Source organism: Oryza brachyantha, chromosome 7 (assembly GCF_000231095.2).
Source record: "Oryza brachyantha chromosome 7, ObraRS2, whole genome shotgun sequence".
NCBI classification, from domain to species: domain Eukaryota; kingdom Viridiplantae; phylum Streptophyta; class Magnoliopsida; order Poales; family Poaceae; genus Oryza; species Oryza brachyantha.
In genome coordinates this window covers 9,098,238-9,159,185 of record NC_023169.2, presented here as the reverse complement: position 1 = coordinate 9,159,185, position 60,948 = coordinate 9,098,238, and the positions used below count along the sequence as shown (strand labels likewise).

The following is a 60,948-nucleotide window of genomic DNA, read 5'->3' as shown; positions in this document are numbered from 1 at the left end:
TTAATTATAAATAAATATAAAATAGATCAATATGATTTTTAAAACAACTTTTCTATAGAAAATTTTCATTAAAAAATACACAGTTTAGCCGTTCGGGGAAACGAGGGAAGGTAGATAACTTGCATGGTGTGTCGAACGGGCCGGAGTAGCACATGATTGTCTTATATTGCACTAACAAAAACTAGAATTAGGCCATATCAGTTTTTTATAATTCGACCGTTTTTTGAGTTGGTGTGAAATGCATGCCTTCGATATAAATAAGGGGAAACAAGGAAATTCCGTACTACCTCCGTCCAAAATATGGCAATATACACGGAGACACAAATAAATATGTATATAGAAGAACTTACGACATATCTTTTCGATTTTGCTTATACTTATAAGTCAAATTTAAAATTTTTAACTTTAAATTTCGAGTTGATTTTAAGACTTTTCATCATAATTAATTTTTTTAACTTTTGCTTTGAGATTGTTAAGAACACAAATATAAAAATATTATTTATAAATTATTTTTCGTTTACAAATATACCTTAGGATTTTGTTTGTTGAAAAAGTGAAACAATGACCCTTTAAAGGGGTCATTAGTTTTCACTCATCTTAAAACTAGTTATACTTATTGTTTGGGGTACCCATACACTGGACCGAGGAAGCAAGTACTTATGATACGAGTGTACCATTCAAAATTTGTGTTTGAATCTGCTCAGTGTATGGTTGAAACTTTATCCACGGTGCTTTTGTTCTATCTGAACAATTGGAGGCACAAATACTATGGTATACACTTCTTAATTAGCAATATACTTTTCAATACCTTGTAACACAACAGAAGAAAAAACATAACTCTATCAATTATTTAAAAAAAACTATCTGAAATGTCGACCATACCCGGATCTTTTGTTCCTATTAATTTGTCCAATTCAAAGTGTTTTGGCCATTATACAATCCCTCTGCTGTACTGCGGCAGCTCGTACTTATTACGCCATGAGGTGCTGAGCGGATAATAATAACTCACTTATTACATCGTGCCCAAGCTGACATTTCATCCACCAGCGTACAGATAACCACATTTCATCTCATAGGTTTTGCTCTACTCAGTATTAGTTTTTCAGGTAAGGAATCATGAAATTGATTCATGTCACATATATACTGGTCGTTTGAGAAATTAATCGCTGAATAAATCCAATTTAAATGGAATGGGTGGTGTTGGGAGAACACTCTTGTGGAGCGAGAATAATCATTGGTAACAACGGAGGGCCGGGTGTTCATGGTCCAAGAAAGCACCCTCGTGCAGTAGGATTGACATGGGCCTAGATGATGACTATGGTCTTAGTGCTATTGGGGCAAAGCCAAGTCCAAGAGGTGTATGTTGTAAAAAATTTTGTGTTGTCAGCTAGGACGATGGAAATGGGACACGGTCGCAAGTCTGCGTGGACCTATTATTCGCTCTTGATACGGAGCAAAAGCATGTCCTAATGTTTTGGTGTTTTTATTCCTATACTAAAATAAAATTTGGTATGACAGATGCTTGGTATGCTTGAGGTGGACATTGTGTTTTATTTCTTTTTTTTTGTCAAAATTCACTAGTACAGAACACTCTATCGGCAACGACCCATTTTTTCGAAAAAATTATGGTATCAGTAGCGGCTCATTTATCCATAACGGCTTAAAATACAGCCCGTTTCAAATATGCCCGCTAGAAATGGCCTGTTATGGATATAAGGTTATCTGCAATGGGTCGTACTTACGGACCATTACGGATGATCTGTAACGAGATAAAACCATGACCCATTATGGATGAGAATGTAGCGATAACGGGTGTCATAGGATAAACCGTTGCGAATAACTAACTTTATCTGTAACAGTTCTTATTATGGACCGTTACGGATAAGAACATATCGGTAACGGGTGTCGTAGGATAAACCATTATGGACAACTAACCTTATCTGTAACGGGTCATAATTATGGCCCGTTACGAAAACTAACATTATCCGTAATGGTTGGTAGTTTGACCCGTTACGGATAAGAAAATACCTATTTAAAAAATAATATTTTTTGTTTTTAAAATTATTCCGGATGGCGATATGTCTAATAGAAAAGTTCTAGATTTTGATAAGACCTTCAACTTTGTAATTGACATTATTTTTATTTAAGATTGTTTATGTGCTCAAATATGTGTTAAAGAACATTAGATCTATTTCAAAAAACTAAGTTTTGAATTTAGAAAACAATGTCGAATAGATATGTGCTCTATAGAGAAATCGTAGATCTCGGATAGGTCTACAACTTTGTAATAATTTTTTTTTTCATTTGACATTGTTTACATGTCTAGATTTCAATTTCTCATTGATTAGATATATTTGAAATACATGATATTTTCAAATGACATCGGATGAAGATATACTCTATATCAAAGTTGTAGATATTGAGTTTATCTACAACTTACAATTGACTATATTTTCATTTGGAATTTTTTTTGTTGGCCAAATATATGTTATAATTATTTGAATATATTTTTAAAACGAATAGTTAACATTTTAAATGACCTCGGATGAATAAGATTCCTATATGAAAGCTGTAGATTTCATCGAGAACTCCAACTTTGTAGTTGAGAACTTTTTAATTTAAGATTATATAGAGATTCAAATATACATTATATGACTTAAAAATTAATAGTCAAAAGAATAAAACGAAAAAAACAATCAAATATGCATTATATGATGAATAGATGGTGCAAATGGTTGTACGCATGCTTAGATAGCTAAAATTAGAACTATTTTTTTTGTATTTCGCGTGTATTTCCATAATGGTTCGTAATTATAACCCGTTATAGATATATCATTTTCGTAATGGCTCGTAATCATAATCAGTTATGAATATATCATTTCTGTAACGGTGGTTTACCCGTTACCGATGATTTTTTATATCAGTAACTCTTCGTCCGTAAGGGAACCAATACCTGTTATCTACAAGGGTATTGGCCCGTGATGAATAAGATGTTCTGTACTAGTGATTTCAGGATAAATATTATATTTGAGGCTAAATTATTGGATTGCGCATTGAGTAAAACTTTGGCCAAACACGTTGTATTCAGTATAGGAGTAGTAACCATACCATCCTTGATGATGGGTAATAATATATGAATTGTTTTGGTCAATCTGAACAATTTATCACCTCATTTGTAGTGTGTTCGAATCAAAATGCATCGCCACACCTTGAGCATATTGTCTGCAACCTATGACAACACCCAGAGATGTGACACTTAGGGGATAAACGCATGCCGGTTTGTCCTAGACTCCGACAACCAACTAGGATGTCCTCAAACACCATAGAAATGAGATGCAACCAAATTTAGGGGGGTTGGTAAGGTATATGGTAATGGATTTTAAAAAAGATAAAAGTACAAAAAAATATTAATTGATTGGAGGTGGTTTCAGTCAATCTTCGTGGACACTCCAAGTATTATACTGTCGGGTGCATATACCTAGGCGAGTGGGACCAAAACACACAAAACAATCACTTGCTCTTAGTGTGTACATTCTCATGATTGACATCATTCGATATAATTACTGGAATACTGACAAGTGTATAAAGGATATAATCATAAGAAAAGCTTGTCAATCCTAAGTTTATTGGAGGATGAACCCCTTCAGTGGGGGATAATGGGACCACTAGGGAGCATGGGAGAAATAGTTGATTCGTATGTAATGAAATCTAACCAGGTCAACAAAATACCTACTCATGTTCTTATGATTTGGCTAAGTACAAAGCTTACTCCTATTAATATGATTTTCCTAAGTACAAACCCTATGTGTTGGATTCACTACGTCTAGTGGGAAATCAATATGAAAGATATCGACCCACTCTTACCCAATCATGATCCTCCTTTTATAGTCTTAAGGGGATACCATTGGCTTCAAAATGGATGGTGGGTCAAAAAGCTAAAGCATAGACTCTGATACCAAATTTAGATTTTTATAATCTACGTACTGAAAATAGAAGTGCTTAGCCTAATTGATCACCTAATTGTAGAAATAGAATATTGACCATTTTCTGAGGAATTTTTTAAGGTATCCACGAATTATTGTAAGCCGTCTATTACTTACGATCTTACTCACAGTTCCACCTCCTTAGCACTAAACACTAAACCTGATCGCTTAAGGCACTGGAGGAGCCTCAATGGGCAATTGCTGGACATTGTAGGTGGCAACCTGAAGACTGTTGCTACCCTATTTATTATAGGTGACCCTTTCGTGATCAGGCCGGCGATCGCTACTGCACGACTACATCCCCACACGTTCAAGCCCCAGGAGTACTCAAGGGACTAGTTCCCCTACTTCATCTCTGGTAATTGACATCAATCAAGAAACAGTCGTTATTGCAATGACTTCAGGAAAGGGCAATGTTACGTTACCTTTTACTTGTAGTGATAGTAGTGTAGTAAAATTTATGTTTATCTATGTACTTCTATTAGTATATTAAATATTTTTATTCCAAAACACAATTTATCGCAGGGTTATATATTTTAGCTGTAATTTTATCTTTATAGAATTTTTACTACACTACTCGTGGGTGTAGTATAACAAAATCGGATCTGTTGGATCTAAAATAATAGACGGCTTATAATAATTCGTGGGTACCTTAAAAAAAGTCCAAGATGGACATTCACTGGCCTCTCCTTTTATTTTTGCACTGAGTAGATTGGGGGCAACCCAAAATATGGTAGTTTTTAAGTGTTGTCGATCATTGCGGTACTAATATTAGGAAGGTGAGCGTGACTTATCGCATGTCAATCTCGCATATCGATAGACGGAAAGTATCGGTGTGTGATTTATTTCCGCTAATAGATTATTTGGCAACACACATTGCAAGCGCTTCAACATAGATATGAAAAAGGTTACCTTTTTTTCAAAAAATAAACTTAAAATTATCCATTGTTGAGTACTTAATGGATTGGACTGTAGGTTCTAGACAATTTGGTCTGTCAGTACAGGTTTTTATGATCGAGACAATTAGGTCTTTCACTATCGATTAGTAACATAAATTGATAATCATGGTTTGAATATCACTTCCGGCTATGCTGGTTAAAATCATATCAGTGGATGTTGTACACTAGTTAGGATAGCCTTGCGCATAATAATGTATGGTTGTGTGAGAAACCTAGACAAAATTGTATTATCATCTAAATTATTGTCACTTGTCGGCTTATAGCCACATGCTCATTTGTCCATGTATATAAATATTAATTAGTATATGTATAAAACTGCTCACTGCTTCAGACAGCTCCAGTCTGGACACATGGTATGCATGAGGCACTCTAACGGATTCGGTATACATGAAGTCGTAGCTAGAAGACTCTGTGTTAAAAAAAGAGAGATAAGGTTGTGCCTAAAAAATGAGGGGTATCAAGAAATTATCTCGGGCACGTCGTTGTCCTCTACCTGATCTCACCACCGTGGTCACAATGCCTCTGCCTACGTATGACACTCAAGGCACGACTTGATCTACAGTATTGATTTATAAAGCAGGTGAGAACTGACAATGGGTATAGGAGTTTTGCAATGGTAAGTTTGATAACTTTTTATACACCTAATTGTTCTCGATATTGTTCAGAAAAACAGTGTGGCAGATCATGCGAATCACGCTCTATAGGAAATAACCTGCTGCATGATTTTCAAATGCATGCCTATGGAACAAGTGCTATTTCGTCAATCGTTCTCTAAATTCAGCTATTAATTTTCAAATTCCAGAAGAAATTTGGTCAAATAAACTGATGCTAGATTAGGTGCATGATCTTCCTATAGGTTCCATTTGGCAATATTGTCACGTTTTGAGGTGTCCGATTAGCATATCGTCACCTCACAACCATTACACCACACGTCTAGTCGTTATTCGTATGTAATCAATCTCACCACGAAGATTTTTCTCTAGTAAACATTTGAATAAATTCACAAAATAAGGAAAACACAATCTCAATGCCACATAAATGATTAAGCTCGGGAATTTGGGTTTCCACAAAATGATCTAGCAGCGAAACTGCTATGTAGTGGAATAATCTAAGCAAAACCAAAGCGTGATGATGATGATGATGGTTAGCTATTTATAAGTTACATGGAATGAGTGACCATCCATAACATGGATCAACCAAGCAACACTCAGGGCCTGTTTAGGGGCACTCGAACTCCAGAAAATCAACTTAGCAAATCCAGGATTCACAACTCTAGCATTAGCAAATCTAAGATCCCGAGTACATATTTGGTCTAGCTCTAGAAAAACGAGAGCTTGGTAAGATATGACTTTTTTGTCCTTTTACTGTAGCGAGTACTTATATCGGAGGGATCACGAATATTGGGGAGATCCATTCCGCCATCCATAGAGGGCCACCGACGACGGAAGGGGCGGTGGCACCCTAGGGTTTGGCGGTCAGGGAGGGGGGCGGGCTACTGTTCACGATGAACAGCACCTCTTGAGGAGCTCCAGGAAAAACATGGAGTTGGCCTCCAACTCCAGGATTTTTTCGGATTCGGAGTTTCTAGAGTTGGACGCGTTTGGCACGAAAAAACTAGAGCAGAGTTAAAAATATTGAAGTGGAGTTGTGCCAAACAGGTCCTCAATTATAACGCTAGTGGCCCAAAACAGATTTGGGCTACAAGAGGTACATGTTTTTTTTTCCGATTTCAGACAACTTAGCATGAATTTTGCCATGAGACTAATACTCTAAAAGGAGACTTCATAAAATTTTCAGCAACTACTCATCTGCCCGAGAAGCCTTCTGTAGCAGCATCAAAGTTCTTGTGAAATTGGTGCTGCTAGGAGATCCGAACATCAATGAAAAAGGTGTGGAACTTTATCTCTTGGCTTGCATGGCCCAAAGTGGGAGCTTGCAAGAATATTTGAAGAAGGCTATGGGTTGGTCTCTAATCAATTTCATTGATCATCTAAGCATTTTGTATGCTCGCTTCCTGTTGCTTTGTCCATGTAAGTTGTCCTGCAGATGATCATACACAAAACTCGTGGTGCATCACGATTTGTTCAACTATATAGAATGTAAATATAATATATAAATAATGTACATTTAGTTTGTTAATGTGTAACTTTGTCTTGTCAAAATATATCGATCATGTGCAAAAATTTTAAGTCGTTGACAACTATGAATGAAGAAATTGAGAGCCTTTATAAAGATCATACGTTTTGGCATAGCTTTCTATTGGTAAAAAGTTATTGCATTGCAAATGGATTTATAATAAAACGTAACATATTTCTAGAGTTGAAACTACAAGATGGAAAGCTAGGTCAGTGATGAAAGGTTTTCACTAAAGGGATAGTTATGTCTATTTCAAACAATTTCCCAATGGATCTTTTGCTACTTTATGTCAATGATATGTTCATTGCTTTTCATGATAGGTCTCTTTGATTGATCAGTTGAAGTCTCAACTTAATCATGAATTTGAGATGAAAAATCTTGGTCCCATGAAGAAAGTGCCAAGCATGGAAAATTAGAGTGATCGTAAGACTAGTAAATGATTTCTATCTCAGAAAAATTACATTGAGAAGGTACTTGACATATTTATCTTGGAAATTGCAAGCATTGGTTCATGTACTTGACATAAACCTTTTACTTCACACTTTAAATTATGTTAATCAAGGTAACAAAGACTACATGTCATGTATTCTTTACCACAGTGTTGTTGGTAATCTCATATATGCTATCATTTGTGGACCATATTTGGTTCATGTAGTTAGCATGGTTAGCAAATTTATATATAATCCTGGCAAAGCACATTGGAATGCTATTAAATTGTTTCTCCGTTATTTAAAAGGTATCTTTAATTTTCAGACAATGTTTTACAAGAATAAAATGAAAATAAAAAATATTGTTGGGTTTCTTGATTATGATTATTTTGGAGATCTTAATAAAAAATTATCTACTTCTACATATATCTTTTCTTTGTGTGGTTTAACAGTGGAAAACTTCACTTCAGTCTATTACCACTCTTTGCACCACTGAAACAGGATATATTTCAACAACCAAATGTGTTGACATCAAAAGTGGTCCCGATGACGTGTCACACATGAAGGTCTGAGAGTCACTTCTTAGAACGCTCTAGTGCAGGACCTAAATTCTTAGAAGGTGCACGGGCGTACCAGTCAGTTTGATCCTGCAATTGACAAGATAAACAGTAAAATAAGCTGATCGGCTATTGAGCCGATAAGTAACTAAGAAACCAGTCGATCGGACGTTGATGTAACGGTATTTAGCTAATAGGCCGATCGATCGGCTGTTGAAGCTTGGATCGGTTGAGAATCCGATACATGTAAACTCAAATAGCTTAAATAAACAGTAAATCATTTTCTACGATCGGCTAAAAACCAACTAGCAGGTGATCCTTGTAAGCAGATGCAACACAAAATATATACCGATCTAAATAAATCAAGCCGATTGGTATAAAAATAATGTAGTAAGGCAATTGACTACTTTACTGATATAAATATGATAAGCACATCCCTAAGCACTCTGCATTGGAGGTGCCCCAAGGAACAGAGGAAGACTCGTTAGGTGGGTGTTCTTTGCTGATGAAAAATAAAGGGACAAAAATTATCACTGGTTTAAAACTTTACTGTAAAAAATGCAACTAGAATGTTATTACATTATTACAGTGGCATCCTTATAATTTAAAAAACAATTGGCAAGTTTATAAAAGCCTCATATATAAAAGATGAAAGACTATATGGTTTTTGATAGATATTTAATGGTATAAATGATGAAATTAACTACTATAAAATTAAAGAAAAGTAAATTTGTATATAAACTTTTTTTTAAATGTATTGTTTAGCCATTCTAAAACGTGCATGTAATGCTGAGAAATAATCGTGAAATAATCCACGGAAACAAAAGGTAGCCCCGTTGACATTCTCTCAATTTTCCATGTCTCGCTCCTAAGCAACCCTGACAGTTTGTCATCTCTTCTTCCCATCTTTTGATTTTTTTTTAATTTGAAAAAACAAACAATCTCCAATGGTTGGTCATCCCCTCTCCATCTTTGTCAAGTTCATGTAATCCTCTCCTAAGCGCAAATATATGGGTGCTCGTGATCTGCGTACATCCAGTTACGCGGATATATGGCAAACTATTCAAGATGACTTTTTTCTTTACCATAATATTTGGGGAGTTGCCCAACTTTAATATTTAGGAAAAAAGTCGTAAACAATTGGAGTTACTGTACCAAGAGTTTTGCAATTTTGGTCTCCCAGATGGTAAGTTTATAAATAAAATGATAAAGGAAGATAAGATTTATCTCCAATATTTTGGGATAATCTAGTTGCTAAAAACCAAAAAGGTCCAAAAGTTATTGGTAGTTGACGCATGATGCGGATGGCATCGCACGACTTCGCATCGCGTCACCGCCGCTCCGCGCCTGTTGTCGCGCCCTCGCCGCCTTCATGCTGCAGCCGGCGCCGGTCGCAGGTCGACGGGGGCGGTGTGGGCCACGTGGCCACGGGGTCGACACGCAGTGTCCGGCTCAGGGCCGCGCCGCACGAGAACGCCGTTGGAGTGGAGGTGGCGCGCCGACGAAGGTGAAAAAAATCAGCGTCGCAGCGGGAGAGAAGCTATGTCGTACCTTTTCCCTGGGTGTGGTAAAGGAAACGTCGACTCCCAAATATACGTGCAAACAAGAAGATACAATAAATTACTAAATTTGAAAAGTGACAAACTATTGGAGGATTTTTTTTAATTTGTCAAAAAAAACTAGGATGGAGAGTTGATATAGCAAACTATTGCAGATGCTCTAAACAGGTCACAATTTAGGGGGTGTTGTCATGGCCTGAGTTTATCCTAAGCCTTAATTCGTAAAAGAAATCCGTAAATAATAATTGGCTTAATTAACTCAGGAAAAATCCCTCTAAAGGAATTAATTTAATTAAATCGAGGTTCGCAAATCGATTAACGGGATTTAAACTTCAATTGCAGACTATAAAATTTGGCCAAACAAATTAATTTAAAATTCGATAAAAGTGAGGCTTTCATTTTTCTCTCCTTTTTCTTTTCTTTTTCCCTTTCTTCTCAAATTGGGCCGAAGTCCAATTCTCCACCTTCTTTTCTTTTTCCTTTTCCTTCTCCCTTTTCTTTTCCCTCCCTCCTCCTCAGGCCGGCCCAGCCGAGCCAGCCCAGCTCCCATCCTCCTCCCGGGCCAACCCAGCCGACCGGCCTCCCTCTCCCGCGCGCGCCTCCTCCTTCCCTCCTGGGCCGTCGCCTCGGCCCAGCTTCCGCGCCCGCTCGCCCACCCCGCGCCGCGCGAAGTCTGCCGCCTCCTCCCTCGTGCCACTGATAGGCGGGGCCCGCCTATCAGTGACCGATCCGGGCGTCGGCCGAGTCCGCCTTCGCCGCGCCGCCGCAACGGCCGCTGCCGAGTCCGCCTCGTCGCCGACTTGGTCTCCAACTACCTCGCCGCCCTAACCGCGCCACCCTCCCCTATAAAACCCCTCGCTCTCGCGCCGCCGCCGCCTTTCCTCCGCTCGCCCGAACCACCGTCGCACTATCCTCCTTCACTGCCACAGTCGATCTCGCCGCTTGCACCTCGCCATCCTCGCCGCCATCTGTCACCCCGTGTCCCGCCGTCTCGCCGACCTTCCGTCGCCCCCGTCGTCGCCGGAGGACACCCGAGCGCCCTCGCGCCTCTTCCTCCCCTCTGCCACCGCGCCCGACCTCCTCCCCGCCGCCGAGCAATCTCCGCCGCCACCGCTGATCAACCACGCCACCGGCCGTCGTCACCTGTCCCGGGTCCTCGCCAACTTGCTGCCGCACTCTATCACCGCCGGTGAGCTCTCCCTTCCTCCTTCTCCCTCCTTTTCCTCTCCGCGAGCCGTCGCCGGGGAAGCTGCTGCTACCGCGCGCCTGCGCGCCTCGGTCCTTGCCGTCGTCCCTCCGCCCGCCGTCTACTTCGCCTCGGCGTCGCCGTGGTGGCCTCGCCGCCACTGGAGCGTCGTCGGGCCCGGCACGTCACCGCCGCCTTCTTCTCGAGCCGGCGCCATCCCTTGTTGTCCTCCTCTTGGTCCGGCCGCCGTCTTCGCCGTCGCCGCGCGCGCACGCCGTAGGGCGCTGCCTCCGCGCCTGCCGGGCGCCGTCTCCACCGCCACGCGGTCGCCGTGCCGTCGCCGCCGGCACCCGTTGCTGCCTGTCGTCGTCGCCCTGTCGCGCGCCGCGGTGTGTCGCGCCGCCGTGCGCCGTCGCCACCACGCCGCGCCGTCACTCTCGTCGTCGCGCCCGTCGTCGCCGTGTTGTCGTGCCGTCGCCGTCGCGCCGTGCGCCGCCGCTATCGTCGCCCGCCGGTCGGCGCCGCCGGCCGAGCATCTCCCCTCCCCGCTCCCCTGCTCTCCTCTCTGACTGACGGGCCCCACCCATTGGCCTCACCCTCTCTCCCTCGCCCCGTGGCCCACCTGGCAGCCGCCCACCCCTCTCTCCCTCTCTCTCCTCCCCCGGGCACGCTTGCCAGCCTCTCTCTCTCCCTCTCTCCCACCGACAGGTCGCCCCCACCTGTCGGTGCGCCTCCTCTCTCCGCTGACGTCAGCAGCCCCATTAATTGCGTAATAATTGATTTAGGACTTTTCTGTTTAGTTAAAAAAAACCCAGAAAACTTCTAAAATTCATAAGTAATTCATCTAGTCTTCGTTTAGGTCCATTCAAGTTTCATTAAATCCAGAAAAATGCCAAGAATCCATTAAAAATAGTTTCTTTCTCTGTTTCAGTAGTTTTATAGCCTGTTTTGCTTGTTTTGCCTTGTTTGTCGTAGGTTTTGACCCCGTCGCAGCGCCGTTCGTTCCCGAAGTTGTCGCCGAAGTTCCTCGTGGGTCTAAGCAAGGCAAGTGGCACCCTTCTTTGTTCATATTGAACCTATGTTTATAAAATTCCTCGCTTTACATTCAAACATGCATTGTTTTATGCAAATCTATTTATTGTATTTATCTATTGGGCAATTATCTTTATATCCGTTGATTCCCACTCATTATTATTGTCATCCCAAGGTTAATTTGACTAGAAATAGGGTTAGGAAATGCTTAGCCATGCTTAGTTCAACTAGCTCACCAATTATCATTTAATTAACGTTACACATTGATAGACCTTTAATGGTTGTGATCATGATTAATCTCCCGATGTGGATTAATAACAACTAAAATATTGCTTACGGTGGGCTGTGGGTGCATGATTTTGAGAGTCGTGCCCATAGCAATTAAGGACCGGTTCTCGGGAAACCCTAAAAGTCTTACACGTACTAACCACAAGCCAGAATGGGCAACGGTGAGACTCGTAATCTAGCTTGTCCCTATTCAACGTACCAAGGCAAGGGTGAGCGTAATGGAGTATGGACGGGCAATCGTGGTGTAACGAAAGCCTCTGCTGCTTCCTGATTCACTAGGGCACAAGAGGGGACTGCCCGACTTGGTGTAAAGGAGGGGGTGAAACCTGAAGTGCGGTGCGATTGTCTAGGGAGGGTTAGGTGAAAGGTCTTATCATGGTTTCCGTACTAAGGTATCGTGGTGATACGTTGGGGCATGGTAACATGCTTGGGAGCCATGTCTTGTGGGTAAAGTTGTACACCTCTGCAGAGTAAAACTATTTGAATAGCCGTGCCCGCGATTATTGGGCGAACTGACAGATTCACTGGGATTAGTTGAACCTTTTATAATTTGATTAATCTTGGAACCGGTTTGACCCTGCGCAACGTGGTGTAACGTTGGCAGTGGTTTGGGTCTGTCGCAACGTGGTTTAACGTTAGACAGAGGGTTGACCCTGTTGCAGTGTGGTGTAATGCTAGACAGCAGTCTGGGCATGTTGCAACGTGGTGTAACGTTGAACAGTGGATGATTATTTTAAATGTTACTTTACTTTTATTTCAGTCTATTTTATTTATTGTTTTGCTAAATTACGGCAGCTTTGTGCAATTTAACCTTAGCCTATCTTTGTTATCCAATTGCATTCATTATTCTCCCCTCTTGTGGGTGTTACTTGTTGAGTACGATGGTTTGTACTTAGTCTTGCTTAATTTTTCCCCCACCAGAGCAAGTGTCAGAGCCTGAGTCAGAAGTCGGAAGAAGGTTGTTACAAGGTTGAAGTGAGGTTCAGTCCGCCGTCGAGAATGCCTGTGGTGTAGAGCCGTCTTCGCCAGCTGGAGTTGAAGATTAGATGGTCTAGTTTGTTTTCCTTTTCCACTGCATTTCGATAGATAATTGTTTTTATTTGTTTTTAAGTCATGGAACTATGTATTGATTTGTCATAGTGTGTACTCGGACTGATTCCTGGACCGAGATTTAATACATGCTATTGTTCAGAAATTTGGTGTAAATTTCTGGGCGTGACAGGTGTTTAGATTGAGAAAATTTTTGGAAGAAGTGTCACGTCAAATGTTTGACCGGATGTCGGAAGGGGTTTCGGAAACGAATGAAAAAACGAATTTCACGGCTAGCCTGGAAACCGCGATACGAATCTTTTGAGCCTAATTAATCCGTCGTTAGCACATGTTGGTTACTATAGCACTTATGGTTAATCATGGACTAATTAGGCTCAAAAGATTCGCCTCAAGATTTCTTCCGTAACTGTGCAATTAGTTTTTTGGTTCATCTATATTTAATGCTTTATTTAGGTGTCCAAAAATTCGATGTGATGTTTTTGGAAAAAAAATTTAGAAACTAAACTAAGCCTTATTAGCAACCTCTTAGGGATAGCACTGGGTCAGATTTAGTACGGGTAGAGCAATTACCCACCTGTTAACTTGAAAACTACGGGTAGAATTCCCTACCCGTACCCATACCCACGGATAAAATCTTATACCCATACCCGTACCCATCGGGTACCGGGCGGGTATCGAGTACCCGTCGGGTCTACCATTTCACATGTCAAAAGCACATCATAATAATTATTTCAATATATACAACAAACTAAATATACAGTTCATAATACAACATTGCATCACACATAAAAAATTTTAACAAATACAACATATTGCTTATAATAAAATATTCCAACAAATACAACAAACTAATCATAGCGATAATAGCACATAGCACATTAACTGATGTTCAGATTCAACCATTCAATATTACATCACATATCAAAATTTCAAAACATAGGTCATATCAAAATTTTTAGCTAAAAGAGAGTACATCATAAATATTATTATATAAATAACATAATAAGATTTTAGACAAAATTCATATGTAGACTATTTTCGGTACCCAACAGGTTACTCATGTGTGAGAAAAAATACTCATACCCGTACCCATGTCAATTCCAGTTAAGTACGAGTATTACCCACGAGTTAAAAATCATATCCGTATCCGTCCCCGTCGGATCGGGTAGCCGACGGTTAGCCGTACCCGTACCGGAATTGCCGTCCTAGTTCCTTGACGACCGAATCAGGGGATTACAGGGACACGTCTCATCACAGCCGCGTAACTTCGTCGATCATCACGTCCCGTTCCATCCCTTCGTCACTAAGCCACGGAACGACAATAATAAAAATTGTAAAACATGGGATTCATTCATCTTCCCACCCACTCGCCAGCCAGCAGCGGGCACCGGCGAGCTACCCGCGACCGGTGCATTGAAACTTCCCACCCGAAAATCTCCCCACAATCCCCAGCCAGCCACTCGCCACCGCCCCTCCCTCCCTCCCTCCCGCGGCGGCAATCTATCTCCCCTCCCCGCGGGTGGGAGTTCCGCGGAGCGAGCTGGGGGGGTGGAGGACCCCCGAATTGCTCGAGCAGTTTCTTGGTTTCTTTTCCCCCCCGATTCGGTTTTCTCTGCGATTCCGGCTGAAAGATTAGGTCTTTTTTCTTTCCCCCTTCGTTCCTTTGCGTCTGAGCTGCTCTGCTGATCCCAGAGCGATTCTTCGGAAAGGGGAAATCTCTCCTCTTTTAGGGGCGAGGTCGATCGAGAAAAGCGCCTTCCTTTTTCTTTCTCGGCAGTTGCTGATTTCCGCATGGGGCTGTCGCAATCCAAGGAGGAGCTGCTGTATCAGCAGGTGAACTACGGCAACGCCGATGGGATTCGGGCACTCCGGGCGCAGGGCGCGGGTCTTGAGGCAAGGATTAAAAACCTCTCCTTTTTTTTTTCTTTTCTCTCCTCTAGATTGCTTATTAGTCTTGTTGTTGAGGGTGGATGCTTGGTTGTAGTGGATCGACAAGGAAGGGAAGACGCCCCTGATGGTCGCGAGCATGCGGCATGATCTCATAAATGTGGTTCAAGTGCTGATTGAATTGGGTGCCAACGTGAACGCCTACCGTCCTGGTATGGGTGCTTCTGGTTGTACTGCATTAGTTCACCGTATATTACCAATGTTCTTCTTTGTCCCATAAAGAGGGGTTAGTCTTTGTCGAAATTCCCCAGGGTTGGTGTGAGTGAATTTATTGGGCTGCCTCAAAGTGTGTTAATTTCGAGATTAGTAGGGATGTAGATATTTGCATAACTTGGTATGAAGCTAAAGTCAACTCCTGCTAATTCAAATAGATGACTTGGGTGATTGTGCATATAAAAAAAATTCTTTGGGTTGCATTTTTAGTAGTTCTCGCGTTTATATGTCCAAATCAATATTGTGGGACTGATATACATTGCACCAACTTGAAAGAAGTGTAGGATGTTTCTCTGTTTCTTGCCTATTCCAATTCTTCCATTGCCAAAATTTGTCTTAAGCGGTTTGTCGCCAAAATTTGGTTAGGTATCATTGGCGTGGATGGTTTATTGTGTTTTCTAGTTTATCTATTTCTAGCATAAAATTGGCAATTCATAGGCATGCAATTTGATGAGCAAACATTGGTAATGCCAAATTTCAATAAGGTTAAGTGGTGCTATTTCCATTTTTTTACCACAAACCAAACAGCCATGTACTCCTTTGGTTGAGAAATATAAGACACTTTGATTTTGCAGAAGGATTGAGGCGTTGAAATGAGGAACACTGAGAAAATGGTTTAAATTTGCTAATGATGTCTTGTAAAAGAGAGAATACTTTGTATGGGTGGTAATAAACGGATGAACATGATACAGCATAAAATGGAGGATATTGTATGGAAAACCTCAATTAATCTACAGTTCTACTCCATGGTAGGGTTATAATTGTTGACAAAACCATTCAAATTATAGGCCTTGTACTTCCAATGCAGGGGGTGTCATTGAATGTGATCTTTCTGAATGACTCCCTCTATTTTGATATATTAGACAAGGTTTTGTTGGTATATGTTTCAATGTAAATATTATAAGGTTTTTCCAATGATATTTCCTATTTGTTTTTTCTCCCACATGATCTCATTCACACACTTACTATTCCCCCTGTTTTAGGTTATAAGACTTCCTAGCTTTGCCTAGATTCATATGTGTGCTAATGAATCTAGACACATATAAAACATATGCATTGAGACATGGATGAATCTAGGTGAAGCCACAAAGTCTTATAACCTGAAAAGGAGGGAATACTACTCATTCTATATCTTCTAAAATGACAGTACTAAGTTGTTTCCTCTCATATGTTTATCATATCTCCTCACTTGTTTTGATTTGTCAAAATACTCCATATATAAATGAAGAGCTTGGAACCTCTGTAGAAATTATTTGTCAAGTGAAGCACCCAAATCCAATAGTATTCTTAGATCAATTTGCTAGTATTATTTTTTCTTGCCCCCATTTTTTGTCGCAATTCGGATGGCCAAATCTCCTCTGATTTGGCCACAAGTGTCCTTGTCTGAATATAGGAACTTAGTTTCTAGCAAAGTTCAGTCCAAATGAGATTTAATGTCCTTTGCTGCACTTACATTAATCTTTGGGATCCTCGCTGAATATGTGCGTACTTCAAGTGGGAAGGCCACTAAGAGTGTCAGTATCTCAATTGTTACTCTCATTGGTGAGAGGATGACACTCAAACTTGGAGCAATTTTCTGTTTACTTATCACCAAATGCCATACACTTCCCGGGGAGGGTTGGATACATATTTATAGCTGCCTACTAGTCTAAAAGATGCTGTCCTAGAGCATCTCAACAACCTGTCCTAGAGCATCCTAACCACCTGTCCTAGAGCATCCTACAACTTGTCCTAGATGCTGTCCTAGCAACTAAAAGCTGAAAAACAAGGGTAGGACACCACAAGACCAAGACCAAACAGCCCAAGACTTATTCCTTCATTCTCCCCCTAAGTCTGGTGCGTCGTCTTGTGAGAAAGTTGAGCCATCCCGATCCGAGAGCAAAGCTCAAGGAACTTGATCCTACCAAGGGGCTTGGTAAGCAGATCCGCAAGCTGGTCCTTGGTGTTGATGTAGCTTGCCTTGATGCTCCCTTCCTCCAAGCAGTCGCGAATGAAGTGGTACCTCACCCGGATGTGCTTGCTCCGTTCATGAAAAACAGGATTTCTTGCCAGGGCCAGAGCGGACTTGCTGTCCACCCTAAGCTCCACCACTCCAGTGTCTCGGCCGAGGAGATCACCGAGCAGTCGAGCAAGCCAGAGTGCCTGGGTCGAGGCAGTGGAAGCCGCTATGTACTCGGCCTCGCAGCTGGATAGGGCCACCACCTGCTGCTTGATCGACTGCCAGCTAACGAGGCACTTGCCGAGGAAGAAGAGAATCCCGCTCGTGCTCTTGCTAGTGTCGATATCGCCGGCGTGGTCGTTGTCGGTGTACCCAATGAACTGTGCCTTTCCAGGGCACCTCGGGTAGTAGAGGCCGTGGTCGAGAGTCCTCGCAACGTAGCGGATGATCCTCTTCACAGCCTGCTGGTGCTCCGTCGTCGGTCGTTGCATGAACCGACTAACGTAGCCAACGGAGAATGCCAAGTCCGGCCGTGTGTGGGTGAGATAGCGAAGACTCCCCACAAGACGCCGGTACTGCGTAGCGTCCACCTCCTCCGCCGTGCTGGCCCGGCTCAGCTTCAGCCTCTCCTCCATCGTGGTGAGGGCTGGGTTGCAATCGTTGAGCCCAGCGAGTTCAACTACGCGCTTGGCGTAGGCAGTCTGGCGAAGTGTGATCCCAGAGTCATCTTGGTGCACCTCGATCCCCAGATAGAAGGAGAGGGGCCCCAAGTCACTCATCTGGAAAGTGGCCTTCATGTCTTCCTTGAACGCTGCCACCTCCGTATCCTTGGTGCCAGTGATCACCAAGTCATCAACATAAACACCCACCAGCAGGGTATTTCCTCCATTTCCCCGCCGGTAGATAGCAGCCTCGTGCGGGCTTGGCTCGAAGCCCATCCTCTTGAGCGTGGAATCCAACTTGGCATTCCACGCCCTCGGTGCCTGCCGCAGGCCGTACAAGGCCTTGTGCAGACGTAGCACCTTGCCCTCCTTGCCGGGGATCGCAAAACCCGGCGGCTGGTGCACGTAGACCTCCTCCTTCAAGTCGCCGTTGAGGAACGCCGACTTGACGTCCATGTGATGGATGCGCCAGCCTTCCTGAGCTGCCAGCGCAAGGAGTCGCACGGATTCCATCCGTGCCACTGGGGCGAAGGCATCGTCGAAGTCGATCCCCTCCTGCTGCACGAAACCACGTGCCACCAAGCGAGCCTTGTGCCTGACGATGACTCCGGCTTCATCCCTCTTCAGCTTGAACACCCACTTAAGAGAGATCGCACGATGACCATGAGGGAGGTCAGCAAGCTCCCAGGTGCGGTTCTCCTTAACCGCGTCCAATTCCGCCTTCATCGCGGCGCGCCATGCCGCGTGTCTCTCGGCCTCTGCGAAGGACCGAGGCTCGCCGTCGTCGCACGCAAGGTGCAGCTGTTCCTCCAGGTCATGAGGCACCAGTCCCGGCACTGGCTGGTCGCCGAGAAGGTCCTCCATCGTACGGTACCGCAGGGGCTCTCCATCATGGTAGGCGTCGATGCGCTCATCGTGTGAGAGCGGAGTAGCGAACTGCACCGGGCTGCGCTCGACGTGAGCTGGTGTTGGTGTGGACGTGCCCGGAGGGGTGGCTGGTGGTGTCGGAGTGCGTGGGGTCGCCAACTGTGGTGGTGTCGGCGTAGAGCGCGGCGCAGCCAAAGTCATGGCTCGAGAGCGTGGCGCTGCCGAAGTGGTGGGTGCTGGAGTTGGTGGAGAATCGGAGACTGGGGTAGGCACGCTCGGTGAAGGGGAGCTGCCCACTCCCCCAGCTTCCCTGAAGTGGATGTACTCGACAGTGAAGTCGTCATACGTCGGAGTAGAGCCGTTGTCCACCGTCTTGTCCCATGTCCATCCGCGCCCTTCGTCAAACACCACGTCGCGCGCCGTGCGCACACGCTGTGTCGCCGGGTCGAGGATGCGGTAGGCCTTCGAGCCTTCCGTGTAGCCGATGAACACCCCTGGGATGCTCCTGTCGTTGAGCTTGCCGATGTGGCCAAGCTCCTTGGCGAACGCGAGGCAGCCAAAGACTCGCAGGTGGGAGACCGATGGCTTGCGCCCATGCCAAGCCTCGTACGGCGTCCTGCCATCGAGAGCCTTGGTAGGTGAGCGGTTGAGGATGTAGACAGTCGTTACCACCGCCTCCCCCCAGAAGAGAGCCGGCATTCCTCTCTGCTTGAGGAGGGCTCGAGCCATCCCCACAACCGTCTGGTTGCGCCGCTCAACGACGCCGTTCTGCTGTGGGCTGTACGGCGCGGAGTAGTGGTGGTGAATTCCTTCATCGGCACAGTACGACGCGAATTCAGCCGCCGTGAATTCGCCGCCGTTGTCGGTGCGCAGGATGCGCAACTTGCGGCCGCACTCCGCCTCCGCAGCAGCCTGCGTGCGCCTAATGGCGTCCGCAGCCTCTCCCTTGCTACCGAGGACCGTCACCCACATGTAGCGAGAGAGGTCGTCGACGAGCAGCAAGAAGAAGCGTCGTCCTCCTGGTGTGGCCGGAGTCACCGGGCCACACAAATCCCCGTGCACGAGCTCGAGCCGCTCCTTGGCTCGGAAGCTCGTCTGATGGGGAAAGGGGAGCCGCCTCTGCTTCGTCAACACACAGACGTCGCAGAACTGCTCCACGTGGTCAAAGCATGGCATGCCTCGCACCATCTCCTTGGTACTGAGCCGCTTCAGGGCCTCGAAGTGGAGATGGCCGAAGCGCTCGTGCCACTGCCACGCCTCGTCCCGGCGGGCGACGAGGCACACGGGTTGTGCTGCCTGCACGTTGAGGATGTAGAGTCGGTTGTTGCCTTTGGTTACCTTGACAAGGAGGCGACCACGGCGCTCCCCGATCTTGCGCCGATCCCAAATCCTCATGACTCCGTTCTTGATCACCACGCATGAGCCTTTCTCTTCTTCCAGCTGTCCAATACTGATGATGGAGTTCCTCAGCGCGGGAATGTAGTAGACTCCGGTGAGCAGCCTGTGCTCGCCGGACTTGGTGGTGAAGATGACGGAGCCGGTGCCCTTGATATCCACGCCAGAGGCATCCCCAAACTTGACGAAGCCTCGGACGCTGGGATCAAGCTCGGTGAAGAACTCCCGTCGACCGGTCATGTGATGGGTGGCCCCGGTGTCGAGGACCCATCCATCAGTCTTGTCGTTGGAGTCGTCGCCAAGGAGGGCTCGTGCCTTCGGCTCTTCTAGGTGGAGGAAAGCCGATGCGGCCGGTGCCGCTGGAGATAGCTCGATGCTTGCGTGTGCCAGGAGCAGGGCTGGTTCTTCCTCCACTTGTGCGGCGTTGGCTTGGCCTTGTCGTGGTTGTCGGCAGTCCTTGGCCCAGTGGCCAGACTTGCCACAGTTGCAGCAGGCGTCGTCTCGCGTCGGCCTGCGGTTGCCGGTGGTGCCGCCCTGGACGCCTCCGCGGGCTCCACCCCGAATGCGTCCTCGCAACCTGACCCGGACGCCTCCGCGCCCCTTGTGCAGATTGCCGCGCTTGCGGCCGCCTACCGAGGAGGACTCCCCCTTTTTCCCATCACCCTGGCAGGCCTCCCACTGCTCCCGAGTGAGATGGAGCTTCCCGCCAATGGTGATGGGCCCGGAGAGGGGCTGTGGCTCATCGCCGTCGACGACCTTGAGGCGACCAATCGCCGCCTCGATCGTCATCGTGGAGAGGTCCAGCAGAGACTCGATGGAGCGGGCAATCTGCTTATACTTCTCTGGGATGCAGCGGAAGAGCTTCTCGACAGCTCTCTCCTCGTTGTAGGTGTCGTCGCCGTACTGCACCATCTTCTGCAACAGAGTGTTGAGACGGAGGGCAAAATCATCGATGTCCTCACCTGGCTTGAAGGCCAGGTTCTCCCACTCCTTGCGGAGTGCTTGCAGCGTGCTCTTGCGGGCGCGATCGCTGCCGATGCGTGCCGCAGCGATGGCGTCCCAGGCCTCCTTGGCAGTCCGCTTTTGCGAAAGCGAAAACTGCATCTCGGATGGAACTGCAGCGATGAGGGCATTCAGCGCCCGTCGGTCTTCATCGTAGTCGACGTCGCCATACCGAACTGCCTCCCACATGTGCCGCACCTGGAGCCTCACCCTCATCACCGCGGCCCACTCGATGTAGTTGGTCTTGGTGAGGGTAGGCCACCCACCACCGGGACCAAAGTCCCTGACCACCGCTTGGATGCCGTGGTAGCCATGGCGCCGGTCAGGGGAGGGAGAGTCGCGCTACCTGTGAGGGCCGCGCTCTCCGTAGATCCGGCCGCCATCACCGGGAGGGTAGCCGCCACAGCGTGTGTTCTCTGGGTTGCCGCCGGCACGCCTGCGCCCATCTGGGCTACCGTTGCCGCACGCGCCCTCACTTGGGGCGCCGTCGGCGGATGCGTGGTCCCCTGGACCGCCGCCGCCATGGGGGTGGGCTGCTGCCCACCGTATTGTCCGCTCCCGCACCCTTCCTCTCGCCAGCTCCTCAAGGTCCCTGTCGGCGGTGATGTCGCCGACGATGGAGCCGTTGATGCTGCTACGCAAGGTCTCAACCTCAGCCTCCGCCGCACGTGCTGCATCTTCCGCCTCCTCTGCTTCTGCCTCCGCCCTGATCGCCGCCAACTCCGCTGCTGCCAGCCTTGCTGCCCTTGCTGCTGCTGCTGCGGTCTGTGCCGCTGCTCGCCTGCGCTCTTGCGCTGCAGCGAGCTCGGCGTCCTGCTAACGTCGTGTGCTCGAGGCGCCCGAACGCCGAGACTGTCCGTCGGACATGGCGCGCCTCCGGGGGGCTGCTACGTGGAGAAGGGAAGGGGAGAGGGGAAGGAGGAGCAGCCGGTGGTGCTGCTGTTGATGGTGGCTGAGTGCTCACTCGAGCTTGGAAAGGGGAGGAGCAAGAGATGTTCAACCTACAGGAAAGTGTGGCTCTGATACCATGTTAAGTTGCATGCACCAGCCAGTTGCACCTAAAAGCCTAAGCTGATAGGAAAAGGCGGGCAATTCACTTTATACACTCCAACATTCCCCCTCACGCGAGACCCCCTCAAGTCTCAAGCGTGGAATATTAGAGTGGGCGCTGTAATTATTTTATTTAATTGCGCGCTAGCCAGGACTCGAACTCAAGACCTCTGGCTCTGATACCAGATGTCAGTATCTCAATTGTTACTCTCATTGGTGAGAGGATGACACTCAAACTTGGAGCAATTTTCTGTTTACTTATCACCAAATGCCATACACTTCCCGGGGAGGGTTGGATACATATTTATAGCTGCCTACTAGTCTAAAAGATGCTGTCCTAGAGCATCTCAACAACCTGTCCTAGAGCATCCTAACCACCTGTCCTAAAGCATCCTAACAACTTGTCCTAGATGTTGTCCTAGCAACTAAAAGCTGAAAAACAAGGGTAGGACACCACAAGACCAAGACCAAACAGCCCAAGACTTATTCCTTCAAAGAGTATTGTTTTTATCACATCTAACACATTCTTTTATTCTGCAGGATCGTATTGTGGGACTGCATTGCACCATGCTGCCAAGAAAGGTCTTGAGCAGACCGTTCATTTGCTTCTATCTCATGGAGGTATGATGGCTTATATTCACCAGGCTTTTTTTCTGCCATTTGATAGTTCTACGACGATGATATCTTATGGTGTATTCTTGCAGCTAATCCGTACATAACAAATGATGATTGCCACACTGCACTTGATTTGGCTAGAGAAAAGGGTCATGTAAATGTTGTACGAGCCATAGAGGTATGCTTTTTCCCTGCAACATTTTTAGTTCACATTGTTGTAGTCATGACTCATTTCTATTGTTTGCTTGTTGTTCATTAATTACTTTTAGGGTCGTATTGCTCTTTTTTGTGGATGGATGAGGGAGAATTATGGCCCTGGTTTTTTGGAAGCAATTGCTCCACAATTCCTGACTAGAAAAATGTAACACTTTCTTTGACTTCCTTTGTGTATTTTTCTATAATCCACAGCATTATTTTACATATGTATCATAGTGCTCATAGATGTCAGAATCATGTTGCGGCATATTTTATGAGTTCTTAACCCCAAGTCTAAATGCATTTCCAGTTGGGCAGTGATTTTACCCCGTGAAGCACGGAATCAAACCAGGCCACTCAAGCTTGAGTTGGCAATATACCCTGAATTGCAGGTAGCAAACTGAAAGTCTTGTGTCATTGCTCATTTGCTTTGGTTTTAATGTAGTAAATTGTACAAGTCATATCGATGGACTCCTGTGTCTTGTTCTTACTAAGATGAGATTATTCGTAATGGATTTCTGCTGCATTTTTAGTGCATGTTTTCCTTATATCTATTCTCTAAAAAAATAAATATATACGTGTAAAGGAAGTGGCAAACTCCCTTTACTTTTTAGTTTTTTCTTTGGCAACTAGCTACTTAATTTATTTAGTCTATTGAAAATTATTTAACTTCGCACCTGCTTTAAATTGGTGGTAAATTTAGTTGGAATCTCACAGACCAAAAGTACATATAGAAAATTGCCAATTTATGCAGCACATACTTATTCCTTCCATGCCATAATTATAAACACATCGTTTCTTCCCGCTGCCCTACAAGCAATATATAAATTTGGATGAATTAAGGGCACCACACATTTGATTTTGGTGAAATCCTAAATTCCATTTTTATTTACTGCAGCAATATATACTGCACTTCCTTTCTCATTATTTTATGTATTAAATTGTTTTTCAGCATTTCTACAGCTCTGTGGCTAGAATGATTGTTATATGTTAACATTTCCGTTTTATGATCAAGCAGGCTTCTAAACCACAAGCAGTAATTAAACTTTGGAAATGTCAACTTGAGGAACCAAAGTTTAATGTTGCCAATCCTTCCGTGACAATTTTCGATAAAGGAACAAGTATGTTATTTTAGTTTGCAGTCCTGTATTTGTGCATATTCTAAATTTTTTTTTTGTGTGTGTTGCCTAAATTCTTTATCAGCCTTAAATATTTCAACTTACATTATGCTGATCTCAGGTTTCAGATATAATTTAGTAAAAATGAATACATCTGTTGGTATTCTAACACCTAAAAGTTGCACGTTGTCAACTTCATTCTCACATTTCATTAATTTGACATGTGAAAAACTGAATTGTTTTGTTTCAAGATTTTATGGTTGTTTATATATGTTGGCCTACAGGAAACGAAAAGTAATAACACTACACAGATTCAAGTAAAAACTGATTCTTTGTACTTTTCAATTTTTAATAAAGTGCTCAATACTTCAAATAAAGATAACCTGAAAACGAAAATAGATAAATGAGAAGGAAAGTACATGCTAGGATTTCTTTTATGCCATTATTTTTTCCTTCTGCGCCCTATGAACAAAGCCTAAATACATTGAGGTGAATCTGCGTCAGGCGTCCTAAATTGCTATGCAAGTAACACTAGTAATTAAAGATATTTTTTGTTGTATATGTTTCCCTTGTCTTTTTGCCGTATTCTGCTCTACGCTGATGAAAATTAGGGTAATGTGTAACATCATCCACATAAATGGATCCACAGTTTCCCTACTAAAGTTCTATTCGGTGTGTAAGACCTTTTTATCCTGAAATAGTGTTTCCTTTTGCTCTATATGCAAAATGCATACATTGTTTCTTGAGGTCCTTTTGTGAACTATGATCTGTACTTAATAGTTATATTAAACATGGGAATGTTACTACTTGTAATCCAACTATTATGTATCTATTGATTTCTAATTTCATTTGAAATATTCGGGACAGGAACTCGATACAGACTTCTATCAGTGTGTGATGGTGACAAACAGCAGCTACAATGGTTTTATAATGCATGTTGTGGCATAGCACAGGTGAAAAACCGAACTTCGGCTGCATTCGGCCCCCTCTATACTAACCCCAGATTACCTTGTTTTTCGCACGCATGCTTTCCGAACTTCTAAACGGTGTATTTTTTACAAAAAAATTCTATAGGAAAGTTGCTTTAAAAAATCATATTAATCTATTTTATATATTTTTAATAATTAATAATTAATTAATCATGTACTAATCTATTACTACGTTTTCTGCGCCGAATAACTAACACCCATCCTTCTTCAAACGAGCTCGGCCTTCGGTGAATTCCTTAGCTATGGGTAGTAGTATATTCTGAATGGTCATTTGAATAGCAATCCCCTGTTGCTGAATTTAACAGAAATACTTGTACTCTAGAGCAATAGTTGGTTATTTATCAAATATCTTTAGTGATGATCATATTCCCTCCATATTTTTTTTATTTGACGCTATTAGCTTTTAGGTTTACGTTTGACCATTTGTCTTGTTTAAAAAAATTTATAACTATTAATTATTTTGTAACGATTTGATTTATTACTATAGGAACTAAGTATGACTTTTAATTTTGCATATTTAGATAAAATTTTTGAATAAGACAAACGGTCAGATGTAATCACGAAATTCAACGACATGAAATAAAAAAATGGAGTAGCAACTTAATTTGATTAGTCATCAGTAAATTGTCATTTTTTATGGTGAAACAAATGCTCTATTTTTTTTTCTGAACCACTTTGTTTTAGGCTGCAAGCATCAGCATGATTCCTGCTCAACAAACGAATGCCTCACTGCCAAATCCATTACCAGCATCTTCAGCACCACCAGGGCCATCCCCACCCAGCAAGGAGGATGCTGAGTTAGTGATGGCTATCAATGCATCCATCCAGTCAGCTATAGCCGAGGGAGTACCCAATGTTCAGCCAATAGCATCAACTACTGCGACCAATGATTGGGGAAACCCTCCAAGCAACTCCCTCAACGGATGGGGCCCACCAGATACTTCCGCGCCTTCAAAGACAAGTGGCCAAGCATCAGCCAATACATCAAGCAGTAGCACATACAATGGGTGGGACGTTCCTGGAACAAGCTCGGGGCAAAGTTCGTCCAAACACAACAAAAGCCAAACCAACACTTTGGTGGTTCCACCGGAGGCACCTCCATCTCTTCCAGTCCCAACTGCGCCGCCACTTGCTGTGGAGACCTTCTATGATGGTCCTGTTCAGTATCCATCAATAGATTCCACACCAGTTGCTGTAACCATGCCGTCTACCGAAGGTGGTACAGCGGTAAGCCCTGGAAATGCAAAACCTGTGGAAAGCGACGCTAACGCGAGCAGCAGCGGTAACACTCCCCCGGGCACTTGTGTTATTTGTTTGGATGCTCCTGTGGAAGGTGCCTGCATCCCATGTGGTCACATGGCTGGTTGCATGACCTGCTTGAAGGATATAGAATCAAAGAAATGGGGGTGCCCAATTTGTCGAGCCAAGATTAACCAGATTGTCCGCCTCTATGCTGTTTGAGCAATTGGAACAGTTGAAATAGTAGACATGGGAATGAACACTGGATGTTTCTTCCTCGTTATAATTTCTGATGGAAAAATCTCCATCTGTTAAGGTATGTCATGCTGTCGCTGTGATTTTGTTGTTACAGTTTGTACTAAAAAAAATTATACATTATGTGCTGTGCATTACTTGAAGCTATCAATTATACATCACAGTAGGGAACTTGTGTACATGTATATATGAGAGATTATATAGTATACAGAAGATTAAGTGTTGGCATTTATCTGGCAGCTGGTAATGTTGCAGCTAAACCTTTTTTTTTCTTTAATAGATTTTTAAGGTCTTCTTTCACTGGTGAAAAATAAATAACGGTCGTAATTACCTGCTTCAAATTTTATTATCACATAGAGCTGGTTTACCAGCAGATATGACAGATTTTTTTTTAAAAAAATACAAGTATAACAATAGCTTGCTAAATAATTTGCAGAGCAGGTTCACCCAGCTAATACGTTTTTTTATGGACTTAGCAACAAAAGGTGGTACTGAAACCTGTGCACAATTGCCATCCCCTGCAATTCTGAGCATCACCATACTGCCATGAACATGCACCTTAATAAAATATTCGCCATTTGGTTGCCTGTACAAGTTATGATGTAATTCATGAAAATAGGTTCACAACATTGTTTGGCTAAAGTTTTTCAGCTACGCTGCTGTTTGCATAACAGCAATGGATTGGCAAGACATTGCGCATAACCGGCATGTACACTAGGTATTACTAAGGTAGGTACTACTACCTCCATTTCATATGGCTATGTCTAAATTTATGGGAAAATTTATCTTAGCACAAACTTTTAAGCGGTATCAACAAATGCCACAGAACTTCTCACTTTCCCAATAATACCCTAAAATGCAACAGACGTAGAATGTTTACATTTTGTAGAACTAAAATACCCCTGTGCACCGTGGAGAAGTGTGACGGGAGAAATCTTGTGCGATATATTGAATCGTTCGTTTCCTTTTCTTATGTGGAAAAAAAGTATTATCGATCGTTTCTTCTTTTATTTTTAAATCTCTATTTTTTTAAAAACATAATTTTATTTTTTTAAAAAAATCTAGTTGTTAAAAACCAAGATGACATGCATGGTGAGCACCTTGTTTTTTTATCATTATTTCTTAATTACGTGCACCTGCTGTAAGAAAATTTTCGTCCAAAGAAAATATTATCAATATTGTTCTTCTTCACTTTGCACAAGGGTATTTTGGTCCTATAAAATATAAATGTTTTACTATTTTGTGGTATTGTTGGGAAGGTGAGAAGTTATGTGGTGTTTTTTTGGTATCGCTCAAAAGTTTGTACTATAGATGGAATTTTTCCTAAATTTATCAATTAATAAATACATATAATTTATATATATATATCTAGATTCATTAGTATCTATATTTTTAATATAGATAAGACTATAAAATTTTGTGTTAATGAAACGGAGGGAGTAGCAACGAACAAACCGCCAATGACGAAAAAGGATGCCTCAGATCCGGCAACCAAGAATTCTAGCAACCGAGTCCTCAGTGATAGGTAGGATCCATCGGATCCGTATTCTTTGAAGGGCGGGGAACTGGGGACCTGGGGTAGGACGCTCCCTCTAGCCCGTTGTCGCATCAACCAAATTGTCGCATGACAGCTCTGCAGTTGCGATGTGATTGCGACACGCACTTTGATGTTTGGTACACCTCTAGCTCTTACTTCCTCAGTAACAAAAATTAATTCTTCGGTTTCCGTGTTCAACGTTTGACCATTCATTTTATTTAAAATTTTTTTAGGAAATTAGAAAAAAATTAGTTACATGTAAAGTATTATTCATGATTTATCATCTAATAAAAACAAAAATATCAATTCGCAAAAAAAATTTGAATAAGATGAAGAGTCAAAAATTGTAGGTAAAAAAATAAAAATTTTGTTTATTTTGAGATGGAAGGAGTATATCTTGGTTAGATGGAGCTAAGGAGGTGTTTAGTTGGTGAAATAAAAAATTTTAGGTGGCACATCAGACGTTTGATCGGATGTCGGAAGGGGTTTTAGGACTCGAATAAAAAAACGAATTTCATGGCTGGCCTGGAAACCTCGAGACAAATCTTTTGAGCCTAATTAATCCGTCATTAGCGCGCATGTGAGTTACTGTAGCACTTATGGCTAATCACGTAATTGTACAATTAGTCTAAAAAATTCGTCTCACGATTTCTCACATAATTGTACAATTAGTTTTTCGTTTTATCCGTGTTTAATACTCTATTTAGGTGTCTAAAGATTCGATGTGATTTTTTTAATATTTTTGGATGAAAATTTTTAGGAACTAAACATGGCCTAAAACCCAAATAGACTAGATCACTATGGAATATTCTCTCCGTTAATTCAACGTTATAAGACTTTCTGTCTTGTTTAGATTTATTTATGTGTTAATAAATTTAGACACATATATAAAACATATATACTGATATATGGATAAATCTAGGCAAACTCATAAAATCTTATAATATAAAATCTTATAATATAGAGTAAGGGTGGAGTGGCCACCGAGTAGCTTCATAGATCTAGCTCAAATACTAGAATTCGAGAGTTGAAGCTCTACCAAATGGGACATTTTTTCGGAAGTATCATTTTTGTCGTACAAATCTCATAACAAGAGGGCTAGTTATGTGTTAATCGTTTGATTTTTTTTCTACATAATGTATAAGTCGCTTGTGGACTGCCATGATTACCTCGCAATTCATATGAGCGTAATGTAACACATCCTTTCTACCAATACATCCCTCACTACGTCATACACAACGTTTTCTCTTAGATTTTCTCAACAGTTTTCTTGGCTTTTGCACGGATGTTTTCTGAACAGTTCTACCGTGCATATTTTTATAGGAAGTTTCATATTTCATAGATTTTTAACTTTGTAATATTAGTTTTATGGATGACTAGTACATTTGTCTGTGCTTTGTAACGGGATTTTAACTTTTAAAAAATATCATAACATGCTATTAGCATTATTTTTTATATGATCTTTACATATATTTGTTATTAACATGTGGATCTATTAATCTCATGATTCTTTTCTTATCATACTAAGTAGAGTTAATTGGAACGGTTAATATATAGAATCCACTATTATTTTTTCTTTTAAAAATAGTGTATAGATAAAAAAAGAGTACCACTACTAATGCTTATAGTAGTATAGATATCATTAAATAGTTATTATAAAAATAAAAAATCTTTCATCTTTCAGCAATAAGCCAAAGCGGACACAACCCAAAACGTGGAGTCATGAGCATAGAGTCACGGCATTCCCAACCCATAACACTAGATATAGTTTTTATAAACTCTCTATCATCAAGAAACTAGTACTAGACACTACTCTTCCAACGCAAACACTATTATTTCATACTTTAATTTAATACTACTTATCTCACATGATATTTTGGATGTTGTGTAGAAACCATGTCTCATGCAAAACATGGTTCATTCTCTTTTCTCATTTATTCACTTGGCACATCATCTTTCATTCTATGTGTCAACTTATTTAATGTTATAGACACCATCCTAGTCATTGGATCGGGAATGGCCTAAAGTTTCCTCTCTCCCTCTCCCTGACCCCGGCACGCGCACCACCATGCATCCTCCGCCGCCACAACGCCTCGTCACCTGCCTTCCATACAATTAACCCAAACCAAAAAAAGACTAAACCTAATCGAACGAAGCTCAGTTCTTCCTTCCACCCCCCTCCTTATCTCTGTTGGCTGGCTGAAGGTTGAAGATGACTCCAACTGTTTGATCTTAATCTCAGTCTTGTGAACAATCAGTTTTCTCTAGGATGTATCTTTGTCCCTAAATATTTAACAATGTTGATTTTTTTATGCACGTTTGACCATTCGTCTTATTAAAAAAATTTCAAAATTATTAATTATTTTTATATTATTTTATTTATTGTTAAGTATATTTTTATGCATATATATAGCTTTACATATTTTTAAAAAATGAATAAAATAAATGGTCAAACATGTATAAAAAAGTCAACGGCGTTAAACATTTAGGGACGGAGGGAGTACCATTTTGTTTACCAAAGAATACACAAAGTTACTAGTACCATATATGCATTGAGTTCAAATCTTGTAGGATCCACATGTCAGTGAGTAGTATTGCGGAGGATCCCATTTGATATGCATCTTAGAAGAGTCGAACGATCATTTCACCCTTATACAACAACCATGGCATAAACCAGATCAGCCGATATAGACTTTATATATACCAGCCCGGGAACAAGACAGCATGCGTGTTCATAAAAATAATGTCGATATCGAATAGTATTACAGTAGAGATCGAGAGAGAAAGAAAAAAAATATTGAGAGGAAAGGATCAGTATGCATTAGGGCGTGCACACCCCAGTACAGTTTTTTTCTTGTCCGAATGCCAAAAAAGAAGGCGCGTAAACATACGTGTAGCCATGCATGCATGGACGCCGGCCATGGCCATGCATGCATTGCATCCGAGCACTCTATATAAACCGTTATACCATCCACACCTAAACCGAAGCACTCGATCCGGAGCGTGAGAGAAGTAGATTAATTAGTTTCGTCGTCTCCCAAAAAATTTGATCAATCCTTAGCTTCTTCGATCGCCGGCGGTAATGGCGCCGCCGACTCCTCTGCCGCGGCGCCGGCGTCCTTGGCTGGAGCGGACGCGCCGCTGCCCTCCGAGCTGCCCTTGTTTTTCCGGCGGTTGGACTTCTTGGGCACGGCGGGGAGGTCCTGGCAGGTGGCGCCAGCGGCCGCCGCGTCGTCGCCGGCGGCGGCCGACTTGTCGGACTTGTCCTTCTTACGGTTCTTGCCGCGGGAGCTCTTCTTGGCCTTCTCCTTCTTCTCCGAGCCGGCCTCGGTTCCCGTGCAGTCCATGGAGGACGTCGCGGCGGAGCCCCGGGAGCGGTGCCGCCTCGACCGGCGGGTGTTGGGCGACGGCGGGGAGTCGCCGGCGGTGATGTCCATGCTGCCGGCCTCGCTTTGGGTTTCTCTGAAGGATGTGTCTCCTAGGCTTCCTCCATCTACGACGATTTCTGTCATAAAAAATGTTCATTAGATTACAAGAACAAAAACTAATCAAACTAAGATCAGGATCGCTTTAAACGACTATTAAGGCAATGAAAAAGACTATTTTAAGGCAATGACAGTTTCTTTTATAATCGCTCCGTTTTAGGTTATAAAATGTAGGGGTCGTACGAGATTCATCGGTGTTAGTATGAATATAGAGAAAGCTAAAACACTCTTATAAGTTATAACCTAAAATGAATGTAGCCATTTACCTAAAAAATCATCACTTTGAACATGATCAACATAATCCATCCATTTTATGTTATAACATGTTTTAGTCTTATCTAGATTTATTCATAAGTAAATAAATATGTTTTATATATTTTCTCAGATCCATTACTGCCTATATGAATCTAGAAATGATCAGAACATCTTATAATATGAAATGGATATATATATATACTATTACATCCATTTCATATTTTTCGCATAATTTTGTTTTTACATAGATGTTCGGTCATTTCAGGAACGAAAACTGAACCAAACGGCATCGCTTCTAACATGACTAATACTGTGTACACGTTAAGAAGAAACCAAAATTTGAATTGCGCTCACTATAATAAGAGTTAAGGTGAAAAGTTCGTGGCAATTGATGAGATGTACGTGACATTAACCTTGAGAAGCCCATGGATTTGATGCAGCAGAGCCCCCTCTGTCACTCCTAAATGAGGCTGAGTCCAGTGGCGCCGAGTGGTAATCCTTCATCTGTCAGGTATGTGATGTAAACATTTTTATTTTTAAGATAATGGAAGATGAACGTTGCATCTCCCGTCTCGGCACATAATGCACCAAGAGTTTTGGAAGCTATAGAAGTAGTGAAATACTATAGCTAGTCTCTTATTTCGTTGGATTTAATCATAAGTAAAACAATTATATTTATATAAGTATCTTAGAGATTTAAAAATAAAAGCCAACGAATAAACTACGATAAAGAAATTAAAATCAAATTTTGGGTCATAAGCCTAAACAAAAAAGATAGGGGCCTATATGGCACCATACCCGTTGTTAAGACAAAAAAAAAATAAAAAGCATTATCCATTTCTATGATAAAATTGGGATGACATTATTAAAAGAAATAGACACTAACATTTCATCCCAACGTTTCAAACATTTTATTGTGTAATTTGCAAATTACCCAAGTAGGTGCTCCAGCAGCATTATTGTTGTTGGGGACACTGGGGCCATCCCATCCAATATGTGCCACATGTTTCACATCCGTGGGGAATCCAATTTGCATCTCCTGTGCATCCTTACCATCTGGCACGCCACCATAATTTTGGTCATGCAAAATTCATATATAGCTTCATTACTTTATCATGACAAAAGTGTCATGTATTCTCTTACAAAAGATTGGCACATGAACAGAACATAACCTACCCATCATGTTAGAGATGTAGCGGAACGGTCTTAGGATTCCCTTCTTCATCTTTGTGCTCATGCCCTTTTCACCTCTGCTAACTCCTTATTATGTGTGTGTGCAAGCACCTTCTCTTCTTAATTAATTGTCAAAATCGCTACCGGAGAAAAAACACACAACAGAATTGTGCAATGAAAACATACCATACAACAAAGGAAATCATGCAGCCAAGATGTCCCAAAATCTCAATAAGATAACCAAAACATGTTGTATGAACTCGGGATGATCACACGAGAGAACATATGCATGCTTACTCTGCCAGGGCAGCCTCAAAATTTGCTGTAAACAAGATCCAAATCTTCTTGTTAGGCCAATGGCATATTAATTATGCTGCTCCTCCCTCAAATCTCTTCTTAATTCCTCGAGTATTATTGCGTGACCCTCCCTCCGCGTTGCCAAGCCAAAGCGCAGCGGAGGGGCGCCTTGTGGGTGGATGGGGATTATTGAGGGTAAGAAGAAGAAGAAGTTTCTATCTTATGCCTAGCAATTTTTTGAAGGGCCATGAAACCCTTTGAGCTGTTCTCCTGTTATTCCACCATGCAATGCATGGATGCAGGAATGGGGCAGCCAGTCCTTTCCTGTGGCTATATAAAGAGGATGCTGTTATGGCAAATCTTGCTGGAGGCTGCAGAGGATGTAACCTAAATATAGTGTTGCTGCTTGAAATAACTTTGGCTACATACAACACCAGGAGTTCCTCGAGCATTACCTTTTTTTATTTATAGAAATAAAGGAAAAAAAGAACGATAGTACTATGGTTACATATCCCTTTGATGATAGTGAGGACGAGGATTCTAAAACAGATGGCGTCCTACTCGCACATTTAGTTAAAGAAGTTTCTGAGGTAGATTTGGATGAGGCAGAGCTGAGCACATCAATTTGTGAGCTCATAGCTACCCCTCGAAAATCCAAATCAGGCTAAAAAAAAGAAATCTAAAAGTGGTTCACGATGAAAGGCATATTTTGGAATAGCAGATGTCTTTATGACTTGGCTAAGTATCACTATGTTGCTGACATCATTAAGGATCATAATCTAGATTTTGTCGCTCTTGAAGAGCCCAGAAAGAGTGATATGTCAAAGATAAACCTTAATTGCTTGGCAGGCCAGGCGGATTTCGTTTGGCATTGTTTACCTTCTCGCGGGAGATTTGGGGGTATCATCCTAGGAATTCATGCATCAGTGATGGATCTGTCTCTTATTGTGGAAGGGGAATTTTTCGTTAAATTTCATCTACGCAATAAACTAGATAAGTTTGATTGGATTTTAATGGCAGTTTACGGACCAGCACAGAATGAATTCAAGTCTAGTTTCCTAGCAGAATTAGTTCGTGCTTGCCAAAAAAACCAACTACCTACACTTATTGGAGGGGATTTCAATATTTTAAGAAGTAGTACCGAGAAAAACAATGACAGGTTTAACAACCGTTGGCCGTTTCTTTTCAATGTTTGTTATTGATAGTTTTGATTTAAGAGAAATAGCTATGACAGGACGCCAATATACCTGGGCAAACTCACTAACAAACCCTACTTTTGAGAAACTAGATCGGGTCTTAATGACTACATAATGGAACTCAAATATCCTTTGGTTTCTGTACATGCGCTTGATAGGGGTATGTCAGATCATACTCCTTTGTTGTTAGACACGGGTATAGAGGCTTTCATAGGAAACCGAAAACAATTCAAATTAGAACTTGGCTAGTTCACTCGTGATGATTTTCATGATCGGGTAGATGAAATATGGAATAAGCCTATGAAAGGACGTAATTCCGTTCAAAGATGGAATCATAAAATGAGTGCTTTGCGAAAACATTTACGTGGTTGGGCGTCTCATACAAGTGGTATGTATAAACAAATCAAAAAAGATTTGCAACATTCCATTGATAATTAGACGTTGCTGCGGAAGTACGAAGCTTGACAGTGACTGAGAGAGAGCAACTTGCTCTTTCTAAAGATCATTTAGCTATGCTTCTACGAGAAGAAGAGATAAAGTGGTACCAAAGAGCAAAAGTCTCTCATATCTCTCTTGGAGATAGTAATACAAAATACTTCCATATGATTGCTAATGGCAAACAAAGGAAGAAACGTATTTTCTATCTAGATCAAGATGAGGGGGAAATAGAGGGACAATCAGCTCTCAAGATTTATATTACTGGTTTTTACAAAAAACTTTTTGGACCACCTGAAAACAATTATCTCCAACTAGATGAGCTAGGAGAGAGGATATATCACAGGTTACAGAAGAGGAGAATGAATTTTTGACGGCTCCTTTTTCGGAGAAAGAAATAAGGGATGTTGTATTTAGTATGGAACCTAACAGGGCACTGGGACCTGATGGCTTCCCGGTAGAATTTTATCAGAAATTCTGGGATGTCATCAAACAAGATTTGATGAATTTATTCCATGAATTACATAATGGTGAACTACCTTTGTTTGGTTTGAACTTTGGAGTTATAACTTTAGTTCCTAAAGTCAAAGAGGCAAACCGTATTCAACAATATAGACCCATTTGTTTATTGAATGTCAGCTTTAAGATTTTCACGAAGGTTGCCACTAATAGAATAAATGTTGTGGCCGACCATATCGTTAATCCCACTCAAACTGCTTTCATGAGAGGACGGAATATACTTAAAGGGGTCGTCATTTTACATGAAACCATACACGAACCACATCGGAAAAAAGCAAATGGGGTGATTTTCAAAATTGATTTCAAAAGGCCTATGATAAAGTCAAATGGCAAATGGCCATTCTTATTACAAGCCCTTCGAACGAAAGGATTCTCATCCAAATGGATCTCTTGGATTGAATCATTTATATCAAGGGGAAGTGTTGCCGCAAAGGTGAATGAAAAAGTAGGTCCCTATTTTCAAACTAAGAAAGGTCTTCGGCAAGGAGATCCTCTTTCTCCAATTCTTTTTAACATAGTAGCAGATATGTTATCTGTGTTAATCAATAGAGCCAAAACTGATGGGCAGATTGGTAGAATAATACCACATTTGGTGGATGATGGCATTTCTATCCTACAGTATGCTGACGACACTATACTTTTTATGGAACATGACGTAGATAAAGCTTGTAACATGAAGTTATTACTTTATGCTTTCGAGCAACTCTCGGATCTTAAAATCAATTTTCATAAGAGTGAGTTGTACTGTTTTGGCGAGGCTACGACCATGGAGGACCAGTATACAGATCTTTCTGGCTGTACTATTGGTGAATTTTCAATTCGATACCAAGGCATACCAATTCACTTTAGAAAATTGAGAAATGCGGATTGGAAAAGGGTAGAAGAACGTTTTGAGAAAAACCTAAGTAGTTGGAAAGGTAAACATCTATCTCCTGGGGGATGGCTGACTCCGATCAATTCAGTGCTAACTAGCCTTCCTATGTTCATGACGTCCTTTTTTGCTATTCCAAGGGGAGTACTAAACAAACTAGATTATTTTCGGTCTAGATTTTATTGGCAATGTGATGATATCAAAAAAAAGTATCGATTGGCTAAGTGAAACATTATGTGTCGTCCAAAGAATCAAGGCGGTTTAGGAATTCATGACTTGAATATGAAAAATATTGCCCTCCTTAGTAAGTGGCTTTTTAAGTTACTTAAAACTGAAGGAACGTGGCAACAATTGATTCGGAATAAGTATCTGGGATCAAAACATTTGTCACAAGTCCAATGGAAGGTTGGGGACTCACATTTTTGGACTAGTCTTATGAAAGTCAAGAGTGATTTTCTACGCTTTGGTACTTTTACCATCGGAGATGGCTATCAAATAAGATTCTAGGAAGATATTTGGTTAGGTCGGACAACATTGCATGAGCAGTATCCTTGCCTCTACAACATCGTTAGGAATAAACAGGATACTATTGCGAACGTGCTACAAGATCACCCACCAAATATATCTTGGCGAAGGGATCTAATTGGAAATAAGTTAGTGGCGGGTAATAATATTTTACCACGAGTTGCGAACTTAGAGCTCACGCAATTTTGAGATGAATTTCATTGGAATTTAACTACGAATAGAGAATTTTCAGTGAAATATCATTACCTAGCGTTAGTTCATAATGATGTTCCCAATATCAACAAGATGCTTTGGAAGATAAAAATTCCATTGAAAGTAAAAATCTTCTTATGGTATCTGCGCCGAGGAGTAATCCTGACAAAGGATAATCTTGCAAAGCGAAACTGGAAGGGTAGTAAGAATTGTTGTTTTTGTAATAAAGATGAACCAATTCTTCATTTTTTTTTCAGTGTCGTTTTACGAGATCAGTATGGTCCATAATTCATATGGCTTTAGGTCTGGCACAACCTCGTTCTGTTACTCATATGTTTGCTAATTGGTTACATGGTTTTACGAAGGATATGAAGTCACTTATCTTGCTACGTCAACCTGTTGATCATTATGATTATGCAAAAATGAGATAGTGTTTGACAAAAAGATAATTTCTTCTCCTTTACAGATTATTTTCAGGATTATTCATTGGCTCCGTACATGGGCTATCCTCCAGAAGCCCGGATCATGGAATACAGTGCTTATGGTGTCTCAACAATTGGAGCGGGTGGTCACGAAGTTTTTTACCCAGGACTATGGGTGACAATCTAGATTGAGGATTTCTTCTTAGCTAGGAGTTGCTCTTTTTTTAATTACTTGGTTACGCTTATGTCTAGTTTTGGTTGTGTGCATCTTAGTTATGCAGAGGTCGAAAGTGGTCTTCGAGTGATTATATTAGCTTCATATAATTATCTGAGATAAATAAAAGCTTCCTTTATCTAAAAAAGAATTTTGTCGTTGCTGTTCCAGTTGAAAATTTGTATATGTCCATCAACAAACTTGTACTCCAGTAAAGATATGATTTCTTGATATAATTATGTGGGAAGCTTGCAAATTGGATTTTATAATTAAAAGGCCATTTTGTCAACGGAGTAATTGGCCCTTTCTTAGTTTGTTGGTACAATAGTATATGATGACTGTTGCCTTGTAACAGGCCAATATACGGTAGAAAGTTGTGATTGTTCCTATACAAAAGGAGAAGCATCTTTTATATTTTGTTAGCTTGAGTATTGGAAACTTCCATAGGTAGTGTGGTCATATTTTGATTGCAAAACAAGATGGCCTATATTAATTTGGTATATTAAAAGGAACTCCAGAAGTTCGTGGTGCAATTAAACTCCAAGTTCTGAAAAAGCACCATTTGAAGTTTGTGGTAGAACTTACGAATCTAAAATCTAATAGAAACTTTGAGTTCTTTAGGATACTATCAAACAATTGGAGCCAAATGAGATGATGTAACACTATGTTAAAATTTACTTTGTAATTAGCTTTATAAAATTCACAAGATAATACAAGAATCTTATGACCTTTTCATTTAACCTGTATTACAAGATAATACAAGATGTAACACTATGTTATAATGGAATGTCTAATAAAAATGATCCCAGTAAATTTCCCATCATAACTTCATGTCCTCGCATTTTAATCGTTTCTGACATATGATCCAAAAAAGTTACAAATAAATCTGCAACTTGAAATACATATCAACATATGAAGGAAATATGAGACTGGGCTATCTGCGCATCTATATTAATATATTGTTTTCTTCTTCTAAGATATGATAGTACTTCCCTTCAACAGAAGTCCGTGGAATAGCTGATGAAGTCATAAAACATTCCACTGACAATGAAAGAAGTCTAGGTTTTCTCTACAGAGGATACAATTTATAGTTTTCTTGCAGATTGAATTTATGGTACAAGATATGTGTTAGCATCTAAATCTGTAAGGTGATGCTGCAGCCATCCAATGTAGGAATAAAGATAATTTAACCATAAAGTGTGATAGTTTTACTAGTTGCAAAGATGGATATTTATTATTCCAACATGTCTAGACAGTACTACAGTACTAGACTACTAGTGATTTGCATACCGGCACTATTTCAGATAGTATGATGTTTAAAAAGTACAGTAATTATTCAACACAGGCAGATGCTTGTACAGTTGTTATATTGTTACAAGAGTAAAAACTATGCCAAAGATTCTGCTCATCTACTCATTCAGAATATTATGATGCAGCAGAATGTCTCTGATTCCTGAAGATGGCAATTTGCTTCTCTGAAGCAGAGCATACATATAATGCAATAGAGATTCTTCATATTCTGTTTTGCCAGCCACACCTGTTCAAATCATTGAGTGTTTGTTATAAAAATCATGTTTCCAATCACTGAGATAACATCAAAATTCTATTACACTGCCCGGTGTCACCACAATACATGGTGCTTTCAGATTTTAATTGGGAAAGTAACTGCTCAAGATGAGACAGAATATATAAACTTGATCACAACAGTTCCCTTTGTCATTGCCTCAAAAAAAAAAAGCTATGGAATTAAGGCCATCAGCTACATGTTGTACAAACACAGAGCCAAATATATAGTATAAATTACACATAAATAGACAATGACAACCACTCAAATGATTTCTGTGCAAGCTGATTAGTCTCATCAATAAAGCGTACAGCATCAAGATGCCTTCAGGTCATCCATACCGACACTAGCCTGAAAGTAGACAATTGTATCATAAACTGTCACCTTTAGAATATGCTCTGGATCAAAATTCAAAAGTTCGTCATAAAAAATACATTAGAAATTTGGGCTAGTGAGCTCACCAGAAACCTATGGTTTTCTGCCAACAATGGGGAGAAAGATACACAGAACTTCTGGATATCTGCATTGATATCACCTGAGCCACTAATGATCTCCATGAATTTCTTCCTGTCTGGAGCAAGCTTTATGGCAACCTAAAACTCAGGCATTGGTAGACATGTATGCTTGTAAGACCACAGTAAAGAAAATAAAGAATTTATAATCTGTAGCATAATGCTTGTATTGTAATGCTAATGGAAAGAAAGACTTAGTCATGTTAAACCTGAAACTCTCAGGCATAATGAAAAATTTTGTAATCCTTATAAACCTGTGAATTCTCTGAACTCTACTGCTTGGCTTCCCTCTCTTATTGCTACAACTCCTTACTTTGATAATGTTATTTTCTAAAAATTATGCTGATAATTTTTCACTTCTGGCACAAGATACGTCAAATTCTCACTATATCCGAGCATAAAGTCCAAACCCCAAATTCTGGGAATTAAATTATATTTTCCATCTGTTTCGACTAGAAAAAAAAAAGGTATATATGTGTCCATTACTACGTGAATTAATAAATGATTATGATATTGATGTATCAATGGAAAGTTCCTTTAACATCTCTATCAATCTAGTACTAAAATGCTGGTAATTAAGAAGTTCGATCTAACAGCAATAGTTGCTTATAGGGACAGTAATAGAGCAATCTCAATCTGTCAATGTTATGTAGGAGAAAGTGTAGTCCCTCTGGATGCTGGCAATGGTAGGTTAAGGCCTTTTTTTTTTGGTTGTTGCAGTCGAATCATTGATTATTACTGGAGAGTTGAAAGGGCATCACAAGATGTGTGACTTAACACTGAAGGCTTAGGCAATGTTTACTACCGAAAAGCTTGAACTTGCCAGCCATCCGTGCCATTTCTTGAGAGTTTTGCTGTATGCATCACTGCAAACTTGTGACATCTGCCAATCTGGGTGCTGTACCAAATTGTGGAACAGCGCAACCAGGAAGTCCATGGCTCTGACAGAAATACAGAATTGACAGTATTTATAATCTATTATTAAATGCTGGGTTGTGCAAACATGTGTGAGATATAGCTACCTTGTCAACCACAAAAGGCCATTGGTACAACTACTAGAACTTTTTGCTGTCTTGGAGCTAATTTCAACTTGCACCATGCTGTTCAGCTGCTCATATTTTGAAGGATCAGATGCATATTTCGTCTCCAGTCTCTGCATCGGAATAGCCACAACAAAAGTATTGTCACAAATATCCAGTACACGCAGAGACATAAATCAAAGCTTTTTAAACTTTCTGTTGACCAAATTTTATATCAATGAGCAATACAGAATTTCACTGAGAACAGCTGCATGGATCTTTTGTAAACAAAAAAGGGGGGAAGTTCTCTTACCGTGATATTACCACCAATATCATTCTTCACAATTGACATAGCAGATCCAAACTTATCTACATCCATCCATTAAATAAATGCCATTGCTAATTAAAATCATCTGTATCTTGAAATGCAAAACACGCCTTACCAAGCACAGGGAGAATGTGCTTGCAAACTTCAAGAAATGGCTTTGTTAGGATCACACCACTCTCTGATTTCACATTCTTAATGCCTTGTAGTGATGGCGTGAATACGGTCCCCTCCATTTGCTTGGGTTTAGAACTCACCTTGCAAAACCAACAGAAACACTTCAATACCCTTCTACCCCCAACAAGGAGCCAAAAATACGAACTTGCACAAATTTGGGCAAAGAACACTACATCGATTGCACGAATTTTGGCCAAAAAAATAACGTCAGGATTTGATGATAACGGCTACAGGAAAGCACCGAGTTTTCTGCACTAAACCAACTAAACAAGAACCTGACCAATCTGAAGCTTCTCACTTGTAGGGGCCCATCGATTTCTTGATATGTTATGTGCAAATAAGCTGTATCTGATAGGAAGCACAATGCAAGAGAAACTCACCGATTGGAAGGGGAGAAATCAACGTGGGTGCAGGAGACCTGAGAAATGGAAAGGAACTGGGAGAGTTGTGGAGTCCGATAAAAGAGGGGGTCATTGGTTTATTTATAGCAGAGGACTCTGACCCCCAATCGCAGAGGAACAACATGGGATCCATGAAATGCAATTGTAATATTATATTATTTGGATTTTCTTTTAGAGATAGTCGTTAAGTATTCGATCGTTAGCACTTGCAGTACTTGGTATGATGTACTATGATTCTATGAAATAGTGCCACCGGCTGCCCATTGTAATTTCTTCAAATAGAAGTCTTTTTAGGGCCAAGTTATTTTTATTTTAAAAATAGTGTCTCGTATTTGGAAAAGAATAACGGTAATAATCTAACCAGGCTTTACGTTTCCGACAAAAACCGGGAAGTTCGAGGTTTTGATGCAGGACGTAAGTAGATTCCAGGTGAAATTTTGATTAGTTTAACGAATTCAAATTCAAAAAAGTAACATTGAATAGAAATTTGGTTAAAACATCCGTTATAGGTCAAAATCCGATAGTTTCATCTTTTCGTTTCTGCTCGTGCTTATAAGACAAAATTTGAATTTTTAAACTTAAATTTAAAATTGATTTTGGTGTTTTTTTATTGTAGTTTTTTTTAAACTTTGCTTTTAGATAGTTATTAGAAACATGTATACAAAAGTTTTACTCACAAATTATTTTTCATTCATACGTATATTGTTTCACTTTTTCCCTAAAACAAAGTGAATCAATGACCACCGGGCGCTAAGTCGGAAAAGTGAAAATGTGCCAGCAGCGAGAAATTGAAGACAAAGACATCTCCCTTTTTCTAATTTATTTGATTGTAATTTTATTTTGGTAGGGAGATGCAACAAGTCCAAGAACAAAGCCCCCTAGGGCCCTAGGACCAACCTTCTTTCACAAAAGAACATCTAATCACCAATGAAAACATTCTAAAGGAACCTAATCATCACTTATTCATAGTTTCTTTTGCAGTAATCGCATCCATCCATTAGGATAACACATCATTTCTTCCCACTTTCTTTTTCTTTGGCAAAGGGTGATCCATCTCATCATTAGCGCTGTTCATCATTAACGCATATATTCTATAAGGCCAAGGTAATCAATCATACACACTATCAACATGCATGCCCCATCGGATGCTCCTATATGGGGACATGGGAAGCACACAGGCTGATTTCCTCGGAACGTGATGAGCACCACATTTCCAAGGGCGGAGACAAGGATGGGTCAGCTAGAGTTTAGCACCCCGTCTTTTCGCTTCTACTTAAACTTATAAACTAAAATTTAAATTTTAAACCTTAAATTTATAGTTTATTTTGAGGTTTTTTTATTATAGTTTATTTTTTAGCCTTGACTTTTAGATAGCTAAGAATACACATATAAAAGTTTTATTCACAAATTATTTTTTGTTTATGAATATGCTGCAAGCAATTGCCCCTTAATCCTTAAGCTTAGCTTCATAGGTCGCGTTCAGTAGTATGAGGGTGGGTTAGTTATTTGGCGTAGAAAACATAAGTAATAGATTAGTATATGATTAATTAATTATTAATTATTAAAATATAAAATAGATTAATAGGATTTTTTAAAACAACTTTTCTATAGAAAATTTTCAAAAAAAAATACACTATTTAGCAGTTCGGGAAGCGTACGCGCGAAAAACAAGGAGTTTAGTTATCTTACAGTGGTGGGCGAACACGGCCATAATCCCATTAAATCTTCTCAAAGAATATTGTGAAAATTCAAGTTCTTACTCTCTCTGTCTCAAAATAAATCATCACATGGAGTTATCCCAAAATAAATTAATTTCTTCCTTCTTATGTACCCTTGGTCCGTAAATTGAAAAAAAAAATACATTCAACAACCGTACTCAGACACATCCACCAATACTATTTTCTTACTTTATCCATTTTATATTATAAGTTACTTTAGATTTTTCATAAGTCAAACCTCTTATGGTTTAATCATGTTTAGAAAAAATACTAACATCTACAACACCACAATTAGTTTCACTAAATCCACCATTGATATATTTTTACAATATTTCTATTTTGCGTTGAAAATGCTAATATAATTGTACATCTTTAGATAACGGAATTCATTCATTCTTGCATTTGCTTCATAAAAGATATGCCAATTATTATAGATATTACAAACAGATGACTACAAATTATAAATTAACAGCTTGATTAAAATAAGTAAATTATATAGATGTGGGTAGTCCTTGTATTCCTCAAACTAATAAAAAAATCTCTGAAATCAACGGTCGATTGAATTCTGCTCACATTACCGCCAGCGACTAGCGTCGAACTAAAACATAATATAATGCTAGAGAAAACTGAGATATAGATTAGTCATTTGTCCACATCTTGTCACCGCCATTACCATTGAATTCAATCCATGGGAACATTGCCACCAATTCCTCCAACATGATGCCTTTAAGAAGGTCGTAACATTTAAAATATTACTATCATTGTGTTTCACCTAGGGAGAGAAGGTGTTACCACATCATCTTCAAGAATATATGTACTGTGTAGTGCCCACAGGCACTGGGACTTCAAAAATGACAATGAAATCTCCATGACTGTCGGTATCATCATGTCCAAAACAAAAATTGGCCTTACTACCGCCACAACTGAACACCACCACACGCGCTCCCCCATTCCCCATCACTACCATTGTTGCTCCTGCCTCTCTCTCCATCGATGCCTTTAGGCAAACCCGGGGCATGCATGGTGCAAGGCACCGTTTGCTACGAGCCATACCGACACCACCTCCATACTGTCTTGTCATGCCTAGATCCAGCCAGAGGCCATCTAGCCATCGCACCGGGAGAAAGGCAACGTTCCACAAGTGGGGCTACTACCACCCACCCGGAGTCCTACTATCATAAAGGGATAAAGGCACCGTGCCACAAGCAAGGCTGTTGTCACGCACCCAAAGCAATGTCATCATCGTTGTCCACCAGTTCCAGCATTGTTTTTCCCTCCATCCACGTACACGGCGGTGACATGTCGACACCGAGGTGCCCATTGTGCCCAACGCAGAGCTAGCGCCACATAATGATGGGCTAGCGGTAGGGCCACCCTTCCCCTACCTAGGACCTCCCCATAAGAGGGTTGAAGTGAGTGCAATGAGGAACAGGTGAAGGACATGATGATGGCCGATGACATCGTGGCCCTGAGGACTGATCATAGGTGGCGGAAAGCAACTTATAGAGACTTATAGGAGTAGTAATCAAAGGTATATTGATTCTTTCTCCTCCTCCTTAACTCATCCTAAGATGTTAGGACTTCTTTATTTTATGAGAGGACAATAGCTTAGAACACACTACTCAGCCCTAAGCTTGACCAATCTCTGACTTCGCCCATGTTTTCTATGGGAAAGCAGCCATTGCCGAAAATAAGCCAGTCATAGCTTGTCTCAACAAACAATCTATCATATAATTGGACATCCTGAATAGGGATGGCAATGCGGCGGGTCGGGTACGGGTAGAGATAATCCATGCCCAACCCGATTCCCGCCTTCACCCCCACGATTCATGTCTGATAGGGTTGGTGGGTAGAACTTTGTGCCCATACTCGTGCCCAACCAGGCAAGTACTTAATGGGTTTCACATGAATAATATCTCAATAGATTGATAATTGAACAAAGAACAACATAATCAATAAATTATAAAATTATCACCAATGGTTTAATGAGCAACACAAATAATCCCCAAGCTAGCATAATTTCATCAATGTTTAAGATTTTAATGGATTAATGAAAAATAGTGTTGGAGCGTAAGCTCGTCGAGCGGGGGACCGTGGAACTCCCTTTGTGAGTTCGACCCAGGGGTGTAAGCTAGGGCCCTAAAGCCTCGTCGAAGTAAATGCAACACCCACACACATTCGAGGGGGGGTGGGCCCCTCAGTGGATGCGGAAGAATTATATAGGTTCAGGCCGTTGTGAGGCATATATAATAACCTACTGTTGTCGCTTGTGCACTATGTGAGTAAATGCGTTACATGCTTATGTGAGAATGTTCTACTTGTCTTGTGTTGTCCTCCATTCCATTGTCCAGGGCCTCATTTTATACTACAAAAGGACACCACAATGGCCATCGTTTTTCACACATGCGGTGTGCAGGAGATCATCCTTCTCGGAACTACTGCAGATGCTACCGAAAGTCAACATATCGCCACACCACCCCTGTTGGGTCCCATCGTTCAGTATGTGGAGGAGTGGGCGGCGTCCCTCAGACCCAGCGGTCGAACGGGAAGCCGCTGCTCCTCTCACGCGTTCGTCCGCCGCATTTCATGCGACGGTGACGCGAGGGAGATAGGTCATCCCTGCGATGATAGGGATGTGACAGCACGGTCAGAGATAGCCTAACTCTCCTCGCTTTTTCTCGGGGAGGGGCGCAGATGAGGGCATGCGCCTGCAGCCTCATTTAATGCAGCCAGACGTGCCCCTGCGTCCATCATGAGGGCGACGTGGCGCGTCAGGCGTCCTCCTATCGCCATAAATGTGGTGGTTGGGCGCTAAGGGTATGCCACGCATAACGCACAGTGGGCCCCATGACGCATAGCCCCCACGTTGAGCGGGTTGGGGGCGGCCCGACCCCTCATGTGCTTGGCCACCCATCAATCTTCTGGGCCCGACTTCCCCTCCCAGGGATTTTGACTCGTGGGCCCATGGAGTCACGTGCCACACACATAGGGGATACCCCCGGGCACATATCTCTGACAAATAGGTATGGGAGATAGGCCAAAATCAATCTATACATGATTATCGGGTCGGACATGGATTACCCGTAGATAAAATACAAAACCCAACTATGTACACTAGTGTTTCGAGTTACGCATAGGGATGAAATTAGTTTAGGCAATTTCCAGAATCCTGACTAGTTTTCAAAAACCGATAGCGTCGGACGGATAATTCTCGGATAGTCTCAGAAATGAAAACACATTCAAATATTTTTCTCAGAAACTGATATGGATACGATAAGGTTAGTATGTGGCGAAAAGCGGATTCAGTCAAAAAAAACTAAGATATTTGTTCTGGTAGTTATTCGGATAATTTGAGGGAAAAAAAGGCCCATTCGGTACTACCTTGTACTTTAGTCCCATAGATCTAGCCTAATTCATTTGGGAAATTATTTTATTTTTAAATATGATATCTTACTAGAAAACTACATGTAATGGACTAGTATTATCTTCTTACGTTATTGTAGAATTAAATTATACAATACTAATTTGTGATTTTAAGATAGAGAAAACTTTGTATTTATAATTTTTGTATTTATTAATTATAAATTTAAATTTGTTCATTTTTGGAAAAGAAAACTAAAATCCATGGTAGTAAAAACTAAAGAGTTTTGTTATTTGTCATGACCTATATTTATATTTATAGTGATTACATATTTCTTCGATGAAGCTAAGTATTAGTTTGTACTTGCATATAAGATATATCCATGTGTAGATACCATTGCTAAAATTTAAACAACTTGATCTATTTTTTGATATACAAGAAATTTATAACTTTCGTTGATTTGAGTAGTCCATTATACTGGGTTTTTATATTCCGTTAAATATTTCTTACTATATTACCAATTCATATTCACTCTATATTTGTATTTGATAATATTTGATTCCGGTTTTGTATATGTGGTTTCCGATTCTAACTCTGAAACAATAACAAAATGAATATGATAGAGCAATTTTCCATTTGTTTTTGACATGTTGTTATCCCTAGTCATAAAAAAAAGTGTTTGTTAAAACTGTCAGGAAATGTCACTTATTTATGACTAGAGTATCATATTCCTAATCTCATGGACATTATAATATTAATAGCATATCGTTGGTGCGTTGTAAAGGGATTTCAATTAAAGATAATTATCATTAACCTATTATTATCATCATATTCTATATATATCATCTCTTAATTACATTATAAATTTGCTATTGACATGTGGGCTCACTAATCTCGTAATCATTTTTTATTCCCATGAAAAGCAAAGAGTTGGTGAGTAGTTGATACATGGGCACTATGGCCCCACATTCATTTTGTCTTTCAGAAAAGAAATAGTGGCTTGGTGGCGAGATAGACGGTAGACTCATCATCCAACAGGACCAACACTACCACCGCAATGTTTTTAGGAGTAGATATTGTCAATTAGCATTATAAATTTTATGATAGCATGTTGTGATGGATTTTGAACTTGTTGATCATCGTTACAATATTTTCAATTTTGTGCACGTGCCACGTTCTTCTCGATTGTATTCAAAAAGAATTTTACTGTTTTTGCACATTTTCATTGATGCATTTTGTTCTTTAATTTTATAAAATTTATCATTTTTATTACACATCTACTCTCCTTATTCTAAAATATAAGATCTTCTAATTTCACACTTCGCATAAATTCATATGAAACTGACTAATCTATACACATTCTAAGACATATACATAGACTGAACTAGGACCAGTAAGTCCTGCAGTATTGACAGGGGTAGTATTTTTCACTGAACTAGTTGGTTTTCAGCTCGAGCCGGTCATTTCCTTTTTGTTCACTCAAATCGGGTTTAAACTATTGGTTGGCTAAAAACATGCGGGTGGATTTCAAATTTCTGTTTGCAATTTTTTTCGGATTAAAGGGAAAAAAAACATCAGTTTTCATGGCATTCACGACAGTGCAAATTTGCAGAAGATGCAACAGTAGCAAACGCAGACTACGCGGTAGATTCCTTTAGCATGTGAATGGCCCAAAAAAACGCTTCCATCCTCTCCTTCTTTGGACGAAAAATATCGTGCAGAGACCGGTGAGAGATTACAAAAAAGGAAACATAAAAACACATGGATCCGCTGTCAGGCGCCGGGCATCGCCACGAGCGTTAGCTCGTGATATCCCAGAGAAGCACTACCCCGTTCCCATCCATCCCCTTGTCTGCTTCTACTACTGCTACTTCGTCGGATACTATTGTTACTTTCTGCTTTTTTGTTTCCTCTGTCATAAAATAAATTTATTTTTTTAGCTTTTATATATAATGTTTGACTCTTTTTCTTATTTAAAATTTGGCAAAATTTGCTACAGACCATCGAAAAACACATAATTAGCCGGTGGACACCGTAAAAATGTGGTAATTAGCTGGTAGGCACTCCGACCATTATTTTATTAATTTCAGAGTTAAAAATTTAAAAAAATTACGAGATTGCCCTCGGTGGGCCAACCCGTTATGCTGACTGTGTCTGGTTGAACCAGACCCAGTTAGTCTCGGTGTCGCACCACACCCGAACCCTAACCTACGGGACGGCTGAGCAGATGGCGGCAACGGCGACCCAGCTGCGACGAGAGCGGCAACGAACCGACCACCGAGGGCAATCTTGTATTTTTTAAAAATTTTGACTCCGAAATTAATAAAATAATGTCTGGAGTGTCTGCCAACTAATTACCACATTTTTGTGGTGTCCTATAGCAAATTCTTGATCTTACGGTGTCCACCGGCTAATTACATATTTTTTTCAATGCGCTGTAGCAAATTTTGCCTTAAAATTTTATATGGTAAATGATAATAATAATAATAATAATATATGATAAAATATGAATAATATGTTATGCATGACTAATTTTTTTATAAATTTTCAAATAAGTCTGATGGTCAAACATTAGATACGTGATAAAATTGATGTTTTTATGGGATGTAAGGAGAACTCCCCTCCGCCCATAAATATTAAATAATTTTACCACTTCTCGACGTAAAATTAGCAGTAGATGACCTCTATCATACTTTTTAGCATTTCTAGCGCATATAACAAGAATAAAACAAAAGGCGACAAATTAAGGTGTTTACATGAACAACTTAAAGATGATATCTGTTGTATTTTTCTTCTTGAAATTTCAAATCTCTTATTTGTTGATAAATCAGAGGGTGGTTATACTGATGGCAAGATCTGGTAAAGAACTTATTTACAACTTTGTTTAATCTGATATTATCTTCGGTTTCACGTTAGTCACTGGAGATGAGATGATGCGAATAAAATTCGATCAGCCGGTGGATCACTAATTTCAGAGATTTTATTTCCTGGATTAACTAGTAGTAATTGCTACTCCAGTATACTAGTTTTTGTTTCTCTTGCCCAATTATTGTCAGCGTGCGTACCACATTCACGTTGTGGTGGGATGGGATCAAGCAAAGCAAGCAAACGGCTGTCCTTTGTTCGTTTTGTGAGGAATCCTAGGCGACGCTCGTGTTGTTGTTCTTTCTACAGGAGTAGTACAATACTCCATTCTTTGTTTTGCATATACCACCCTGGGTTACTGAATTTTCTGTTGAATTAGTATGCTATCTTTTGTCTGTTATCCATCTTTCCGTTTTTTTTGTTTATATTTAAAATTAAAATTTTAATTTAGAGCTTATTTAAAACGCTAAAAGTACTGTATAAAAGTTTTGTTTACCCATTGTTTTTCGTTCATGAATATGTCTTTTGACCTTTTTTTAATAAAAAGTGAAAAGATGACCTTGCATCAGATGCCAGCCACAGCAGGTGATCGGGGCACGATTGATTGGATCTAAGCAGCTGAAGTCGATGGGATTAATGGAAGAGTCACATGAACAAGTGTTGAAGGGTACTACTGCAGGTGACTGGCAGCCAGGGTGGCTAATATACTACTCCAGCGTGGATGAGTCAACCTCATGCCACTGGGGACTTGTAAATTCGCTACTGTTCCACTCAACAGCGTGCTTGGTATTCTGTCCTAGTCGGTCGCAATTCTGCCTTTTAATAGTCTCATCTTATGGAGAGGACGTAAGTTTAAATCTTAATAAGAGCAAGTATAACACCAGGCCATAAGTCGGCTAAATGCTGATATAAAGAAGGGAGGGAGAAGAGAGGAGAAGCGGACCGTAAACTTATAGCCAGCTCAAGCACAAGAACCAAAAAACTCATTGAGAGAGATGTGTGGTTATGAACTACTATATAGATGGGCTATAAAAGGGCTACAAAGAGTATTATAGCCAGCTTGTTGGCTATATTATTAGCTTGCTCTAAGGGTCTGCTTTCACTAAATATTATCTATATAAGTTTAAGTCTTACATAACGCCGTCGTATAAATGATTATCTTCAGAAATAGCATTGTTAGCATGTTTCCGTCAATTATGTCATGTTAGCGTGATCAAAATATCCAAAATGCCCTCAAGTCTATTTCATAACAATAGATTTACAACCTCAATCAATGGCTAGTCGAGTGGCTCACCACTTAATCGAGATAGCGGAAGAGGACTTAGAGGAGTAAAATTGTCTTTTCGTAACACTTATGCAATGGCTCCTAACGGAAACCTAATTGTAATGTTGTTTATGTAAAAACAAATCACTTGTGGTATTTTATGATATTTACACTTGCCCATAATATTTGTTGGAATTGAATGTTTGTTAATGGTATTTTTTATTCTTTCTCTATTCTACTACGAAATGAACTACATCCTCATCTTTTCGCTTCTGCTTATACTTATAGATAAAAAATTAAATTTTTGACATTAAATTTGTAGTAGATTTTGAGGTTTTTTTAACCGTAGTTTATTTTCCAGCTTTGCCTTTCGTATCACTAAGAACACGTATATAAAAATTTTGTTTATAAAATATTTTTTATTTATAAATATACCGTTTGGTTTTTTTCCTAAATAAGCCAAACAATCACGAAGCTCCTTGATCCGTGAAGGCTTGAAATGGCCTTTTCCACGAAATGCGATACGTTAATCATTTCTTCAGATTTTCGTCGGGTGAAACTCTATGGAGAATCTATGATCGTTTTGGTTCTCAGCCAGACAAAAATATTGGTTGTATGCAAATTTTGGGTAAGATTGGCACTACCAGAATTTGGAAGGATATAGTTCAAACTATGATGTAGATATGCTTCAAAGACAAATACGTCTTTATCTTTTGGCTTCTGTTTATGGTTATAAGTGTGAGATAAGTTTTATAGGATTCTCTTGTGTGAGATAAGTTTTATAGGATTCTCTTGTTGGTTGAGGTAAGTTTGATCGATAAGTTGCACAAAAATGAATGAAAGCAACCAAAATTAATTTGGGGATAATTTTTTATCCGTACTATTAGACGTGGAAAGCTATTGCTAGAAAAGAGAAAATAATTAAAAAAACCCTAAAAATCAAACTTAAAATTAAGCTGTAAGATTTAATTGGATGCAGCTGATAAGCCAACAAGCAGCCGACTATTGCCCTTTGCAACACTTAATTTAATTATCACGTACAAATCACAACTATATAAACATTTTCTATGAAAATTTGTAAAAATGTTATACTTTTGAGCAGTTGTTAGAAACCAGTAATTATATTCTGAGGACAAGAAATGAATATTGCATAGATCAATTGGAAATAGTTTCTTTCTTTTTAAAGTTAATTCCATGAAACTATAGAAATTCTGATCAAATTATGCTAAACTATATATTTAAGGATATCTATAACAAAATTGCCAATATAGCACCAATTGCTTCAAGAAATATATATTTATTAAGACATCATATCACATAACTATGAATTTAACATCAATTTTATCCCAAAACTATAACTTTTATAACTAAAATACAATAGTGATGTGTATCTATACTAGTATAAAAGATATTAGTGATAGTGATGAGCATGTCACCACGGCTCTCTTTGTTAAATGAGCCATTATATCATTACAACGTGTATAAATGTTCTAGCTGCTTTTTTACTAAGGTAGCTGTACAACTCAATTTTTAAGCATTATGTTTTTGTTTTTTAGATAAAATATTTTTTATATTATTTAAACACAGTATAACACACATGATCATGTTTCAACAAATTAAAAATAATTTTTCAACAAGACGTAATTTTGCGATTTTCAATAAAATGTTACACCACATAGACATTTAGCCAGTCTAAACATAAAATTTGTAACTCTTCGTTAACTCCACTATTAATTAGAGCTGTAGACTTGTGATATGAGAGCCTAATTTTATAATTTTGTGATAAATTTGGTTCTAAATCTGTATTTTTGGATACAAAATTTGAACTTTTTTACGGTAGTTGTTGGATCAAAGCAAATGTAAATATCATATACAAATTGTTCTATATATAGCCGCTTGCTTTATATACATCACGGTCGGTTCGTATCACAAAACGTTTGCACGTTTGTACGCGGAAAATCAACGCGAACCTCTTACCTCTGTGTGGGCAGCAGCTGCAGCATGTCCAATAGGTGGGTTTGCAAGAGCGGCACGAAACCACGTGGGACAGCTCGAGCGAAACTGTCCGTCCAAAGTCCAAGCTGCCATGGTGGAGACAAATCCACTTCCGACGTGGGAAGCTCGTCCAATTTGTCGGTTCGACGAAGAAACAATGGAGGCACTGTCACGGTTGAAGGATCATGCAAATCATGAAATCAAGGCATACCTACGTCGCCGTATGAGGTAATAGATGGATTATCTCACTTGAGTTATGGCCGTTCTAAGAAAATTTGGTATATATATATATATATATATATATATATATATTGTTTTTGGGAAAAAGAACCAGGCAGTCCACAAATGTGATTGAGAAGATGTTCTTTTGGCTTTTTCTATATATTTGCAAATAAAAAATAATTTATGAATAATATTTTTATATGTGTCCTTAATCATAAAAAAACAAAGTTTAGAAAATAAACTATCATCAAAACTTCAAAATGAACTCGAAATTTGTAGTAAAAAAAATCAGATTTTGGCTTATAAGCAAAAGGAGAAACGAAAAGATGACACCCTGAGAATATTCACATAAACATGGTTTTTTAATTCAATGCACCATTTTAATGAGTTCAAAAAAATGCACCATTTTAACATTCTAAAACATATCTTCAAAACCTAAACCATTTGATTATGCCATGCCGCTTGACATGGAAGTATAATACTATCACACTACAATCTGTTTGGTGTGGTAGTGTTTTTTTTCACACCGACAAGACTAACATGATAAGAGACGTAGATTTTGAGAATATGTTTTTGGAAGGGTTTGTTTTTCAATATAAATACAAAAATACGCAAGAAGTGAAAAAAAATCCATCACTTGTACCTAATTAAAAATCTAAATGTCCATGTGGGTAAAATGACTTCAAATGAAATGTATTCTTCTTTCCTTAAACACGTACTGATCGATCACCAGTCTGCTGGTACAGGTACCACGATAGGTGACCACATTCTTTTCTGTTTATACAGGACTTCTTCAACATCCCTTCCCTAAGATTGATTGATCTGTGTGGATTATCAGCGACACTTCACCAAATTTAAAGGGGTCATGAATGTCAGCATATTTAATTTACATCAACTCTTTGTGAAAATTACTCGATCTAGTTCGATAATTCGTACTCCCTCCGTTTCATAACTTAAGATGTTTGACTTTTTTGCTAACAATGTTTGATCATTTGTCTTATTCAAATAATTATAGAAATATCATTTATTTTGCCTGTGACTTACTTTATTATCGAAAAGAACTTTAAGCACAACTTGTCATTTTTTATATTTATACTAAATTTTTAAATAAGACGAATGGTCAAACATTACAACCATAAAAGTCAAACATCTTATGTTATAAAACGGAGATAGTATCGTTTTTAGACAATGATATACTCTTAAAATATCTTTAACTATAATTTTCTATTATAACATATATAAATATGTGTTTAATTTTAATTAAATATCTTTTAAGACTCATATATACATATTATCCTAGTGTCAACAAACTAGATATTTTAAAAATCATTAATAACCGAAGTTATAAAAGTTTGATCATAACTTTATCTAAAATAATAAGAATTATGAAACCGAAGATAGTATTAATGGATTGACACTACAAGTATTTTCATGGAGTTTTGGGGACCATGATCCGTCCTGCAGGTCTCCGCCACTGCGTTAACATCTCGCACGCATGGACCAAATGTTTTCGAGCACTTATAAAGAAAGTTGGCTCCATGTAGAAGAATTAAGGGAGACAGTCCCTGTAGGACGAAAGAGAGACGCCATCTTCATTTAGGGTTTTGCACGGATGTCATTTTCCCTTTTGATTTACTGTTAATTATTGTCCCTTGTCATCATCCAGTTGGCGTTTGCATATATATGCTTAATTATCTGAGCACTTTCTCTATACGTCCGTACGCACACACCTATAGGCTTTCAGTAATGCAATCCACTAATACTCCTGGTTTTGCTCACACAATATTGTTTGCATCAATTGAATAGTTAACTGGTTCACGCAATTTTGTATTTTATTATGACCATTCATTGGGAGGCATCAAGAGGTGTATGCGTCTCACATAATAAGGCCATGCCTTTCTCTCATCTGATTTGCTGATCGTGTAAGTTATCTGATTTTATGATAAGTACTTAAGAGTATTATCTGATTTTATGGTAAGTACTTATGAGTATAAATGACACTGAATTGACTACTATAAAGTTAAAAAATTATAAGATAAAATGAGAAACTTTTGTATGATTTTTTTATAAAAAATATACCATTTAGTAGCTTGGAAAATATGTCCATGATAATCTAAAATTTGTATATGAAATGAATGTGCTCAAGACATATATATTTTAGAGCAAAGGTTGTATTTATTATGTAGAAAATTAGATGTATTATACTTCATGTTTAACCTATATTTATATAAAAAAGAGCAGTGACTAGTGGTGAATCTACTGCCAATCTTACCACCGAAGCTTTGTTTTTACGGAAAAAGTGACTATAAGACCTACGCATCAAACCATTCATAGCAACATCTACTTTTACGAAAAGAAAAACTAGGACCAATACGTTCATATGTTAGGGAAAAAAATATAGCAATTAAGATGATATATGCAGAAAATTTCATTTTAATACTGGTTTTCTTTAACAAAATTCCGTCGCAACTTATGTTCAATAATTTAAAATACACCGATACGGGCAATACTAAATTGTAATAAAACTTGGTTAGTTACGTAGTATATACCCGCGAATTGAAATTGCTAGATTGAAATGCTGCTGCTATTTGACGATCCGGCAAAAAGCATCAAATATGCGGATCAAACTTGAAGCAGAGAATCTGTTAATCAGCAACCACCGCGAGCTATTTGCAACGAGAATGGAGATATCACAACAATACTTTTAATTAAAAGCAAGGAACAATCACCTACCATGACAGCGCCATGCGTGGAAGAAACAACAAAAACAAGATAGAGTTGGCACAAAAAAGAAAAAAAAAGCTTTCTGCATGTTTTCCTCTAACAAAAAAAAAACAGAAAAAAAAGAGCTTTGTGTTTGCTAGCTAGTAGAAGCTCAGTGTTGTTCTTTCTTTCTTTCTTCTTTTCCCAATTCTCTTAATCAGAATGATCAAAATCCCTCCTCCTGCTGCTTTTTCCCTCTCTGGCTGTCACGCTCTAATGGTGGTTGAAATGGCGCGTTCCTGGCATGCATCAAGTGCAGAAATTTCTTGAACGCAATGATCAAGCAAAGGGAATTTGCATTTTACTTTAATCACCCGTTAATATAATGAAGTTGGAGGGCTAAACCCAAAAAGATCGCATTTTTTTGGCCGTTTTTTTTTTTGCCCACCAATAAATGCTGCTACTTGCAGCGCCACCTCTCTCTCCCCCCCTCATCACAGACTTCACACACTCTCTCTCTCTGTTCTTCTGCAATTATTTATTGCCACCTCCAATTCTTAGTACTGCGAGGCTAATTACTCATTCCCCTTCTGCTCCAATGCCATGTTCTTGAATTTCTTTGCGAATTCTTTTGCTTATTTATTTGGGCAGCCAGAGCTGCATTTGCTGGAGATTTTATAGGCGGCTTCCGCTTTACTCTCCTTGCTGCTTGTCCCTTTCCCTCTCTCAAGTGGGGTGGTAGCATCTGACCCAAGCAAAGCGCCGGGTTCTTGCAGTTTCTTTTGGCTCCCCTTTGGGAGTAAATCTGTGTGCAAGATCTGGTGTTTCTGGTATAGAAGGGGAGGCAGCCCGAGGGAGGAGAGGTTCTTGCGTTGGGTTCTTGAGCAATGAGGCCCGACGTGAGGCTGGATGCGGCGGTGTTCCAGCTCACCCCGACCCGGACCAGGTGAGTGCGAGCTAGATCTGTTCGAGATGCGTGGTGCTGGCTCGGTGAATCTTTTCGCTTTCTTTTTGGGTTTTGGTTTGCGATGCGGTTTGGATGATTCTTTGGAGTGGGAGAGTTTGTTACTTGTGATGAACTGGTTTTTGCATTTCGGTTGGAGCTGCAATTTTGAGGAGTGGTTTTTTGGTTGGTTGCGTTGTGCTTGTGCTAAGCTGGGTTCTGAACACTAGAACGTGAAGAAAGTTGTGGATTGCAATCTTGGTGTAGCAACTGTTTGTTCTTTGCTCTGTTGGAGCTGGGGGGTTCTTTGCGAGCTTAATTTTAGTACTAGATCTGGTAAATCTAGTGTCGATTAATGCTAAAGATACTTACTTTGATCATGACCACCGAAGCTCTTACTGACTAATGAGCACTAATGCTTGTCCTGTAAGTCACCATCCAAGATGTCTGATGGGAGCTGCCGTTTCACTGTTTGCAGGTTCGATTTGGTAGTTGTGGTGAATGGCCGGAAGGAGAAGATAGCATCTGGCCTGCTAAAGCCGTTCTTGGCACACCTGAAGGCCGCCCAGGATCAGATTGCCAAGGGAGGATACTCAATTACGCTTGAACCGAGTTCAGGGGTTGTCGCGCCATGGTTTACAAGAGGCACCGTGGAGAGGTTGGTGCCTTTGTTTATGAGAGTTACACCTATCGGTCAGCATTTCCAGTTGGGTCACTCACATGTTAGTTCTTTCCAGATTTGTGAGATTCGTGAGTACTCCAGAGGTGCTTGAGCGAGTGACGACGATAGAATCCGAGATTTTGCAGCTCGAGGACGCTATCTCTATTCAGAGCAATGATAGTCTTGGACTAAAATCTGTAAGTGGACGATTGTTGGTTATGAGTTGTTAAATATTTGTTATTTGCAGAAAGGTGACACATTCTTGTTTGCCATCTGGAAGGTAGAAGATCATGGAGGGAAATTGACTGAAAGCAACGAAGGTATAGCATTATCGCGCTATTATTTATCATGATGCATTGAATGGTGCTTGCCTGTGTCCTGTGGGGAACGCATACATCTGGAACAGCTTTTGATTGGGCTACACACAAAAAAAGGAAGCTGCAGTCCGATCTGACTGTTTTAGAATTTAGAATGTAGTCATTATGGAGTTTGATGTGACATCAGAACCAATTATTGAGTTAGGTACATACAACTAAGTTGTAGGTCTGTATGAAGTGCCAATCAATATAATCTGATTTAGGGGGCAATGCAAGCACCTCTATTATTTTGTAGATACTGTATACCTGAATATTAACGCTTGAGTTTTAATTTTCAGTTACCTTGTCTTATGTAGTCTGTTGTATATCCTTTCATCTATCATGTAACATACCTGACATTATCTATGCACCAATAGGTACCCGAGCAAATCACAACCCTGATGCGGACAAGGCTATTGTTATATACCAGGTCTGATTATACATACATCCTTGTTCTTTTCCTGTATGTATCATGAACTAGCACTGATCTCACTTATTTTCGATTGATGACAGCCTGGATCACAGCCTACACCACCAGTTCATGATGAGACTACAGCACATGAAGAGAATTCAAAGTACTGGCACCTCTAAGAATATTTTTGTTATATATTTTTCCCAAGCCTTCCATTTCTGGCAAAAAGTACATATATTTGTATCACTGAATAGATAACTTTTACAAATCACAGCATCAAAAACAGAAAAAAAATAGAATGTTAATATTCATTTACTTTATGTATTGTTTTGATTTTTGTTGCAAGCTGCATATATGATCTAAGATCTCACTAGTCGTCTTTTGTTACTTATCCATCATACATCAAGAAGCTATTAACAGATAATTTTTTATGTTCTTATGAACAACTTTACAGAGTCCAACTGCTCAGAGTGCTTGAAACCCGAAAAAATGTCTTAAGGAAAGAGCAGGCTATGGCTTTTGCCCGCGCTTTGGCAGCTGGGTTTGACATTGACAATCTGAGTTACTTGATTGCATTTGCCGAGCGCTTCGGTGCTTCACGTTTGATGTGAGTACAGTCTTCGTCATTACTTTGTTTTTTATAAGTTGGATTTCTTAATTCCTTGGGCCATTTGTGCTTTTATAAGCATATCCTTGTTGATGCTGGTTTATCTTCAAAATGTCATCTTTATTTTTGTCTATTCAATAGCATATTGTAAAGTCAGAACAATATTAATAGATAAGATGTTTCATAATATGAAAATGAATGGCATACACAGTGGCACATAAGCTATAACACTTTTCTTTCCATGTGCAGAATGTTGCTCCTACTGTTCCCTGTCTTCATATTGTTCTTAGATGCTAAACCTGCAGTAGTAATTTGTGCTATAGCATGCTGTCTCTGTTGTGATTATTTGTTGTCTGCTGGTGCTAACATTGGTTTCCACCATCACGGTTATACTACTATAGTATCATGTCACAGTGGCTGTCACTGCTCAAGTGGTATCATCAGCTATGATGGACAGGATCTGGGTAGGGAGGGGCAGGGGAGATATTGTGGGGGAAGCGAGGAAAGGGGACTGGATTGGTTGAGTTGGGCTACATTCTTTTCCACCCATCTTTTTTGTTTTTTACCTTACTTTCTCTGTGCTGCTATCAGCGCATTCTTCCTACTGATAATTGTCAATATGGGTCACCCAGGAGCCCAGGCAGTGCATAGCTGTTCGGTTCCATAAATCTAGTTGTTTTAGCAAGCTATTTTTTTTAATCAAGACATTTCCCATTCTAAACTTCTTCAGTGTTAAAAATTGAATAGGAGGGCATGTTCGCAGTTCATTGAACTGTGGAAGCGAAAGCATGAAACTGGACAATGGATTGAAGTTGAACCAGAAGCGATGTCTACACGCTCTGAATTTCCTCCTTTTAATCCATCGGGTATTGTTTTTGTCGGGGACAACATGAAACAAAACACGGAAACAATGTCTGTTTCCAATGGAGAGGCAAATGGCGACGATGCTTCTAAAGCTGGTATGCATTCTTCTGCACCATCCAAAAAAGCCTCCTCACTTCAGTTTTTGAGCAATGTCTGAAAGTAACATGACATGTGAAAAACACCATTTTCGAAGAATTATCAAATACCAAAAGGTATTTAGGAGAATGATTGCACTAAGGTAGATATATTATTCCTTTTTTCGTTTCCAAGGATAGAATTGTTCTTCATTTGACTCTGTCTGCAAATGCACTAACTATATCTCATTTAGAAAGCAGTAGACAAATTACTTTTATCTTTTGTTCTTATTCAAACATATGGGGTAATTTGTTCTTGTCACACTGTACAACACCTTTCATTTGGAGGTTTCTTTATTTTTTTTCACTTCAAGATAATTGGTGCTTAAATTGCTTATTCTCTGATTTACAGAGCATAAGTCTGGTCAACACATGGGGTATCAGGCTGCATATCCTCCATGGGCAATGCATCCTCCTCCTTATATGCAAGGCATGCCGTACTATCCTGGGGTGAATCCATACTACCCTCCATATCCTCCGGTGGACGACCCCAGATATCACTACACAGGAAGGAAATCGAGGAAGCACTCTTCAGACAGTAAGGAGTCAGAAGTACTTGACGATGGCAGTGACAGTAGCAGTTCTGAAAGAGGGAGTTCTCATGGTCACAAGTCACACAAAAAGGGTAAGCGATCAGGGAAAAAGAAACCAAGTGTAGTTGTCATAAAAAATGTAAATGTAACATCCAAAAAGCATGGCTCGTCAGAAAGCGAGTCGCAGTCAAGTTCTGATGCTGGGTCTGAAGATAGTGATGACTCACACTCTAAGACAAGACGAGGGAAGCATAAGAGCTCAAGTTCAAAGAAAAAGGATGGTGCAAAAACTACCTTCGACTCTGGAGATGACTATAACAAGGATGAATCATCTTATGGGCAAGATGGTGACCAAGGAAACTGGAATGCATTCCAGAGTTTCTTGCTAAGAGCAGAAGAAAAAACTAGATCTAATGACGCAGATCTGTTTTCTGGTGAAAAAGAGCCCCCATCAAGAAAAAAGAAGAATGTGAACACTTCTGATCCTATTCTTTTAGCTAGGGGAGATTCTGATGATGTCTATGAAC

The 60,948-nt window shown here is 40.3% G+C and overlaps 4 protein-coding genes across 4 annotated transcripts in view; 2 read left to right on the top strand and 2 right to left on the bottom strand.

Moving 5' to 3' along the window:
* Nucleotides 1-14,591: 14,591 nt before the first annotated feature.
* On the top strand, nucleotides 14,592-26,924 carry LOC102720615 (probable E3 ubiquitin-protein ligase XBOS34). The gene is made up of 9 exons (XM_006657595.3): nucleotides 14,592-15,071; nucleotides 15,163-15,277; nucleotides 22,794-22,874; nucleotides 22,958-23,046; nucleotides 23,138-23,229; nucleotides 23,374-23,455; nucleotides 24,082-24,184; nucleotides 25,049-25,134; nucleotides 25,855-26,924. The coding sequence occupies exons 1-9, from the start codon at nucleotides 14,970-14,972 to the stop codon at nucleotides 26,629-26,631; spliced, it is 1,527 nt and encodes a 508-aa protein (XP_006657658.1). The 5' UTR covers nucleotides 14,592-14,969; the 3' UTR covers nucleotides 26,632-26,924.
* Nucleotides 26,925-30,902: 3,978 nt separating this feature from the next.
* LOC102720341 (CRIB domain-containing protein RIC7-like) lies at nucleotides 30,903-33,720 on the bottom strand. Its single transcript, XM_006657594.3, has 5 exons — nucleotides 33,412-33,720; nucleotides 33,118-33,254; nucleotides 32,876-32,997; nucleotides 32,355-32,445; nucleotides 30,903-31,706 (listed from the first exon to the last, which is right to left on the bottom strand). The coding sequence occupies exons 2-5, from the start codon at nucleotides 33,176-33,178 to the stop codon at nucleotides 31,252-31,254; spliced, it is 729 nt and encodes a 242-aa protein (XP_006657657.2). The 5' UTR covers nucleotides 33,179-33,254; nucleotides 33,412-33,720; the 3' UTR covers nucleotides 30,903-31,251.
* Nucleotides 33,721-39,474: 5,754 nt separating this feature from the next.
* On the bottom strand, nucleotides 39,475-41,825 carry LOC102720061 (glycolipid transfer protein 1-like). Its single transcript, XM_006657593.2, has 7 exons — nucleotides 41,763-41,825; nucleotides 41,324-41,462; nucleotides 41,194-41,249; nucleotides 40,884-41,014; nucleotides 40,667-40,802; nucleotides 39,811-39,942; nucleotides 39,475-39,700 (listed from the first exon to the last, which is right to left on the bottom strand). Exons 2-7 carry the CDS (start codon nucleotides 41,439-41,441, stop codon nucleotides 39,665-39,667), a joined length of 609 nt encoding a protein of 202 aa, XP_006657656.1. The 5' UTR covers nucleotides 41,442-41,462; nucleotides 41,763-41,825; the 3' UTR covers nucleotides 39,475-39,664.
* A 14,585-nt stretch (nucleotides 41,826-56,410) lies between these two features.
* The window catches only part of LOC102703415 (COP1-interacting protein 7-like), a 6,229-nt gene continuing 1,691 nt past the window's right edge, over nucleotides 56,411-60,948 (top strand). The window contains exons 1-9 of the mRNA XM_006658454.3: nucleotides 56,411-56,857; nucleotides 57,333-57,512; nucleotides 57,592-57,712; nucleotides 57,796-57,835; nucleotides 58,249-58,301; nucleotides 58,385-58,446; nucleotides 58,738-58,890; nucleotides 59,638-59,849; nucleotides 60,241-60,948. The exon at nucleotides 60,241-60,948 is cut by the window's right edge and continues 746 nt beyond it. Coding sequence (XP_006658517.1) covers nucleotides 56,799-56,857; nucleotides 57,333-57,512; nucleotides 57,592-57,712; nucleotides 57,796-57,835; nucleotides 58,249-58,301; nucleotides 58,385-58,446; nucleotides 58,738-58,890; nucleotides 59,638-59,849; nucleotides 60,241-60,948 — 1,588 coding nt within the window. The 5' untranslated portion in view covers nucleotides 56,411-56,798. The remainder of the gene's footprint in view (nucleotides 56,858-57,332; nucleotides 57,513-57,591; nucleotides 57,713-57,795; nucleotides 57,836-58,248; nucleotides 58,302-58,384; nucleotides 58,447-58,737; nucleotides 58,891-59,637; nucleotides 59,850-60,240) is intronic.

What these genes read in the sequence shown, in the direction of transcription:
- LOC102720615 (XM_006657595.3), top strand. Translation starts at nt 14,970, where the DNA reads ATGGGGCTGTCGCAATCCAAGGAGGAGCTGCTGTATCAGCAGGTGAAC. An exon ending in CGTGAACGCCTACCGTCCTG is followed by an intron (nt 15,278 to 22,793) that starts GTATGGGTGCTT and finishes TTTATTCTGCAG; the next exon opens with GATCGTATTGTGGGACTGCA. An exon ending in CAATTCCTGACTAGAAAAAT is followed by an intron (nt 23,230 to 23,373) that starts GTAACACTTTCT and finishes ATGCATTTCCAG; the next exon opens with TTGGGCAGTGATTTTACCCC.
- LOC102720341 (XM_006657594.3), bottom strand. Translation starts at nt 33,178, where the DNA reads ATGAGCACAAAGATGAAGAAGGGAATCCTAAGACCGTTCCGCTACATC. An exon ending in CTACATCTCTAACATGATGG is followed by an intron (nt 32,998 to 33,117) that starts GTAGGTTATGTT and finishes GTGGCGTGCCAG; the next exon opens with ATGGTAAGGATGCACAGGAG. An exon ending in CTGCTGGAGCACCTACTTGG is followed by an intron (nt 32,446 to 32,875) that starts GTAATTTGCAAA and finishes CATACCTGACAG; the next exon opens with ATGAAGGATTACCACTCGGC.
- LOC102720061 (XM_006657593.2), bottom strand. Translation starts at nt 41,441, where the DNA reads ATGGAGGGGACCGTATTCACGCCATCACTACAAGGCATTAAGAATGTG. An exon ending in ATATTGGTGGTAATATCACG is followed by an intron (nt 41,015 to 41,193) that starts GTAAGAGAACTT and finishes ATTCCGATGCAG; the next exon opens with AGACTGGAGACGAAATATGC. An exon ending in TGGCAAGTTCAAGCTTTTCG is followed by an intron (nt 39,943 to 40,666) that starts GTAGTAAACATT and finishes CCTGAGTTTTAG; the next exon opens with GTTGCCATAAAGCTTGCTCC.